The 71,762-nt window shown below is 49.1% G+C and overlaps 1 protein-coding gene across 1 annotated transcript; it reads left to right on the top strand.

Annotated features, from left to right (window-relative positions):
• Positions 1-32,143: 32,143 nt before the first annotated feature.
• Positions 32,144-63,916, top strand: LOC119442537 (epidermal growth factor receptor-like). The gene is given in 26 exon segments (XM_049662227.1): positions 32,144-33,571; positions 33,969-34,093; positions 34,579-35,362; positions 36,242-36,365; positions 36,508-36,675; positions 38,408-38,607; positions 40,371-40,503; positions 40,929-40,998; positions 43,668-43,792; positions 44,308-44,395; positions 44,500-44,601; positions 44,980-45,231; positions 45,962-46,080; positions 48,389-48,524; positions 49,792-49,932; positions 50,047-50,145; positions 50,718-50,903; positions 51,855-51,918; positions 52,033-52,124; positions 52,245-52,320; positions 52,447-52,593; positions 54,022-54,089; positions 54,091-54,303; positions 55,309-55,510; positions 57,430-57,609; positions 61,052-63,916. Coding segments are annotated over 26 exon segments (4,365 nt in total). The 5' UTR covers positions 32,144-33,465; the 3' UTR covers positions 61,417-63,916.
• The last annotated feature ends 7,846 nt before the right edge of the window (positions 63,917-71,762 follow it).

Here is a 71,762-nt window from a genome sequence, read left to right as displayed (position 1 = left end):
CGATGTGTTTAATTCGACGCAAACAGCTCCCGTGGTACAACCGTGTCCTGCGCTACCATTCAATGCATACACGTCTCATGTAATGCGTTGCACGCCTCGCCATATAGCTAGCCTTCTCTGCAGCAGCTTCATACAGATCACGGCTGCGTGCAGTTTGGCCTCCATCTCACTGGTTTTACCGCCTGTCTAATGACCCCTTAATGGTGCACTAAATGTGTCTTACAAGGACGTGTTCTATTACGAGGACGGACCTTCATACCACGCAGGGCTTGTCCTCGGGGAATCGCTTTAGCGACCCCGTCATCATTTCTATACACCACAGTTGTGGCCCGTTCGCTCGATTCCCTTTCGTCAAGTTAAAGGTGGCTTCATTGTTTGCGTGGGCGCATTGTCCTAGTCTTCCGCCCGGTCTGTTCATTAACGGGAACGCACGAGAGTGCTAAGAAAGCCATGCGAGGAACAACGGGCCGGAACCTCCTCTTGTTATTGTTCTCCACCTGCCATCTTCCTCACAAGGAGGCGGGGGCAGGAGCGCCTCCGCGCGAGAATAAATAACGCTGCGGCTTGCCCTGGCCTTTCTTGTCGTCGCTCGCATTGTACTCCTCCGCGGGTGGCACACAGACACGCGTCGCAGTGTATTGAACGCCGCGAGTGATGATGGTCCGCAGTGCAGTTTCGCTGCGCCCGAATTCAGCGCCTCCGAGACCGTCGGTTCGCGGCAGCGCGAGCGGGGGCGCCGGTCGCGGAGGCCCTAGCGCTGTGGCGCCAGCATGCTAGTCGACGTCGTCTCTTTCTTTCTTCTGCGGCGGTTAGTCCTCCAGGCTTTCTTCGTTCCGACACCCCCCTCCCTCCCTCTCGTGGGTCGGTCAGCCGTGGGAGAGAACCAATCTGGGTCACAGTGATCAGCCGCTGCTGTGGCGGAACTTCTTCGCCAACTCCGCCACACGTGGTGGCGACGACGTCGGACGTTTGAAGCGTCGTGCGCGCAGCGGCGGTGGTTGTGGCTCGCAACGCAGACGGGGCTTGCTGTCCCGAGAATGCAGAAGAACACAACTCTATAGCTCAACAAATCGGTGCAGTGCCGCAGCACTTCAGTCAACCGCAGGAGCGAGCGTCGCCCTGCTCCTTAATACTCCAGTATATGCTCCTGGAGGCATACTACATGCTCGGACACTAATACAGAGCGTGCGATCGCGCATTCCCGGAGCACTGCATTTTGCTTCGCTCTAGTCAGAGGCGCAACGCGCTGCTGCACGGTATTATATGCGGGCTCGAACAAGGCGACGGAATGCGCTGCCCTTCCCAGCACTTGCTTCCTCGTGCCTTGTGTCTCTCTTTCATTTTCGCGTGACCTGGGCCCCTCGCCTGGACACGGCGATGTATTTGCCCACGGGTTGACAGCGCGGCCGCCCGGCGATGTCCTGGGGCCGTACAATGAGGTATCACGAATAACCGACTCACGGAAGCAGAAGCCTTACTTCGGCTGACGGGGGCACGGAATGGCATGCGGAAGAAGGGACGAGCCTCGTGAATTACTCCCTGCTCTGTATACAGTCAACGACACAGGGGCCCCCAGCAGCTGTCTCTTTTAAACGCCGAACTTGGGGGAGGGGAACGGGTGGTTTGATCGGACGACGCCGACGCGTGAGGCACGTCCGTGTGGGCCGTGCCGAGGTAGCGTTTGTGCCCACATCCTATTTTAATCATCTTGGTTGTCCTTCGTGAACTTGTGGAATGTTTGAGGGTAAGCGAAAGAAATGTTTACAGTTAGGTAGTGTTAACGGCAAAGGACTCTGGTCTTGCACTGCTCTTACCAGCATGTACGCTGCCTTTGCGCGGCTTTTCCGAGTTGTGCGCATTGAGACTCGCAGTTCCTGTTACTATTTTCTCGAATTTGTCAACATTTATGTATACGCATACCTATAACTCTAGTTCTGAAGCACTCTTTTTTTTCTGATTGGGCTAAGCTGGTACTCCTCTGCGTGCAGATTTCTGCAGTCTCTACTGTCTTGTAATAAGGAGCATTTTCTGTGCGTTATTGTTTTCTCCTTCCTTACGGCGACGCTTATATCATCTCCTGTGCTCCTTTCTTCTTTCATCGTAGAGCACAACGGGCTAAGATTACGTGGCAGTCGACCGCGCTCGCCTATAGCTGTGAGCCGCGAAGTCCTCGCTCTTCCTCAGCGCAGCAATATATATATATATATATATATATATATATATATTAGAAAAGCTCGAGGCTATTCGAGAGCATAATTAGAAACCTCATTCACCCTCCGCTTCTGTTCTCGTCGCGCCTCTGTTCCAACGGATATCAGAGGAGGGTGGCGCCCAAGGAGCACAATCACACCACGCATACAGGCTTGCATGTGGTGCCTATAGTGCCACGACATTCATTTAGTGTATGTATAGTGAACTGCTGCTCAGAAACTGGCATCGCGGCGCTGTCATTCGCGCGGATATAATCCTGTCTGTCTGCTTTTTTCCGACGCTCCTTTTCTCACGCCGTCTCTCTGCGAGAGCGTCCGCAGAGGCCCCCTTTCCGAAGACGCCATCTGTCGATCGATCAGGGCGTTCAATCAGGCGCCCCCGCCAGCCATCCGGTGAAATAATCACGGCGGCCGCTTTGCCGGCGATGCTCCTTCTTCCCTTTTTTTTTTTTACTTCTTTTGCTCATCTCAGCCTCTCGCTCATCGCAGTTCTTAATTTTATTTTTCCTCCGCCGCGACCAGCGCACAGGGCGCGCGCAGGAAACGCGCTTTGTCTGTCTGACGACACGTACGCGAGGGGAGCATTCCTCGGAATGAGTTTCGTAATAAGCAGGCTCCTCGCCGCGGCGCCGTTTTTGCTGCCGTTGCATGCTCTCCGCAGATGGTTGCACGCATAGCGACGGCGACTGTATACGACGGGAGGCAGGCAGTCGTCGGGGCCTCCGTTTCACGGCGAAGAAGACGGGACCCAGCCAGCCACTAGGAGAAAGAGCCCGCCCCCTCCGCTGTGTAACGCGCTTGCGCCCGGCCGGTTTCTCGTATGCCAACCTTGCGACATGCCGCGGGAAATCGTCGAGATATATTCACTTACCCTATGAAGCGAGCGGCGTGTCTGCTGCGAAGAGATTTGTGCGCTAGAATTCAGGCGTTGTTTCGCCGCCGCCGCTTAGTTGATGGCCAGCTTCTGGTCATGACACTTCGCGTTGCGGGAAAATCGTTGCGCCAGGATCACCACGTAGCTTTCGTTCTCGCGAATTTTCTCCATTCCTTTCCTTTCCTTTTTTTTTTTTTTTTTTTTTTTTTTTTTTTTTTTAATCCAATGCGCTCCGATGGAAGCACGAAGCGGGCGGCGCTTCCACGTAAGGAGGCGCCGAACTTACTCGTGAGGTGTTTGTAAATTGTTGCGCAGCGACGAAGATGCCGATTTCGTTCGTCCCGCATGTTGCGCGCTTTTCTCTTTTCTATCCAACATTACGCGCGGATTAGCGTATGTTTATTTATTTATTATTTATTTATTTATTTATTTATTTATTTATTTATCTTTCTTCTTTTGTGTAAAATCAAAGCAGGCCCCCTGACTCAAGGGGCGTCAGAACATGAAACACCGTAACAAATACAAAGATACTATACGTATGTGATGCATTTAGTCAAATACAGCACATCTACAATTACGTCGTAATGATTGCTCTTATTTTTTAATCGGATTCGTACTTCACCATTCCGCGTTCCACAAGAAAACAAGAGTGAGCACGTGATAGATAGATAGATAGATAGATAGATAGATAGATAGATAGATAGATAGATAGATAGATAGATAGATAGATAGATAGATATGGAGAGAGAGAGAGAGAGAGTGAGTGAGTGTGTGTGTGTGTGTGTGTGTGTGTGTGTGTGTGTGTGTGTGTGTGTGTGTGTGTGTGTGTGTGTGTGTGTGTGTGTGTGTGTGTGTGTGTGTGTGTTCTCTCTACCTTAGGACACAGGCCACACACCCTACACGTACAGGTGGGGTTGCGGTGATCTTTCGCGCCGCGTCGTCCTCCTTTCAGATCGAAGCACGGTACGCACAGCTGGGCAGGGCACTTTCCTTTCCCGCGTTGTCGATCTGCAGGCCATCGGCGCCCGTGCACCGAACACTCCGCGCGCAGCGCCCCACCCACTGTTGTTGGCTCCCGAACTGGAGCGCCGCGCGAAACGCTACACCTTTCGCCCGCACTAGCGAGCTGCATTGCCCCGGTTATATCATATTCCGCCCTGCCACGCGCGCTATATATCCTTTCGCTGCTTTCTGCGTACATACTGTATATATGCAGTGCGGCGTAACGCGGCAACAGTCGGTGCGCGAACTGGGCGACATATAATCCCGACGTCTTTGCGTACGCACGCAGAGAGAGAGCAAAGCGGCGCAAACTGCAGGTTTCGGCTTTTCGCCTGCTCAGGGAGAGCCGGGGGTGGCCGGCAGGGCTCGAGCTGTCGTCCTTCGTGCATGGGCGAGGCGCGTTGGCTGCTGCATCCGTGCAGGGAGTTGTTGTGTATGCCTGCGCGCGGGCCTCCTTCGCACGCGTGTACTGCCTATACACACTTACGTGCAGCTGCACCAGCGGATTGATCGCGGAGAGAGAAATGTGTTGCCCTGCCCTTCCTTTGTTGGATAAGTCGGTCACTCGGCCCTTCCCGGGGCGACGGCATTTTTTAGACTCCCGGTGCTGCGCGCGGCGCCGTTGGAGCACGAGCACGCGGTGTCGTCCCCGTAGCAATTAACGATTTCGCCTCATCGGGAGTCGCGGCGTTTATGACAGCGATAGGCGACAGTGAATAACCGTGTATACTGAATCGTTTTTAGCTTCCGTAATTTCTGCCCCTACGGGGCGCCAGCTGCGTACGTAGATGACGGTATCAGTCGCACGCGCTACGGGTGGACAGAACTGCTCAAAAACCGGTAGTGTTAAGGAGCTATATTTGCTATTAACTGTGTGTCAAACTATTAACGCTATCTACTAATGAAGTACGCAGATAGAGGGCTCTGGAACTCATGTTAATGACCATGTATAGTTTCGGGCCTGCAAAGTCACATTGCTTAACTTGCTTTGTGCGCCCAGAGAATGTTTGATATGTGTGCAAGTGCCTTTTCTTTCTTTACATCATTCATTTTTTGCCATCTAAAATTTGTTTTTGTTTTTCTGGAAGTTGAAAGGAAGATTTCCCGACAACTGCACAAGCTGCAGCGTGCGATATTATGGCAAAAAAGTTTGCCATTTCCATTTATTGCAACCGACATTCGCCAATCAGCACATAACTGTGGTGGATTAGCCAATAAGTGTTTGGAAGACGCGATGTGCTATCAGGATAGCTTGAGACGTGAACAAATCTAAAACGATGCGAATGCGTTGTTAGATTCCCAATTTGACCTGCACCTGTAGCAGCTGCCCAATTCAAACTCCAATACTTATGCTCGGGACTACTACTTGCTTTGAAGCCGATTGCAGGGAGATAACACACTGCATTTCCACGTAATACGTGGAACAGACGTTCTAATCAGTTAATCTTTGTTCGCGTTTTAATTTATGCTAACGTACATCCAAAGTTGTACTGCAAATTCCCGCAGGGAGTTCTTACTCCCTTGATCATGTCTCCTCCACTGAGCCCTCCACTGAAGCCGGCTGTTGGCAACTCAGTAGTTCGCTTAACTGCAGCATTCATTTCATCTCGGCTTATGTATCACACAGTTGCAAAGCCAGCTTATACACGCTGCACCTAAGTACGCTCTACGGCGCCGAAGTATGGGTTGTGCGTGCAAGCGAACCCACACCCCCTCTCTGTTCCTGGCTGGGCGGGCTCGTCACGAGAGGGCGTTGGTCTCGCTAATGTCGTACCTCGGCGACGTCCGTGAGAAGTCGACCGCGCCGCGAACCATGCGGCCGGAGGAGTGCGCGCGCACGCATTCGGCGACCTGCCTGCATGCCCGCCCGCCCCCCTTCCTTTCGAGAAGGCGTTGATGAACGGAACTGCCGCGTGCTTGCCCGTATACGCTGCTTTCGCGTGAGGCCGCCCTGTTCTGCATCGATAGAAAGGCGAGAAGACCACGGATACGTCGCAGCCGGGGCTGGAATCGGCTGATCCAGCGTGTCCGTAGCGACCTGGATTACAGGGAAAAGCTGGAATTTGCGAACAGCTTTAAGCACCATGGAAAAATAATGGAAATAATGGGAAAATAATGACATTATCGGGACAAACTGTTAAAGAAGAAAGAAACAATGAAAGGAAGGAAGGAAGAAAAGCAATAGGCCAGTGAAGTGTACCAAATTGCAATGAAAATTCAATACCGTCAAAATGCTATACGCTGCCTTTTCCTCAAAACTCTGTTTAAGAGAATTTTAATTATCTGGGAGGTGGACAGTCGCGCGCGTCAGCTACAGCTGCGAAGCTGCTTCGCCTTCATAGGCGTGCCTGCACCAAGTAACGGCTTCTGTTTCGGTCGTCGTTTCGACTTCTCGGTACTTCGTTTCTTTTTTTCAGTGCTATGCCATGGCAACAGCGTCGCATGCGCCGTCCCGAGACAGAGCGATCAGCTATAATTCCCCGCTGCGGCGGTTAGCGCGGTAGCGGTTTCGTGGCATAACGGTATGCTAAACCGTCCTAATGTTACGTAACCGGAGAACGTCGCCACCTGCGGAGCCGCTGAAATTCATGGTCGTCTTTTGTGCGCGCCAGCCCCTGCGAAAAAAAGAGAGCCCATACCGAGCTGTGGCGGGCCGTATAGCGGGGCTACATACATTGTAGCGACCTTCTAACGCTTTCCTTTACCGTCTTTAGCAACGGGAACCAAATGTATGCAGGAAAGCGTACAGCAGCGCGCACACGCTCGAGGGGCAGCAGCCTGTAGGCCTTGTACGTGTGCGGCACTGTAGGACGATGTCTGGACGCCGTTCAAGGCTGGTCCACCAGTCGCCGCAGCGATCGAAGCGCGATTGTCCGCCGCCCGAGCATGCGCAGAGAGGCCGGCCGGCAGGTGGTCGGCAAGCCCTTGGAACGTCTTGCCCGCTCACTGCTATAAGTTGGAGCGATGCGACTCGTGCGTAACGTTTGTGTGTGCGTGCTTGTGTTTGTAGTTCGCGCTCGCACACTTCGCCTGGAATGCTTGTCGTGTCCAGCTTGCGCGCCCGCTTCTGGTAGCAGGCACGGCCGTACGGTTATGTTACCTTGACGGGCTCGGCCCGAGTCCTGCTATAGCGCGCGGGACAGCTTCCCCTCAACGCTTGGCAGTCGTGCGTCGACCACCGATTTGCTGGGACGCAATTCCTGGGCGTGTTTGTAACTTTGTGGCAGCACTCGTGTCTATTTAAGCGCGTCCAAGTCCGTACTACGTGTGTCCTTAAACGTTTCCACATACCAGTACCGGGCGTGGTGTAAAGGAATGAAGATAAAGAAAAAAAAAAAAAAAACAAATCACGAAGACCTTACGAGTCGCGCTTTCGCGCGCACGGCGGAAATCAATAAGGAGCATCATTGGTGATACGAGCGAGTGCGCAAATGCAAGTTCTCAAAAATTTGGTGCCTTCGCGGCTCAGATTTACCTGTCATCTTCGGCCTTATTCGCGACAGCCTCCTGCTACAGACACAAAACTCGAAAACATAGCAGCAACCATCAGCAGCCATCGTTGGGACGCCTGCGGTTCTGTGTGGACAGCATTCGTAGTGCAGCGAAAGCAGGTGGTTGACAAGGACTGGAAGAAAAGAGTGCATGAAACAGATAAACAATTCTAAAGACAAGCACAGGACAATCCCATGAAAGCTAGAAATCGCTCTTTGAGCGATTTGACTTTGAACTTTTCATACTGTTTGTTCTTCAAGTAATAGGAGCAACCGTCACCATGCTGTAGAGTGATTAAGTTTCATTTCTTTGATTAAAGAAAGAAATGAAGGGGTGGGAGGTCGTGATAGGCGTAATGTAAGGAGAGTACCACAAATACTGCATTGCATTCTTGCTGAGATGAAGATGAAGTCGAGTCGGGCAGTACGCACAGTGCCGATAGCCTGCCCTGTATCACAGGAACAAACAATTGATGCCAAGGGAAGCAAAACGCAGTCGAAGGCTACTGATGATAATCAGATGAGGTGACGAGAGTATAGGGTTGCAGGGATGATTACATACGCTTGAGAGAGGTCCTTCGCTTCTCAGCCTTCGGATGCCGCAAGGTTATACGGTAAGAGTCGATACGCTTCTTGAAACAGTTTACGTCGAGGTTTCGTATGAACTCTTCACGTATGCACGATACGCCTTCATGCGCGATTTCTGTTTTCCAAGGTGCGTGCAAGTGTATCGGACGTGCGTTGGGGGAGGGGGGGTTCGCACCGACGGAGTCTGTATAGGGAACTGATTAAAGTTAGCTCGCAGACGGGCACGAAGGGAGAAACGGAAAGCTCTTTGTTTACCACAGACAGCGCAGCACCGGTTTTCCGCGACGTTAGCGCCTATCCGTGCCTGTCGTAATAACAGCCTCGTTCGACCCCGCGAAGCGAGCGAGATTAATCTCTCGTTGCCGCGGGCCGAGAAATCCCGTAACGCTGCGGGCGGGCGGCGTGTCAAGTGGCTCTGGACCGTTCCCCCGTTTGCGTCACAGTTTGCGACGGTTTCTTCTTCGAAATCGCTATCTACGCGTGCGTGCGTGCGCGCGCGCGCGCGCGCGCGTGTGTGTGTGTGTGTGTGTGTGTGTGTGTGTGTGTGTATGTGTGTGTGTGTGTGTGTGTAAACATGCCCAACAGTGAACACATGAACACAGAGATGAATCGGTGAGGAGAGCGAGAGAAAGGAACGGAGGCTCTTTTTGCACGTTCCGCGAGCCGTGTTCAGCGAGGGTTTATCTACGGCGGTGGCTGCACAAAGCAGCGCGTGACTTGCGACACGCCTTGGCTCGAGGTCGACACCTGCCGCCGACGTAATCTTTCCTGTTCCCTCCTGTTGCAGTCGACCGCAATGCATGCGCTGGCGTAAGCAACAACGGGACGACGAACCGCGCGCAAAGGGCTTTCTGGCCGTCTGAATGTGACTGAAACCAATCGTCTTGTATTTTTTGTTATCGAGGAAATGATACACGCCATCGAATATTATAGCCTGGTATATTCGTTGCATCAGTAAACTGTAATGCGCTGAAAAATGATGACGAAGAGTCTATGAAAAGCGCCTATAGCAACATCAGCGTGACGGAGAGTCTATAGTTCTATGAAAAGAAGAACTAGACTCTCCGTCACGCTGATGTTGCTATAGGCGCTGTGAAAATTGTGGTGAAGGAGCGGCGTATTTATGACAGCTTTGGCTGTAAGGTTTAGTTCTACCACAAGGTGCATTTGGAGGGACGTGTACGAGACTGATCATCATCGATATTTTGGCACTCATACCTTACAGTGCTGATGAAGTTTCACAGAGTACAGTGAAAGAAACTGACGGATCAGGGTAAACTGCGACTGAAATCGCGCCTCTCGAAAGGCGGTTGCGCTTGGGAGATGGTGAGAGCATAATCCTCTCAAAGGAATGCTGTTCGTGACTCCTTGGCGCACGTGCATTATAACTAGTTGCCTTCTAAACTGGCATTTAGGGACCGCCAGTCATGACACCCGCCACTGAGGGTAGTCCGTGTCCTGCGCTTCCTAAAGCTTCTCACGTGGCAAGTCGGGGCAGCTCAAAAGGTGGTGTCAAAGGGATTCCCCCGTAACTCGCCTCAGTCGCTTCGTTTTCCACCGCGGAGGCACGCATGCTGTGCCACCGTCTCCGAAAAAAAGCCGCAGCAGAAGCAACAGCAGCAGCCGCAACAGCGGCGACCCGGTGCGTTTCGGAATGAAACGCCATCATGACTTTTGATTGTCAGCCAGCGCATGCAGGCAGAGGGCGGCGGGATTTTGGCCGAACGGGCCCCTGTAGGAAACTCTGTGCAAGTCCCGGCTGTCATTTCTCGGGCAAGCGAAGGAAGCCGTGGCATAGGCTGAGGAAGTGTGTGTATGTGTGTTGGGGGAGTGAGGGCGGGGGGGCAGAGAGTGGTGTACAGACACAGCTGGGGCTCTACGGAGGGTTTTTTTCCGCCTCCCCTTTGGCACCCCTGCTGCTCGCGGAGGTATTGCCTCGCGCTCCGAGGCGCCGCCGTGAAGGAGTCAGGTGCCACTGGCGTCGTGTAGCCGCTGTGTTTTGACCCTCCCTCCCATACTTTTTTCTTTCCTTTGCGGCGTGTAGTACCGGCGCAGTTGGGTGGTGGTAGCGGCAGACCCCTCGCTGATGTCCTGGTGCTGGTGGCAGCAGCGGGTAGGCTGAGGCGGGTAGACTGTTATTATTACTGCATTTCTTTCTTTACCTGTTCCGCGCCCGTTGCTTTTGTGAGCGTTCCTTTCTTGCGCTCCTTCTCTCCTCTCGCGACGTGATGCACTGGCGCCGGGGCTTCGCCGATTCCTCGTTGTCGACTTGTAGCTCGCTCCGCTTCTCCAGTCCGGTCCCGTGTTGCTGGCCGGGCTATCGGCAATATCTCCCATCCTCGACCGGCTCGACGAAGGGCCTGGACTCCTGCCGCCGCCGCCGCCTCCTTCTCTTTCGCGCAGCGAACATGCATATGCTGCCTTCTCCTTTCCGAAACTTTTTTTCTTTTTTTTTTCTTTTTCGTCCTCCCTAGTGCTTGAATTTAGGCCGCCTGTCAGCTTTCTTTTCTTGAACGCTGTTTGGCGCCCCAACTGCGTGTTTCTTGGGAAGAGATTAGCCACGTTGTTGTCTGAAGAGAGCAGCAATCTCACCATCCTTGGACGGCAGTTTCGAGAGCTAAGGCGAGCTAAGAGTCAGTACACTCCGCGAGATGGCTGGCTGTCTCTGTGATGCTGGCTGTGGAGTTTGGACAGTGCGGAGGCCGCACGACAACTGCAGACTTATGACAGCAATAAGAAAGAAGGGGGAAAAAAAAAAAGGAAGAAGAAGAAACTGTACTGTACAACAGAGAGGTTCGATGTTCTTGTCGTTCTGACCGGTAATCTGTCTCGCGTGTGAGCCTTGCTCTGCCGTCTCGTTTTCTTTTTCGAGAAAATACGGCGCTCGCTGCTGCTGAGACACCGCCCACTGCAAGATAACTCTTTGTTACGTGGTCGTGACTCGACGATTAATATTATGTCGTTATCGTCTCATGTCTTTGAGCCCTGCACATTTCTGAAGTTCGGATATATTCTTCTTTCTTAATTTTATTATTATTAGTATAGCTTTTTTCTTTTTTAGGCTCCATCTCAGCTGAGTAGCGCGGCTCTGTTGTGACCTTGTTGCGTCACTCAATTGCCCTTGGTGATGTTACGGTCGAGGAGCTGCTTGCGGCACTGACTGCCATACGACAGTCGTATTGGCTGGAGGAGCGTGCGCGTACGTACCCCCTCATGAAAACTACATTGCGACACGATTAAGTCGAGCTCGTGTATAACGAGAAGGCAGGAAAATTGCGCAGCATCACGCTTTGCCACTGTGCCATCACCAAAGTGATACAAAAACCGAGAAGTTCTATCGTCGACGCCGCCTCAGAGAGCAAATTTCTTTGCAACGTCAGAGATTCTTGGATAGGACTGCATAGAGTTGCATCGCCCAGTGAAAGTCAAACGATGTTGGCGATCCATTGTCGACGAAGCCATGTAAAAAAAAAGCTCGGGCTCGCGTGTATGTACCAGGCGTAGCCTATTTCGCAAAAATGACGTACGCGCACCAAGCATGGGGAGTTGGGGGAGCTGGTCAACCATTCATCTTTACGCAACGGTGCTAAGCGAACGGGGATGACGCTGATAAACAGTACTGTACAGAGCTGACTTTCAGCTATTGAGCTTAGCTTCGTGCAGGGCCAAGTCGGAGAAAGGGCTGCCGATATGTATACTGCTGCTGCTGCTGCAATCGGAGCCAGAAAGCACCTATGATGTTTCAGTGCGTGTCCTCGGGAGAAAAAGCGAGCGTGCGAGCCGGAGCACGTTGCCTTCGGGCCGTCGCCGTTCGTCGTTTGCCCGACGTAGGCGTTCGTCGTTCCGCAAAAGGAGGAGGCGTCCCTGACCAAGGACGGGCGCGCGAGAGACAGAGGACCCGGATACCTCCGGGACCGTGCCCAGTTGCGCGCGAGCGCGCGCGCCTCTCCGTCCGACGCTGCTGCTGCTGCGGTCCCCCCCCCCCCCCCTGCGAGAGTGAGCTCTCGCGCGCGTTGTTGTGCTCTGCGTGTTTTCGCTTTCAGGAAGCGGCTCTCCCGCCCACTTTCGGCCAAACCGCCAAAGCCGCTTTCTGCCGACGGCACCCCCCACTGGACCCCCGCATCACCCCCCTTCAAGCTATCGCCTTCTTTTTTTTTATTATTGGAGAGCCCTCGTTCTCGGCCCCCCTCTCTCTCCAAAGGCGTGCGCGGTACAACTCCGCGGTGCTGCCCGCTGGCGCTTTCCGCGCACACCTCTTCCCTCCTCCCTCTAATCCTAGGTGCCCTTAATCATTTGTAACTGCTAGTTGCCTCGTTCGTCTCCCGGCCCTGTTCTTCGCCTCTGCTCTGGCTCGTGTGCGCTGACCGGCGTGCTTTGCATTCGCTCGCTCTAGGTTTTTGTTTTTGCCTTTAGCTGACTCCACCACCGGGCACCGGTGCTGCAGCAGCAGCGGCAGAAGCAGAGTCGTGCGCGAGGTTCGCTCTCTCTCTCTCTCTCGCGCGCGCCTCCGCCGTGGTAGTAGTACGTGTGCTGGCCACGTTACCCCGCAGCTCTAGTCGTAGCGGCGCTGGCGTCGTTTTTCTGCCCTGTGCACCCCACCCCCCTCCTCGTCCATGCCACCCCTCACGGTGCTAGCGATCGTCCGCTTCGAAGATGGGACGAGTCGATAAGCTGGCACTGATTGGACCGAGGTGTTGCTCGGGACGTGCTTGCGCGGCGGGGCGAGGAATGTTGCCCCCGGTTCGAAAGCGGCACCGAAGCGAAGCGCGACCATGCGCCTTCGCTTGTTATTTCTTCTGGTTTTTTCCTCGCTGCTGTTGCTGTTGTCTTTTCCTACTTATGTTTCGGGGCGCGTTGTTGTTGTTCTTGGCGGTTTTGTTCTTCGCACCGGGTTCACTGCCGTAGCCCCAAGACGGGCGCCACATTAAAACGGAGAGGAGGCCGAGAGTCGTGTGAGAGCTTAGGAGGAAGGATGGGCAAGAGTGCGGGAGTAATGGACTGACCTAACACTTCGGCGGCTTCGGGACATAATTGTAAGCTGTTCCACACCGTTGTCGGCTGTAACATCAGAGTATAGGTGCTGGTGGCGTCGGTCGCCAGCTCGCGTTTTTCTTTTTCTTTTCTTTCTTCGTGGTCAGCTGCTTCCACTCTTGTTCATCACTTCGCTGCCTACGCGCATAGGCTTATCACCCTCGCTCCCAAATTTCGTTTCCCGTTTATTTCCTGATATGTGGTTTCGCAAAGCTCTCTAATCGAAGTCCGTCCCATCTGTAATGTTCGAAGCCGTGGCGTCGTTAAGTGCGGAGACCCTTTAACAAAGAGCTTGTGCATCGAGAAAGCCGCGGCGTGCGCCAGATCCGCGCTCTGTCTTCTCAACACTCCTCCTCGCCTTCCACGATCGCCGTCCCTATAGCAGCGCTATCATCCCGGGCGTTACTTAATCTGCCATTATTTTTTCCTCCGCAGCGTCTCACGCTCGTTAATTCATTTTCCTCTTTTCTCACGCTCCATACCCGCGCCACGCAGGCGCCCCGCCATCGAGATCTCGCGAGACGAGTCTGCCGAGATGATAGATCTCGATTTCGTGCGTTCGCCTTTGCAGGCAGCGCAGCTGTCTGCTTGGCTTCTCCTGATCTGGGAGGTCTGTTTGCCCGGCGAAAAGAGAGTCATGCATGAGAGCAGCGCTTGCCATTGCTTGATCGTGTCTTTATTAGGTTTGTTCCTCGAACTTTTGCCCATCAGGATATCTTTGCCCGTGTACTTCTGTGTCCTCGCGTTTTGTTTGCTTTATTCATGCTCCTGTCTGTCTTTGATTTTATTTTCACACCGTTCCGCATCATATGCGCTGGTTGGGAGCGTTCGCCTGATAGATTTATCGCACTCAGTGATATTGTCTTTACATGTCCGTGGTCTTGCGTCATCGTCTCCCACCGGCTGTCGCAGTAACAGCGGTTTTCGGCACTCAGCTGTCGGTGAACTTCCCGCAGAGAACGATGATGCTTCGGCGGGGCTTCGGCGTCTAAACGTCTGCGGCCGTCGTGGCGTGTACCATTACAAGAACGCGGTGCTTTGCACACTTATGTGGCCTCTGTGATCGGGGGCACGCAATATCTGAGGCCACGGTGTAAATTCTCGAGGAGCCGCCCAGAGCCGCCGCTCTGCTTGCATGGTCGCTGTGCCTGGCACGACTTCAACATCGCCGCGCGCCGTGATGGCGGTCCGACACGCCTCGCGCTGTGCTTTGAAGCATCTGGACACGTTGAGCGCTAAACGGGGCGGTAGTGCGCGGTTAGCAGTGGTTTCCGACACGGCTTCACGTATTTTTCGCGTACAAGTTTCTCGCGATGTCTTGAATGCCCCGAAACGCGGTCGTAAGTCACTATTTCCGTAGTCGTTTTGGTCAGCTGCTTGCTGCAGCTCGGTAAGCTTGCGGCTTCGTCGAACCGGCTGTCTAAGAATGCGCGATTAACACGCCGTCTGGTGTCTATAGCGTCAGCTTAATGATGGCTTCATTCGCGCCCTATTACAAACAGGTGTTTGCGATCGATAGATATCGGAGCTTTACTTGGAGCGAAAGCGTTCTATAAACCTGTGTTTAAACAGACGTGGAGAGTCAATACATCTTTTTAAGAGAGCTTATTGGACGCTTGCCACATTTGTTCGTGAGGTCAATTTCGTGATTTGATAGCACGTTGTTGTGCGAGACGTCATTAGCGATTCGCGAAGCCTCCGCCCCGTGTTTGTGCGCATGCTTAAGTCTAGCCCTGGTCTGCGCAAGGCCCAGTGTATGCTGTATATTTTTCAAAGCAAACAATTAGCGGCGACAGAGACGTCGTGTAGCTGTTGATTTGCTGCGGCACTTCCTGGCGCGCCATCCGTTATTTGCGTAGGCTTTCGGGACGTGCGACCAACAAAGGCCAGACGGACAAGTGAAGGGAGCCCACGTGACAGGAGGCATAATTGGTGCTTTCTCTAACTCGCACACACTGTGCGCCTGTTTCGTGCGGGTGGACGTGCTGCTGTCGCATTCAGTTTCACTTTTCCTGTAGTCTTGGAATCGACCTCATCAGTAGCAGTATGTTTACCGGTCTCCTTACCTTGCCGAAGCTCATCTTATCGAGAATATGAGACGAGATATGAACTTTAGTATTGATTGATTCATGGCGATTAGTCAACGTACGTTTAGATACAAGGACTAATTAGCGGCGCATCATAGGCTGCCCCAATGCACTATCTCTTCATGCGCAGTTTCATCGGTGCGCGCACACTTGTCATCTCGAGGTATCGAATCGCGGCCAGAATAGCGTGTTCATAACGCTTACTTCATTTGTGCTCTCGTGCAAAAAAATAAAAATAAAATAAATAAATAAAATAAAATAATATAAATAGAAAAAATAAAAAAATAAAAAGCTGTTGCGACTGTGTTGCGTCTGCCGTGACTTCAGGCTCTGTCACACTTTCAGGAATGATTGACAACCATTTATAATGAGCAGTTACGTGACGTCACACACGCCGTACTGCTGTTCTATCCACATCTTCCACAGCGTTGCCGTTGATAACCCGCCCGAGATAACATCTATTCCTCTATACCGGGCTGTAAATGGTGGCCCCGATGACGTTAATGCGTACTCCCTATAGCCTGATTCGGGGGCACACCAATACAGTGCACAGTGGATGCGCGTTTGCACGCTATTTCCTTCACTGTCGAGGCTTCCTGGAAGCCCGCAGTAACGTCGCGCGGAGCACACATTCAAATGCCGAGGCGTTGTCCTCGGTCGGTCAGCACTTCGCGTCCCACAGTATTTTGGGATTCGTTGCGCGCAGCACGCGCAGCAGTGACCTCTATAGTGGCCGCCTTTCTATCGCTTCCTCCACCTCGTGCATTCGACGTCACGGAGGCGCCCAGCTGTTTCGGAGGAGAAAGTCCCCCCCCTTCGGTCGCTGGGCCTGTGACCCACTTTTTTTCGCCCGCGCACATCCGCGCGCGCGCCGCTGCCGTTCAACGCATCTGGCACCACCGCGCGTAGAACGCGAGTGCGTGAGCGTCGTTCCCGGTTCGCGCACTGGCGCTGACGTCATGGACGCTGCTGCACCGCCGAGCTGCCGCCTGTGGCTGGAGACGTCGTTGTCCCGCCTGGAGGCGGCGGTATCGAGACTGTTCCGTGGCGCAGGTACCAACGGGAAGTGAAAGATTTCGCCATTGTGCGTTCCTTCTACGCGAAAGTCCCTGCATACCACCTGACTGCCACCTATTCCTCACGACGTTCAATGAGCTGACCACGGAAGGGAGTATTCATTTCTGTAGGTGACACCATGTGAAGCTTATACTGAGGATGTATTTGTGGCTCTCGATCGTTTGTGTCTGTGTTGCGCCGACGCCGGAACTGTATACGGCTTTGCCTCATTCCCGTGTTTGGCTGTTTCATTACGCGGAAATTTGATTAAAGGCGTATTGCCAGTCATTTTGACGCGGTCATCGAACGGCGTAACATGGACGGGACAACGTGCGCATCGCAATACGTTTACAACACTGCACTGTTGTAGAATGACGCAAAGAATTTTGTAAAGTGCTGCTACATCAGAGCATGATTCATTCAAGTTCTCTTTCGTATCTTGTTTCGTTTCTTGCCCTCAGGCAGCATATCACAAAAGCCGCGCGTCAGGAAGTTACACAGACAAGTCTTCATTGGAGGCCGTTCGTTTATTCGTGCAACTATTTGCGGGGATTATTCAGTTTCACGACATTCACATTGACCGAACCTGCTGGCACAGGTTCTTGCAAGGGGTTGAGCGGCGCGAAATCAGCGATGGGACCTGGTAGCGCGTGCTGTGATAACAGGTATACGTCTCCAAAACAAGGGCGGCGCTGCCTACTCTTTGGAACGGGGCTGCCAGCACTTACGCTGGTAACTTAGCTCTGGCGATACGCGCTTATAAGTGGGGAGAAAAGAAAGATAGAAAGAAAGATTGAGACACCCGCAGCCTTAGTGCACTGTTTTCGTGTTCGTCGTGGGCGCATCAACGCGACCTGCCGCTTCCTGTGCTTAGCGCACAAGAAGCGAGTCTTCTGTTTTCTATCTTGTCTGGCGCGCGAGTAGCTTCCGGTCGTCGCTTCAAGGTTCGTTTTCTCCGCGCCGGGTTATTGCCACGCACCTCGCCTTCCGATATGCAGGTCTCGAGAGAGAGAGCGGCTGGCGGACGCGGCGCATCTGAGTTTTCGTCAGAAACCCACGCAGCTCATTCAATACTCGCGTTTTTTTTTTTTTTTTTCTTTAGCTTTCTTATCTGACTATTACAAAGCCCACTGAACGGCAGGCGCTCCTCCCACTTCGCGACGTCGGGTCCCTGTACACGGTGTAGTAGTGGCGGTGGCAAGGCGAGCGTCGCGAAAAGGCTGAGCAAAACAAACAAGCACGTCATCTGTGTCTCGCTTTGAGGCGTTGACACCGCGCCCTGATGAAACAGAACGGGGCAGAACTACCACAAAAAACGTCGTTCGCCCGCTGCACCACATCAAGCTCCGCTCGTTTTTCATGATGTCCGCACCATGCTAGAACCGAACCGCTCTGAGCCAACGCGCATGCGACCGGCGTACACACCCATTCCAGGGTGGCATACAAAGCGCACCGCTCTTCAAAAAACGCCTTGCCTTGTTCTTTTAGGTCGCGCGCGCTTGTCTCCTGATATATGTGGAGGAAAGTTGGCGCATCCTCCCTCCCATTGACTCTGCCTCCCCCCACCTCTATACTTCCCTTGAACGTGGCACCTTCAGTTTCCTCCAGAGTGCTCGAGCAGCAGCATGCAGCCCGTTAGGCGAGCGTTTTAGACCGGCGACAGGCGTCGTTGGTCCGCTGCACTCAACGCACACACAATGGCGTCTTCTCATGAGCGTCGCCCCGTTCGCTCTCCCGCGTGCGGACGCCGGCGCCGCAGAGCTGACCCACATCAGCGCCGTCTTTTCGCGCGCTGACGCCGCTGCTGCGCCCACACGCGGAGCGTGTGCTACGCCAAGCTTGCGTTGCCGCCGCCTATGTAGAGCCCGCTTTGCGGACGTTTCGGGAACCGCTGCCGCGGTGAGGAAAAAAATAAAAGGACCACCCTCGATCGGCGAGGCGATAAAAGAAAGGACGTCTTTAGACGGGCTTCTCGCCGTGAGGCAGCTGCCCACTTCCATCTCACTTTCTCGTTATGCGTTATTTTTGTCACGTAGTTAAATGGCGCTCGTTTAATGCGCGGCTATAGTTCGGCGCACACAGCATGATTGCGAGGAGATGCACGTTGCCCAATGAGAACGCGCGCGCGCACCGTGGCTGTGCCCCCGTGCAGTGAATTTAGTAACTTGAAGCGAGCCATGGCATGGGGGTGGTCGTGTACTGATCCAGTTACTTCGTGCTTATAGAAATAATCATGAACGTTCGATGTATATAGGGTGTAGTCGGTAGTTATTCTGATGTCTAAGGGAAAAGCGTCTGCATTTCTCCTTTGCGGTCTACGATAACGTAAACAGGTGGAAACATTTCAATTGAGACCCGTTGGAGGCAAGGCCTGACTTACGCTCACAAGCTCGTCCTCATCACCTGACGTGCACAACCGAAACTGCTTTGCCCAAATTCCACGTCTGACGGCCACTTCTCCGCAAGACTGCGGGAAAGTAATGCCGCGTCCTCTTGTTTCCTTTCCCGATTGTCCATTATGTCCGATCGAGACCCAGACCCTTCCCTTCGTCGTCTTCCATCGCTCTTATTATTACTCTTCTTTTCTGGCCGGTTCAGATCGCGCCCACTGGGCACTCGGCCGTATGTGATGCTATGGCCCGAGTGACGTCACCGCAGCCATAGTCCAGACACAGTCTCATAGACTTCGCGAAAAAAGGAGAACAGCTGCCATTGTGAGTGCGAGCGCGGAGGACCGGGTCGCCGCTGGCGCGGACCGGTTTAAATGACGTTAATGGATGGCGCCGCTTTTCGGCGGAGGCGGTGGATCGCGAAGCTCCGTGCCGACGAAGAAGAACGACGCGTCCCGGCGCGTCGACCAGCGGCGAGAGCTGCTGCCCCTTGACGGGGAGAGACGGAAATGCAGAGGATAGAACCCCCTAGGGGGGCGCCCATCGGAGCACACTTAACCTTCATTTCTAATAAACAGCCGCACTTCTTCCATCACGTGGCCGCCGCAGACTACGTGGCGGCGCGCCTGAATAGCGCCGCGAGTTAGCCGCGGCCGTTTCTCGCCAGGGGTCAGTGGATCACGGCGTTTACCTTGTTTGGAGAGCGCTTTGTTCGCTCGTGTGGACCGATTAGAAAAACGCGGGAGTAAGGGGGGGGGGGGGGGGGGGGGGGGAGGCAGCGTAATGGACTGCGCGCAGCTGCACTGTGATAGTTTGAATTCTCTCTTCTCGGCTGACTGTGGCCCTGCTGCGGGATCTTCTTGTTCGCTGGCACGGTTGAGCGAGTTTCTGAGTGCAGCGTTCTCTTTCGGTTTGTGCCTCATCACGCGACCGCTGCATTGGCCCGTTTGCGCTCACGCATGCGAGTTTGATCGTGCTCGCGGGACTTATACGTGGACCATGGCCACAGGCGAAATAGTTGGGAGTCTCGGAGGAAACTGTGCCGCGCACTAATTTTGTTTCAAATCGGGCTCTCACCCACACGCCCACAAAATTTGCAGTCGCGACGGAGGGGCTAGATGCTTGTTCTAAGGGATGATTCTACTTGATCTACAGAGCCTTACGTCTGAACGGAAAGAAGAAACAGTTAATGCACAGCGGAAATCAGTCACGTTCTCCTGCGCGCTGCCCTGCGCTCTGCCCTGCGCTCCTGTGCCGGTAGATCGGTGTTAAGGGTCACCGTACTTCAACCGAGTTTTTCATGCAGGGTGCGAGGCGCGTTGTTTCTTTAAATGTATGCGGCGTACCGTTTAAGCAAGGTTACTTGCTTACAGCGAGAAGGCGCCCTTTGTAAATAAATAAATAAATTTGGGGGATTTACGTGACAAAACCACGATCTGATTATGAGGCACGCTATAGTGGGGGAGCGTTTTTGCATTCCGCCTTCGTGGGGTGCGCGGTCGAACCCGCGACTTTGTGCTGAGAAGCGCAACGTGATAACTTCTGAGCTACCAGGGCAAGTGCTCTATATACATGCAGTACAATCGAAAAGTTTCATTAGTTATCTGAAAGTTCGTTTGAGGGAAGGTCTCGCAGAACGTCGCACCTAATCTGTCTCCTTCAAGAGCGAGGTCCAAGACTGCCCACATTTCACGCTACCATCTAAGCTACGAAATTATGAAGCGCTCAGGCGCTCACGGTGGCGCGATATATATGAGCCTCTTGTTATCACTTGAATGTTGATGACCTCTGCGAGTGCGTTCGCACTGACTGCCTCTTTATTATTTTTCTTACCTTTCCCATTCATTCTTCTTATCTATATGTCCCCCTTTCGCTTTCCCCGAGTGCAGGGTAGTCAACCGGACACGAGCTTGATTGACCTCCCCGCCTTGCCCTCTTCGTCTGTCTCTTGAATCATGAACGCGCACCTTGAACGCGAAGTTTGCTCCATGGCAGGATATAGTTAGCACGCTTTAGGCCTCTTTTGTCTCCAGATGCCATAGTTTCGGCGACGCCGACTCCTCGCTCCTACCAGCACCTACGCGCCACCGGTGGCCGCTTCTCTCACGAGCTTCGGTTCACTGCGGAGAAGCGTCCCGTGTCGCAACGCGACTACCGTGTGCCGGCAGCGCGCTTTGCGGCGCTAGCGCGGCCGTTTCTCAGCGGTCCTGCGCGTGCTTGTCCCGTCCGTGTGGTCTCGCGTCGTCCATCCGTGAGAAAGGCCGCTCGTGACCGCCGGTGAGAACCAACTGTGGCACGTCGTTTGGACCTGGCCCGAGTGACGCCACTCGCGCGAGTTGGTGCGCATACAGACATCATAGAGCTATGCGGAGACACCGATCGGCCGCGCGCGGAAGAATATATACTGTTCGAACTTTCGGTCAGCCTCGTTTGTTTAAAGTAAACGTCTCATAGAGAGGAATAGTTGACTCGAGTTACCGAAGACTCTCAGCCACTCTAGGCCCTAACTGCAAACAAGCTAAGCGGAATCAGGCACTGCGCGTGCGCAGTGGATATATGGTATTTTGCTGCTGAGCAAGAAAGAGGTCCTGCGTTCGATATCCGGTCGTGGTGGTCGGATAAATAAATAAATTCTGGGGTTTTACGTGCCAAAACCGCAATCTGATTATGAGGCACGCCCTGTGTACACCGTCCGCATTGGCCGAGTGTGTAGTCTCATGCGTGTTGGCATTAGCTCGTCAGCTCGCGCTTAGGCCTTGCGGCGAGACTGAGCCTCGATGTTAGAGTATTTTAACACAACTTTACCGATACGCCTCGCGCCGACTGCGTATATGCCCAGTTAAGGGTAAGCGGTATCGGTAACTGCAGAACGGTATAACCTTCTGATCTATATACCCGACTCTATAATATTGCTGCAGAAAAAAAAACCAAAAAAAAAGCATCGGTGACCGTATGCGTGCCTCAAAGTTTGCACTCTCCGACGCATGTCCTTTACACTTTTGCGACAACGCGGCACAACCTGTACGCTATGGTGGTTACGTCTTTCTTGGGACAGGGCGGAAATGGAAGAGGACTAGGGAAAGGATCGCGTGTCAGGCGTTTAACAGCCGCTGCTGCAGTGTCCTACAGCGTCGCCCGTGCATAATGGGCAAACACAGTTTTCACCGCGTTGTGCTGAGCGGCAGCAGCAGCCGCTCTTCTATATACCGCCGTGGGGGCCATGCCTGATCCCGCTCGAGGCCCCGCAACTTCCCGTCCCGAGTTTTAAACACGCCTACGCTTGGACGCGCTCCGGTGCTTTCTCCGTGCTCGCGCGCACACACGTACAGACACACACACTGCGCGTGCGGCTCAGCAACGGCGCGAGTGTGACCCCGAGGGGCGTCCCTTTTCGACGCTCCGTTGTGGGCCTCCTCCGTGCCCACGTCGGTGCGCGAAAAGGAGCACAGGACGCGGAAGACGACGACGACGAGGACGCTTCGCATGTCTAATTCGCTGCGCCTCGATGTCGTTGTGTGGCACACTGTGGTGGGAGAGCCTTACATCTGTTTTGTTCTCTTTCTCGTTGTTTCGTAAATGATGATAAATAAGCGTTCAGCCGGCTTTGAAAACTGTCGCGGGTGACTCATGGAGATGACGCACCGCCTCTGCGTTAAGCCGCATTTTAATAGGGGCGGGGCAGGCGTGTACGGTTGCTACGGGCGGTGAGTGCTGCGTATATATTATATACAAGGGCGAAGTGCGATTCGTTCCTGGGTGGAGCCTTAATTTTATTTCCTCTCCTCTCTTATATAGAGTTCTCTCTGTGTACAAGGGGCAGCAGAACAAAAGCGCTTTTATGCGAGTGCTGCCGGCGGTGATGAAAAAGAAAAACAAAAGGAAGTAAATGAAGATTTTGAGGAGTCACGTTTACTAGAACTTTCGTTTGTTGTTGAATGAAGACAAGGCGTCGAACAACATTGGTTTTACATAGTTTTGTAGTATACATGCGGTGAGAGGCTGAACGAGGACGGTGACATCGTGGTAGTCTGAACGCTTTTTTTTTTTCTGTAAGACGTTCTATGTCAATCAAGAAGGGCCATAAAAAAAGAAAATGGTAAAACTGACCTTACGTACGTGGGCGCTGCCGGTCGATCGATCCGCACGTGCTTGCTTATCGCGCTGTTTCGTCGCGTTGCAGCTCTTAGGTCTGACGCGCTGTTGTACACTTTATTATTATTATTATTATTATTATTATTATTATTATTATTATTATTATTATTATTATTATTATTTGAATGAAAGGCTGAAGAGCGAAAACGCGCCTTTGCATTTAAGAGAAAGCTACACTCAATCTAATCAGTTCCGTAATGTGCATGTGGCGTAAGCTGGGGGGGGGGGGGGGGGGGGGCGGTTTTGTAAGTGTCCACCTCGTCGATATATCCCTACCTCCTTCCTCTCCCCCCCCCCTCCCCCACCACCTTCTTGTGTACGGTTGCGCCATGCCGATCAGGAGCGCGAACCGGCTGTGTCTACTGGGGGAGAGGGACGGCTGGCTTTTAGTTTCTTCTCTCTTCTTCCTTCTTCTTTTTTTTTTTTTTTTGGGGGGGGGGGGGGTAGCAAGGCTTTAAACTTCCTGTCATGCTTCTGTTTCTCTTGAGTTGAAGCATTATGAGAGGTAAATCAGTGGCTGGCCGACGCGATCGAACGCTTTCGACGCGCTGCACGGAGTTGCTGACATTGTATCTGTCCTTTTAACTATACCCTCGGCCCCCTAACCAGATACGCGATGACTTGTCACGTGTTTCACGCCGTCCACATGTTTGAGAAAATCCGCATGAGTGCCGCAAGCGCACTACATTGCACACAGCGTGCGTTCATCTTGCGAATACGCATCAAGCCTCACGGCTTGTAGATTTCCCTTTGTGCATCGCCTCTTGTCACGTTTATCTCGCACTGTTGCAGAACGCGGTTGCGGCGAAAAATCTCAGTTCTGTAATTGACGCAAGCCTTCTTTTTTTCGGAGGCTTCCGCGTCGGGATTTTCGCCGCCGGGTGTTTCGCATCACGCGGGGACGCAGGCGGTCACATACGCCCGACTACACACATCTCATGCCGGGTCAGCGGAGAATTCCTGGCCGCCGCTATAGCTCACGTGCGCCCGTCCGTCTCCACAATTGCGCCGTGGCCCTCGCGGGCATTCTTCTCTTACCTCACTCCGCGGCGTTCGGTGCCGCGAGGCAGGGTCACGGCGAGGTGAAGAGAAGGCGATGCGGCGACCGAGAGAGGCTTCAAGGGGGAAGGCGTAGAAACGCAATAAGCGAAGCGGCGGTGGCTGGTCTGCCTGCCACGGGAGGACGCGCAGTATGGAGAAGCGAGGAAGCCAGCCAGCGGTTGGTGCGCGACTGCCGCGAGAAGATAGGGGAAACAAAAATATTAAAAAAGAACGAGAGAACCAAGCGCAGGGAACCGTCGCCGCTGTTTCACGAGCGAGGGATTTCAATGCGTCGTCGCCGCGGCTCCTCGGCGGCCCGAGAGAGACCTTGAAGACCGGGGTGCCGCTGGGGGAAGATGCGTTTTTACCTTTCTTTATTCGTTTATATCGCTCTTCTTCGCGAAGAGGTCGTGGCGGAGATGGTGCGAATATTCGCAAAAAATAGAGAGCGACAGAGGAGAGAGAGAAGGCGCTATTCGCAGCAAACAGCAGAATAAAAGAACGGTTCTTTATTCCGTGCGCCGCATCGGGTCGTGTAGGTACGGCCGAGCGGTAGGGGTTGTTTATATGGGCGGCGGGCCACGGCTCTTTTTTTTTATGCACCTCCTGTCGTTCATACACGGGAGCGAGGGAGGCTCGCATTCAGGAGTCGAAATGCGGGGGACAGCTAGGACGCTCAGCTATAGGCCGCTTCACCGGGCGCACCTCTGGAGTGCACCCATGCGCGGGCTGTTATAACTCCCGCTCTCCCCGGAAAGGGAACTCGGGCTCCGTCTTCCTTCCCCCCCCCCCCCCCTTCCCCGACTGGCCCGGAGAGAGAACCCGGAGGCCAGACTCGGGCCAGACGGCGTGCGGCCCCGACCGGAGCGCAGGTGCCTTTGTTGGTTGCGGGCCAAGGCTGCCGTGGCTCCCACACCTCTCCTCCGTATAGGCGCGGAGTGGCGAAGGTGGGACAGCCACTCTCCTCGGGCGTCGTATGCGCCCGATGCGCTCTTTTCTTCTACGACTGAAGAACGGGCGGTGGCTTCCTTTCTCCTTCCGCCTTGGCTCCTAGCATAACGTGTCAGCGCTTTCTTTTGCTCCCTTACGGACCCGCACCCATTTGCCCTACATCGTAGGGCTTCGCGACGTCTTGAAGAGGACTTGATCCAGCTCGGGTACATTATCTGTCGCCGTGCATGCAATATGCCGTGCGCGCGTCCGCGTGAATTAGCACAACCAAGAATTAGAAGTAGATATTGTTGCCTAGTACGGTATGACCTCCGAGTTAACCTCCAAGTTTGGAGGTTAACAAAGAAGCTCGAGAACAAGTTAAGGACCGCACAAAGAGCGATGGAACGAAAAATCTTAGGAGTAACGTTAAAAGACAGGAAGAGAGCGATGTGCATCAGAGAACAAACGGGGATAGCCGATATTCTAGTTGACATTAAGCGGAAGAAATGGAGCTGGGCAAGCCATGTTATGCGTAGGATGGATGACCGGTGGACCATTAGGGTTACAGAATGGATACCAAGAGAAGGGAAGCACAGTCGAGGACGGCAGTAAACCAGGTAGGATGATGAAGTTAGGAAATTTGCAGGCGCAAGTTGGAATACGCTAGCGCAAGACAGGGGTAATTGGAGATCGCAGGGAGAGGCCTTTGTCCTGCAGTGGACCTAAATATAGGCTGATGATGGTGATGATGATGATGACGGTAGTACCGGTTGCTTCTGATTCGTTGGGCGGTTTGCTTTCCGAAAAGGCGATAGTGAAAAATAAAACGAAACTTTTTTGCCTAGCTTTCTGGCTCCGTCATGTTGCGTGACGCTGCGTGTTTCCCCGAACCTATATGTGTAGGTTGATTTCTATGAGCTGCTTCCTGGTTGTTCTTGTTTTGTCTCGGAAATCGCCGGTGCGATTTGATTTAGTTGTCAGTGCGTGTATGTCAGGAAATGAGTCGAAACGTGTGTTCCAATTATCTATAACGGATACCTCGCATGCAGTATTGACCGCTTGAGCGCAGAAGCGAGACAACGAACTTCTGGACCGTGTCACGCAGAGCCCGCTTCCGGATGTCTGCGAACAGGTTTTCACTGCGCTAGCGTGAAACGATGAAGTCCACTTGACCGCACAGACAATTTTCTTAGCACACTTAAAGTCGAAAGAGTCGTGTCGCTGCTTGAGGAACAAAACAAACCAAACACTCTAGAATTACTCGCCGAAATTGCGCTGTGAATAATACAAAACCGCACTGTTTGTTGTCATGCCTGACAAACACACTGTTATCCAGTAATCGCTCTGTGTTAGCTATTGCCCTGCCTCTATAAGTAGAGACCATGCAATCACGAGCGCTGTGATCCGTTTCAGCGTTTTCAGTGCAACCGTCTGGAAGACCGAAAAAACCGAGTCCTACCCAAATAGGTGGACTATCGCTCCGTTTCGGACATTCCTGAACGGTCGCTAGTCGCTGCCTTTCTCCACGGACGAAGGAATTCCGAGGAATGAACGGCGCACTGTCGATTCTGATTGGCGTGTAAGGATCGTTTGCCCATCTTGCGGCGTCAGTATACCTGAAATGAGGGAGAGGGCCGCAGGGAGGGATGTCATTGACCGGTGACTCGCGGAACGCGCGCGCTAAAGTCTAAATAAGCACATTTTCCTCGCGGTGTCCGCTGCTTTCCCTCCTAATGGCGTCGGTGGCGTTGTTCTTGCGATTGTTGTTATTACGCTCACGGCGGCGGCCGCCTCCCGTCTTATTGAAGGAAATAATAAAGCAAGCGAATACCAGAAAAACGTATGTTCAAAGCGCTCTGTTCGTTCCATCTAGCCAGGCCTTCTCCTACACAACGTTTCTTTCCCCACATGTCTCTCTATTTTTCTCCCTCTTTGCTGCCCACATCCACAGCAGACGGCGCGAAGAAGGAAAGGAGAAGAAGCCACACGGCATCTCGCGAGGTTTTGCCGGTTGTGATGCCACGGCTGGCTGCGGAGAGGGGGACACAATAATGGAGGTTTTCCAATTTCGACCCGCGAAGGAGGGGAGGAGGAGCCGTACATAGTCGGTTGATCGTCTCCTTATGTCGAAAGAGAGCGAAGCTTTGGGCGAGGGGCAGCAGTATGCAACGGAGCCTGGAGGGTCGAGAGGAGGAATGATGCCGCAACAAAGAGAATCGCGGGGAGAAGGAGTCGAACGGCAACCCGAGGACCCGGCGAGAGCGAATCTTCTGGCCGTGGCATCACCGGAGGAGGGGGGATCTTCAGTCAGAGCGCGGCACATGGGTGAGAGCGTTGAGAGAGAGAGAGAGAGAGAGAGAGGCTCGTAATAATCGACAACGCGCACCGCGGCACCCTTAACACACCCAGACCAGGCAGAGCGAGCGCTGCTGTTGCTGCGGCACTGCAGACGTCTCGCGACAACGCGGTGCACCGCTTGCATTATATTATATGCGACCCGACGCCACCACGGCCGCAGCTATAACATACCGCCACCATCGGGCCGCGGAATTTTCGATGGGAACTCGAGGGGGCGCTTGCAGGCTCCCGCGCTTCACTCCGCGAGATGTTTCTGTGTGTCGTGTTGCGGCGTTTATTTTGGTTTTCTTCTCTCGTCGTTGGCCCCGTCCACTGACGCCGCCGGCTTGCGTGGTTCGGGCTCTGGTTTTTGTTGCTGCTGTTTGTTGTCATACCCTCCGGGCTGCCCGAGGCGTGCATATTTATGGCCGGATTTTTGTCGCCCTCGAGACGGCCTTCCCCCCAATCGGATTAATGGCGTATGCGCCTTACATAATAGACGCGCCGCGGAGGCCCTTCAATCTCCCTTACTTCGGCGTCGCTTCGGGATTACGGGTTCCGCGGAGACCAGGTACTTCATGGACATTCCACCAGACACCTGCGAGCAGGCATTCCTTCCCGTCGTTTCTGTGTTTGTTGTTTGACCTGGTGGCGATGATGGTGATGTTGTGCAACGGTCGGCATCTTATTAGTTTCAAAATTTTATAGAGACCGTGACTGCGATAGTGGCCTCCTAAACGGCGGCATAAATTTTGTGCTTCAGAATTAAGTTTGCGGACTTCATCCGTCGCTCCATGCCGCCGTCAGAACACGCTCTTTTCATTCATCTTGGTTTTGCCGAGGCAATACGCCTGCGCCCCCTCCCCCTCCTTACCTTTCTCTCTCTCTCCTTTGACACGTGGGCTGCCAACCGCGACAATATATCTTGTTAAACACAACGACCAATCACAGCCGGCTTGACATGCGTTCGAAAGCGAATTGCCTTGGCGCATTTTCCCACGCATATATATCTCCATCCGCGGATTAAGTCCAGCGCAGCTCACTGTTCCAGTACTCGCGTACTGGGCCACACCGAAATAAAAGTCGTCTCGTAAATTATCCGGTTTTCTTTAGCGCCCAGAACGCGCCTTCCCCAGGAGCCTCTTCGCGGCCGTCGCATTCGCATACACACGTATACGTTCTTTTTTTACGCGTATGCGAATGTGACAAGCCGTCAGGCGAGGGCGGCAAGGTGCCTGCGCGAGCTCGGTAAACTGTCCCGTCGTTGCGGTGGCAGGAAAAACTCCCGCGCGAGCTCCGACGCTCTGCGTTGCTTCTTTCGGTGAGGTTATACGGTGCACAGGCTGGTACCGCTAGTGGTTGCGGTGTGTCGCGTCCTTGGACGAAGGGCACCACCGTCATCGCAGGGCGTGTCTCTTGTCGTGTAGCAACAATGGCGGATCAAGCTTCGCTCGCCTTACCTCGTGAGCTGCGTCCCTCGCGGTACGAAAACAAAACGCGTGGCGTGCCTTTGGTGGTGTTAAGTTACGCCAAAACGTGGGACACAGAGAGCAAGAACAGCATAGACGATGCTCTCTGTAAAAAGCTGTCTAAGCACTCGCGCGCGGCGACGCTGAGGCACGCGGTATTTGTGTGTTGTTCGTGGCTTGTGGCGGTGGTGGCATCGTCCCTGGAACCTGAGCTCGCGTAGTGGATCTGGGAACGACGCCGGCGATACTGGATGCGTGCGGACGCTGTTGGTGCGCTTAGAGTCGAGCGAACACGTGACGAGACTATGCAGATCGCCCGCGCGCGCGGAAGCGCTGAGTGCGATCGAACACAATGGACCTGTTCTCGGCACCCGAGCTATTGTTTGGACGGCGTTTTCGTCTATATACGCGGTGTGTTTTGGGGGCGCTGGACGCACGGCGATGTACACGAAGTAAAAGAGAACGAACTGAGACGGCGTGACAGCTCGCGAGCGAGTGTCGTAGAACCGGCATATCTTCCGCCTACATTCCTTCGGTATTGTTTTGACGTATATAGCTTTAACAACATGCATTCCATAGCAGGATGTCATCGTATGTCGTGTGGCTCTTCTTTGGAACATTACGCTCTGTTAGCCTTGTAAACGGTCGTTTACTTCAATTATTAATTGTAATAGTGCGTGCGCTCATGCATAATTTTCCTTGTCAATCACACTCGAGACAATTGCCGTATGGTCGATAGCACCGCTGTGACAGGAAAGACATACGCACACATTAAAGGCGAAAGCGGCGTGTCCTAGTTCGCTCGATCCTTCCCCTCGGCTGCAATAAATGTTCAGCCCGTCTATTTCCCGTAGGGCTGCTACAGCGAACTGTCTTGTTAAAAAACGGGAAGCTCGGCAGTAAAAGAAAATGCGTGCTGTAAAGATATAACTGGCGTCAGTGTATATTGCGACCAGCTTTCTCCGAGAAGAAAAAACGCTGACGTTGTAAATGTTTACGGAGCCGCGGTTTGCCGTTTCACGTTCCTCGTATAAAGCAAGAGGTCAATGTTTGTACCTATATAGCTCTGCGTCATACATGATTTTTACAACCAAGGTCATGTGGTGTGCTAAGTCTTTTTGCTGGCGTCCGGGCTTTGGTCACCATTTACTTCGTTTCGCAATTCAGAAAAACACAAATGGTTTTGTCACGTTAAGAGAGTAGTGCCGTTAGCACGATATCTATATTAATCTAGTTTAATTGCTTCAGTAAATTCCGCCAGTTCTGTAAAGTCAGTGCTTTGTCCGGTCGACCTGTGTAGGTTATCGTGCCACCTTGAAACAAGTCTTGCAAAAGGCAACGTTGATGCTCCGGCCAATGATGCGATGAGCTCTTATTGTGGTTCGGGAACTTCGCGCCATCAGTCTAGGAGGAACTGTACTGAGCCGGCCGGTCTTGAAACCTATATGCAGAATGTGTATTTTGTATGGCAATCTTCTTCGGCTCTGTTATGCATTCGGTGTTGCTAATAACAACTGCGTTGATGGAAAAATATATGTATATAACGTATATATACACATGTGTTATTCGCTGCTGTTGGCACACATAAATACGCGGTGAACGCTCACGTGTGCGCGCGCGTTCACACACTGCAGTCGTTTTCCATTTTCAGATTACACTGGGTGCAATCCTGGTTAACCTCCTTCTCTTAATTACCCTCTTTCTTCAACACAAAGCGATGTACGACTTTTCACGAAGACGACGTGATTCGTTGACTTTATAATCTCGTTTAGCCTTTCTCGTCGATACCGCGTGTTCTAGCATGTGTCAGTCCGTGTAGAGTTGCTGGACGCATTCGGAGAAAGCATAAAGCGGTCCGCACAGTCGTCTGCCGGCGCACCAAATCCCACGGCCCGTATGGAAAAGGACTGGATCTTCGCGCGAGCCTGTATTACGTGCCTGAGATTTCGGACAGGTTAGCGAACCTCGCCACGTCGCGATTCGTCGTCGGCGCATCTAGCGCACGCACACAAGACTTCTCCGCCCGCGGACCCCGTGGGGCAGTTTCTCCGGAAGGCTGCCCCGTAAACCTGAACGGCCACCCTCTAGCCGAGGCAAGCGTCGTCGCACGACATTCGTTTTCCCGCGTTTGATCGAGAGCTTCGGTTCGAGAGGGCGACACACACACGGCTCGCGGGTGGTAACTGCGCGCCCCCCTTGCTCTTTTTTCGAATCGCGCCACTGCAGTGCAGTGCGATGCTATGTGCGACGCGCACTGTTGCCTGCACTGTAGGACGCGCTCGCATTTCTGGGCGAGAAAAAGAATAAAAATGATACCGCAGGGAAACAGGGCTTGGAGTTCGCGCATGCGTTCCACGCAGAGTGTACGCGACGGCAATGTTTCGAATATGCAGGGAGTGTGGAGGGGGTCATGAAAGGAAAGGAGATGAAATAAAAGAGGCTCGAGAGAACGAGTGGTGGCGACGGTGGTGTCGATTGTGGCGGCGGGGGCGGCGTTCTTTTTTTTTTTTTTCTTTTTCTTTTTTTTTTTTTTTCACGCCGCCTCTCGTCTAACAAAAGGGATGTTTCGAAAAGAACTGCAAAACGGAGCACCGTGACCGAAGCCGTCGGTGTGTTTAAGTCACGTTTCGCGCCGTCGGTGCCGTCATAGAGAGAGGTGCCGTGCTCATCTCTCTCTCGTCGGATTGGAAGGAGAGGGAAGGACCCGCGCCGGAATCATGCTGCTGCTGTGAGCGTGCGTATGTGTGTGTTTGTGTCGGCGGTGAGGAAGGTCGGGATATGCGATCTGCGAAGAGACGCGAGGGTCATCACTCCGGGTCGGGTCACGTGGCGAATACTTGACCCGCGGCAGCGGAGAGCGCCACCTCGATGCTTCGTTTCTTTTTTCCTTTTTTCCGGCTATCTGCGATGCAAGTTTCGTTGCTCGACTTTTTTGTTTTCTTTCACTTTACTTTGCGAGACCAATTTGCGCCACCTGTTTGCGGAGAAATATGTTGGTATCTCCGGTAGAAACTTTGCGCGCGAAGAGGAGGGAAAGGGGGAGGTGGCGAGGGCGTTGTGGAGGCTTGCAGTCAACTTCGTCAATGAGTCGCGGAAAGCTTGTTTACGGTCGAGCGGACAAATGACGTGTCGCGTTGTCTTTAGCGGACGCTGCTTGTGAAAGTGAGCGAAAGGGGAGAGTTCGCTAACGTCAGTGTATGAATCTATTCTCTACGCATACGGTTTCACTGATCAACGGAGGGATCCGGAAGCGTGGCTGTTTCGTCCTCATATTTGCGGCGTTTCGAAATCGAGTTTTTGTGTCTGAGTTGGGTGTCGGGCACTAATGAATGGTTATTTCAAGTGCGGTGATCGAAACGGTGGTCTTAGGAAATGCGGATTATACACGGGCTCGTTAGAGGTTGCTTTAGTTCGCTCGGTTGACGCTATGCTCGAGACCTCATGCATTTGTGAGAGTGCGAAGTATAGGGATTGCCACGAAAACGTTGTACAAATGATTTATAGTGCTTCATGCTGGACGCACATACAACGGGATCATCGTACTTTGATGAACTGCGTCGTCGTCTTCTCTCGTCAACCACGTCGTCGTCGTCTTGTCAACCACGGGTGTTGTGATATTTAGTGTCATTATTATCGCTTTAACGAAGTTTTTCTGCCCATGCTTTTCGATAAACCCGCTTCCTCAGCGCTCCCGCTGCTCTTTCGATAAAGATGCCGCGCTGGCGATAACGGTCACCGAGGCGTCTTGTTTTCACCGGTACGCAGAGTTGGTGATCGGTCGCCCGTCTGGCTTAAACAGTATTTCCTTGAGCCAGCGCGTCTCTTTCTCGAGAGGGGCGGCTGGCCGCAGTGCAGACGCAGCTGGCAATGCCTTGTTGAGCCTCCTTCAAGAAAGGCGCCTTCTAGGAGTGCGTGCTCACCTAAGACTGCGATTAGATAAGCCGCCTTATCGAGCCGACGGCCCAACCGCCCGGAGCGCCGGGCAGCACCTTTCCGGGCGTCGGCTGGAATTTGTGCCGGCGAACAGACTATACACCAACCACGTTGAGCTATAGGCCGCGGCGGTTTGCTAGCAGCCGTAGGATTGGCGCGGCGCGCTCTCGCAAGCGGGTGCAAAGTACACGCGCGCGCAAGTCGGAACGACGCGGCGTACAGCGCACGCAGACGCGTAACGTAAGACGCCAGAGAAGTCCCTCCCGCAGTCCAGTCCTCAGCGGTGGTGGTGGGGCCGCCGCCTCTTCTCTCAGGTGTCGGCCGTCGTGTAAACAGTGGTTCTCCGCGCACCGCGTGACCGAATTGCAGATGATGGCGAGACGGCGAAGGATTCTGCTCAGCGGCCGACCGAGCGAGCTGGTTCCCTGCTTCGGCCTCCTGACGCGGAGGCCCTCCAGGTCGTAGTACCACGCTGTTCCTCCCGGAGGACGCCGGAGCCAGAGGACACATCGCCGCCTGGTCCACCGAGTGCCGCGCAGCATCCCAATACTCAGCGCTCCCAAGCTAAGCGGAGCAACGGTAGTGATAACAACGTGCCAACGGTGTGACTCAGCAGACGCGTCTGCTACGGGTATCGCCAGATTATATACTCAAGCTCCGAGAAGAACAGTCATCCCGATTGCCCTGGCTCTGACCGTCGTCTACACTCTAGTTGTGCGAACGTGAGTGATTCGCGATTGTTTTATTGTACGCAATTTAAAGCGTACTACGCGGCAGCCAGAGGAGGCTGTCAAACAGTTCCTGTTGTGAGACAAAAGTGCTGTTCGCCGAAGGTGATGCGGACGGTGGCGGTCGGCAACGTCGAGTCGCCATGACCGTGAGGACTCAGCTCGTCGTGGTCTTTCTTCTAGTCAGTTTCGGACTTCTGGTGGCTGCCGGTCAGTCCAAAAAGAATGGCCAGGTCAAGAAAGGGAAAAGTACGTATTACTGACTGTGGTGGTATTTTTTTCCCCCTTCGCCGAAGCTCCTGGAACCCGTAGCACTGTGGAGGTTTTCACATATTCGGCTCGCACGCTTGCTTGCCGTCTTGTGTTGCCTCTTTTTTTGAGTGTCGTGCTTTTCGAAATGCGAATCGTTTTGTTTGTTGAGTGTATAAGACACCTGGTGACATTCTTCGAGCACAGCGCACTGATTTGAGTGATGTGTCAAGGAAGCGTATGCAGTTTGCATTTCTTTGTTTTACGTTACATTGTTATGCATCTGTGCGACAGTGTGCGTTCTAGAACATTTGTGTGATGGATGCTTGTTGATGTTGAGTGTATTTTACATTTAAGGCATTGGTTGACTTCACTCGTCGCTCTTTTCGCTCCGCAGTCTGCATCGGCACAAATGGCCGAATGTCGGTTCCATCGAACCGAGAGCATCACTACCAGAACCTCAGGGACCGCTACACAAATTGTACATACGTGGACGGGAACCTGGAGTTGACATGGCTACAGGTGAGAACCCTCCAGTTGCACTTACGCTTCAACGAGTGTCAGTTGAACCGATGATGTATACTTCAGTAAGCAGAACTAGACATACAACTATCGATTAATACATTATTGCTAGTCAGATATGTCGGGAAGGCTGTTTGCGGTATCGAATTGCGTTCACCACTTTCCATAGCGCATCAGTCTATCCACGTTCGTGCCGACTTGACAACATTGCAGTGTTTCGTGTTGCTCACCGTTCTTTTCATACTTGCACTTTCCGCAAGTGCGTTTCACCCAGCGATATTCTTTAATAATGCTTACTGCTCACACCTCTTATCAAGCTTATTGATCACTGTATCGACGCTGTGACCTCCGCGGATGATGACATGCCCGTGCAGTCTTGTGCGGTGTTGAACGAAGAGATGCTCTTCGTCTCTGCTCTATTGCTTGTATATATAACAAGCACTAACCAAGGCGCTTGCTCCCCCCGCCCAACGTCTTTTCCGCAGAACAAGAGCCTGGACCTGAGCTTCCTGCGCGACATCCGCGAGGTGACGGGCTACGTGCTCATCTCGCACGTGGACGTGCAGCGCATCCTGCTGCCGAGCCTGATGATCATCCGGGGCCGCAGCTTGTTCAAGCTGAACGTGCACGACGAGGAATTCGCGCTCATCGTGACGCTGTCCAAGATGGAGAACCTCGAGCTGCCGGCGCTGCGCGACATCCTGCGCGGCAACGTGGGCTTCTTCAACAACTACAACCTGTGCCACGTGCGCCACATCCAGTGGGACGAGATCCTGTCCGGCCCGCCGGCGCACATGGTCTACGTGTACAACTTCACGCAGCCCGAGCGCAGCTGCCCGCCGTGCGACGCATCGTGCCGCGGCGGCCACTGCTGGGGCGAAGGGCCGCACAACTGCCAGAAGTTCTCCAAGGTGAACTGCTCGCCGCAGTGCCACCAGGGCCGCTGCTTCGGGCCGGAGCCGCGAGAGTGCTGCCACCTGTTCTGCGCCGGCGGCTGCGTGGGTCCCAAGCAGAGCGACTGCCTGGCCTGCCAGAACTTCTACGACGACGGCGTTTGCAAGCAGGAGTGCCCGCCCATGATGCGCTACAACCCGAACACCTACTCGTGGGACTACAACCCGGACGGCAAGTACGCCTACGGCGCCACCTGCGTCAAGGACTGCCCCGAGCACCTGCTGCGCGACAACGGCGCCTGCGTCCGCAACTGCCCGCCCAACAAGAAGGCGCAGCAGGGCGAGTGCGTGCCCTGCGACGGACCCTGCCCAAAGAGTGAGTGTTTTTGTCTGCATGCGCCCGAGTGCCCGATATCTGCACTAGCGAGAAAAGTATGTGACGTTCCTATGGTCTTTACTCGTGTGTCCTGGACTGTTGTTCACCCTGCAGACGTTACTTTCGCGACGCGAGTCGCGATTGTTAACTAAACCAGTAGAACCTGACGTTAGCGTTGTTTAGTTTTCACGTTGAGTGGTGGACGAGCGAGATGGCAGGATGGACAGTGTGCGAGTGAAGCTAAAAGGAATGTTCCTCTCCTATCCTTCGGCGCAAAGGACTGATCGGATGGTAGAAAAAAGAAATCCTCTCAACTCGCTAGCAACCAAGGAGTATAGCGGTAAGGTGTTGCCAAAGGCTAATAGAGGAGAATACGGCTTCTGAGTGAAGTTTGAAGTTTGAAGTTTATTATGATTTTGACAATACAAGATTGTCATGGCGCCATGACATGGCGTCAAGTTGCTTATCTACATTCTTTAGTTCAAGTTCTTGCTTTGATGACAGAAAGGTGCCCTTCCAGGAATATGTTCATCTTGTCTCAGAGGCCATCAGCATCGTCTGTTTGCATGTTTAATTTTTTAAACGAAACTGTAGTCTCTCCGCAGTAAGTGCTAGAATGGGAAAAACTGGCAATTCTTTTACCTTGTTTTATAATTCCTTCGTCTTTAAGCACTCGTCTTATAATGAACGACTAAGGTATTTGGTAAATGGCTGTATAGAACGAAAACTTTGCTTATATCGATGTCGCTGTACGATTGTGTTAAATGCGACTGGAAACGGGCATGCACCCATAAGTTACAACTTCGTCGCATACAGCCGTTTCAGACTAAGCAGAAGAGCAGCACGTGATGGACATCTTTTCCGTGTTTCCTCTTGCAGACTGCCAAGGGGTGAGCGTCGTCAACTCAATCAACATCGAGGACTTCCGCGGCTGCACTATAATCGAAGGTTCCCTTACCATCCTGGACTCGACGTTCAACGGCTTTCAGGAAGTTTACGCCGAGTACGTGTTTCTTTTCTTTCTTACTTATGTTTCCCTGTGCAAGTGTGGCTGTTCACAAGGCTCTGAGCGTTTGATGTATCTTGAGAGTTGTCTAACCATACTCGGTGGGAAAATCACAGTCCCTTGCAAACTTTCCCCGCAGTTTCTCGTTCGGTCCGCGCTACGACAAGATGGACCCGAGCAAATTGGAAGTGTTCAGCACGCTCAAGGAAGTCACTGGCTACGTCAACATCCAGGCTTCACATCCCAACTTCACGTCGCTGTCATACTTTCGCAATCTAGAAGTCATCGGTGGTCGGACGCTGACCGAGTAAGATTTCCTTTTTCTTCTTTTTCTCTCTTATGGTCAATGCGAGAGAAAAAATATGCTATTGTTATATCACGCCGTATGCGTGGCATTGCGTAATAAAGAAAATGCAACATTGCATTCGTACTTCGAGCCTCAGTGATTGGACACTACATGTGCCGGCTAAGTTCATTGTACTTCATTGTACTTCCATCAGTCATGCAACTGTATTAAAAGAAATGATCCTAGGAAAAAAGCCTAATAGCAGATACCACGTTGAGATAGAGAACCTCTTAAATGAATCTATGATATACCATGCTTGGTACTAGCTGTCTCCTTAGCATGTTTGATAATTCCTATTTAGCGACTTACCGTCGATATTACTCGGGAGAAGTGCCACATATTATTCATTGATATAATGCTTGCTACTTCCGACACCAAAGACGTTATTTGTCGTGTTACGAGTCGGCTCGTAAAATGATGATATTAACGTAAGGTACCTTTCTAGAAATGTTAGCTAATCAGCGACGTACGAGCATAACTGTAAAGTAATTACGCACGACCTGCCTGGAGTTCGCATGGTGGTGAGACATGTGTCGTTTGGCCTCCTCTCCCTTCTCCTCTCTGTAGCGGCATCCACGGTCACTTAGTTTCCCACCTCACACACGAGTCCAAGGGGCACGACAGGTAACGCTGCGGTGGCCACCTGTAGTGCTGCATGCGTGTTGTTGGCCTGTCCGTCCACGTGCCCGATAGACGCAGCTTGTCGAAGCAAGGCGTTGTCCGCTGCCTTGTAGCGCTCTTGGTGTCGTCGCTCTACACGTGTTTCGTCTGTAGTCACGTGAACTATGAGCAGAGGATGTGTCATGCCACTCGCCTCTCTCTTTCTGCAAAAATAGTCAATCCGTCCCTGTAGTGTGTACTGTGTTGGGATCGTTGTTAGAACGTGGCTGCTGGGGCTGGCTATTGGTTCGCATTTCGCTTTGCCAGTTTGCTTAGCATTTTATATGTTTGTTCGTTTCTGACATATGAGTTCGTGATATTGGCTGCCTATTTAGGTATGCTGTAGTCCCTGCCATGAACTTTAATTGGACACATCTTTGTATCATCATCATCATTCATAATCCCTTTTCCTCTCCGTCCCTTTTCCCCAGTGTAGAGTAGCAGGCCAGCGCAAGCTATATCTCAAGGCGACCTCTCTGCCTTTCTGTAAATGTTTCTCTCTCTCTCTCTTAATTGGACACAGAAGTCAACTTCACGAGCATCTTACAGAACAGTTTATTGGAGGCGGTCGGACGATCACTTTTGCGGATACTTTCACTTTTGCGGCATTTCGCGTGACTCGCGCTGAGATGCGTCAGCGTTCCTGGCACTGTGGTAAGACAGCCTGCTTGTCAATCTGTCAAGTATCTCTCGTATATGCCAATGCATTCAGTGCTATACACGTGAGATCTCGCGGAAGTATCCCGGAAAGTTATTGTCCGAGAATGTACCGCTCCAGAAGCTAAAATTCTATAAGCTCGGCTGAAGTTATCTAGCTGAAGCTACGGCAGACAGTTTACATGGCCTGTTATGTGTCTGTCAATAAATAATGCGATAAAAAGGAAAATAAAGAACATCCGCGCAGTGCTCACTATGTAGTGAGCACTGCGCTTACAGCATTGGTGACATCTGCGGACGATTACTCGTCAGCGCAACCTGCCTCCTGTGCGGTGACGTGACGTAATACGTCCGATGTCTCGCGCTTATGCTGCAGGTATTTCGCTGCCTTGTACATCGTGAAGAGTTCGCTGAAGTCGCTCAACCTGCGGAGCCTGAAAAAGATTCGCTCGGGCAGCATTGCCATCCTGGAGAACAAGGACCTGTGCTTCGCCGACAGCGTCGATTGGTACCAGGTCCTGAAGTCCAACGCCCACAACGTGCTGCTTCAGCGGAATGCCGACAAGGCCGATTGCGGTGAGCCCCAAATATATACATATACTGAAATTTATAAGCAGCGGCAAGTGCACAAACTTGGTTGTCGCAGCTGCCGCGCTTATAGATGGGTTTGACAGAGAGCGGACGCATAAAGTGACCTGCGCATGCTTATGTACACCCAGGATAGTGTTGCCAGGACTGCGCACGGCGCAGAACCTAAATTTCGCTTGTGGCAGATCTGTGGATTCGCAAGGCGAAGGAAGTTCATGAAAGCATACAATTGTCATTCACCTTGGAGTAACCAACTATGTTGTGTATTCTTGTACGCAGAGCCAATAGCGTAAGTTCGCTAACTTCGCTAGCATCGCTGTTGCGCTTCGTCCAGTTGGTTCAGAATTGTGTCTGAAGTTTACAGATTGATTTATCGTGCTAACTCGATTCATGGGCATGCCTGTTTCGATTACGCGATGAACACGTGTGCGGATCTATGATTGTGCTCTTTCTTGCTTTTATGTAATTTTCTTGTTTAAAAACTTGTTCTTGAAACCGCGTGCGTCATGCGCGTCGCTTCCTTCTTTCTTCGCTTCTCGTCTCTGATGCGCTGCAGATTTTAGGGACGACCCCGACGTCGTATCACAAACGGTGGCAGCCCGTTAATTCGCGCCACGCCAATAATATTAAAACAAGACAAAAAAAAGGGTTTTCGCAATACCGAGAATTCCAGACGTCGGGTCGCGTTTTAAAGAACACAGCAAACGGAAACTGTGTAGTGCGTCGGCAGCGCCGCGTGCACGGTGCAGTTTAGAAACGCGAACTTCACGCGTTAACCGCGTGTATAAGTTCTGACATGCAGGAGTGACCGCGACGGTGCTGGAAACTTGAAAGTTTAAATATATGGTGCTCTCGCAACTATGCTCGTGCCATGGGCTTGGTTTAGACCGCGTGCGTAGATTAGGCTTATCTGGTTCAGTGGCGTTACGCTGCAGGCGTTGTCGTGGTGCAGCGTGAAACGATTTGGAATGGCTCCGCACATTTTACATGGGCTGCTGCATTTCATTGTGCAATGTGTGCACCTGCTGACTGTCTGACGTTGTGAATATCTCAAGGGACGAAATGAGACTGACAGAAATTTTGTCGATTTATGACTGTCTGACGTTGTGAATATCTCAAGGGACGAAATGAGACTGACAGAAATTTTGTCGATTTATCAGGAGCACGCAGCACCACTTTTTGCAGAATTTTTAACTAATAGTAAGATAACCTTTAATAGCATGATCACTGTAGAATGTGGAAAGGTTATCCTGGCAGCAAATACTTAAAAACAATGCATTGAGATTTTTTAACTGACAAAGAAATGGAGTAAGTAATGTCCAATTCAGATGAAAAAAAAAAAAATAGTTTTCGGGTGGAAGTTTGCTGGGAGATCAAATTGTACAGTGTTTGCTGCTGCCCTTGTTTAGGGACTATACTTCATTCATTGTAAAAAAATCCAGTGCGACTTAGTTCAGTAAGTCTTTGTTCTTCATATCTGTTCAATATGTGCACATTTTAGCAATGTCACATGCATCTCTATGCTTGCTTAGTCAGCGTAATTCTTTAAAGCTAATAGATGTCAATATTTTTTATCATTGCAAAAATGCAGGTAATGCTAGCCGAGCAATAGCCATGATAATGAATACAATTTTTATTGTGTTTTAATTTCATAGTAGTCTCCAATATTTATGCACCTACACGTGCATCAGAAAGGAAGGATCTTATATTTTGCATTAGTACTAAAACTTCTTTATCACTTTTGCTTGCAGAGGCACAAAAGCTTATATGCCACCCGCAGTGCTCTTCAAGTGGTTGCTGGGGCCCAGCACCGAATGAATGCCTTTCCTGCAAATCATACCGTCTAGAAGACACCTGCATCGACAAGTGTGATACACCCAATAGGTAACAAAAAGAACATAACATGCTGCACCTGCCTGCATTATACACTCATAATTACTCATTCTGAAGCTTTGTGTGTATGAGAGTCGTGTCTGTACTTGGATAGATGATTTCAACCGAATGCCTTGTAAGCTTAAAAAATATAACATTAGCTGACTGCAGCAAAAGTAGGGGCCGGTGCTCTACTTTGGCATAAAGTTCATTGTGGAAGTGTGTTTAGTCTACCCCTCTCATTACAAGTTGCCTGTAGTATGTGCGTGAGGGATGCTGCCCCTCCTGTGATTCTATTTTCCACTAATAAAGGGAAAAGCTACGGTTATTCGAACTGTGTTTCTGGAACAGCAGCTTCAAGGTGTTAATTAACGTATTGTAATTTTCAGCAACAACTTGGTTCAAAGTAGTAATTATTTTTTCCTTTTTCCCTCCAGCATCTACGATGATGGGAACTTTGTGTGCAAGCACTGCCACGAAGAATGTCTCGGCGAATGTTCTGGCCCTGTAAGTAGTTTCCCTGATTTTTTCACAGTGCTCTGTTACTTAAATTTCGCTCTTGATGGCCTATTTAAAGGGGTCCTGAACCACCCCTCGGGTTTGGTGAAAAAAAAACAGTCTATGTATAGCATATGCTACTGTGAACATCTCGCCCAAATTTTACAGTCGTGCGCAGTGCACGGAGCTCACAAGTGGAGCGCGAAGTCACCTTTTTCTTATGCAAAGCTGTGTATATTGTGTATATTTATATACTGTGTATATACTGTGTATAAATATACTGTGTATATTTATTTATGCAATTTAATAAACTGGCTGAAGTAAGCGCAAATCTGCATTTCGAATTTCGGTAAGAATGACATACTTCCGGAAGTACAACTATCATACTATCACCGACTAGCTTGTGCTAACTCTTGGCTGCGCCCACCCACGTAGTAATGTAACTTTGACCGCACTGCTTATCGGTGTCGTAGCTGTCAGTTCTCGTTAATTTCAATTAATTTTGAACACTAAAATAGCCTCGAACCACGTGATACCCAAGGTCAGGCTACATGTACGCTTGCCAGCACACACTCACTCTTGGCCGCTCCTTGCTAGACGCCTTGGCAGATTTCGCTTCATATTCAGTTATTGACGGCACTTCAAGATAAATACACACTTTGGATGTGGCTACTATCCGTCGTTCAAGCTGATGCAGGACAAAGCCGATCCACCACGTAGCACGGCCAGACTGGAGCACATGAGCGCGAGTGTATGCTCCAGCCCTTTCGTGCACGTAGTTAGTCACTTAAATTGCACGTGTAGAGTAGATACCGTGGCCACCGCGAGGTGCCGCGATGAATCCGCACGTTGAGCCAGAGCGAGTTAGCACGCTGAGCTCGCTGTGGCTCACTCAAGGACAACCGCGTGCTGTGATTGGTATCTGTGGGTCATGTGACTCAATGCCTTAGAGCTAACATCTGGCATACAGGTCGTCTGCTTCCTGAGTTGCACACCCTCGAGGTGTGTTGCCATCATGGTCGAAGCTTAGGAACATTAGGAATTCCCTTTTAATGCGAGTCCGGAGTGCAAAATTCATCGCTTACCCGATGTGCACGCTGCAGATGTACTCGCACGAGCGAACATAAAGGTGAAGTTTCTTCGACCCTCGGAAATTGTGATTGCCATAGAGATAAGCGTAAAAGAAAATGTGCTACTCACAGTAGTGCACCCAGGATCTCTGCCAGGGGGGGTTGACAGTTTGCCTTAGTTTGCCAATACCATCTAAACAGCATTAATTTCAATTTCTTCATGGGAAATTGTCAAAAAATGCGCTTTTTGCGCATGTTTGTGATTGTGCAGACGATTGCGCATCTAACATCTTAGTTGCAGTACTCAAAGGCGCAAGGCAAGAAAAGGGGTTAAACAAAAAGGGTTAAATAAAAGGGGGGTTAACTCGGCATCAGGGGGGGGCGGTTACAACCCCCGAAACCCCCCCCCCCCCCCCTTTGTGCGCCACTGGCTACTCATGTCACTTGGTGTGAGAATAGCCACACGTAGCTATCTAGCACACTGTAGCACAGCAAAAGGATAAGACATTGTGAACTCAACCGTAAGCTGAGGGATAGCCTCCGAGTTAGGCGAATTGTTGGCGCCAAAAGCGGAAGTAGTGGCATCTATGTGAATGTCCAAAATCAGATTTACATTGCGCGCCTAGGTGGCGTTCAGTAGGTGGAGCATTGTGGGCACGCCCCGTTCCATCGTAGCCTCCGCAGTGCAAGGCATTGAAGAAGCAGGAGCACCGCGAATGCAATCAAAGGGGATCTTTAAATAGTCTAGTTTAACTTCAAATGCATTTCTCGACTTCGATAAAAAGTGGGTCAGGACCCCTCTAAAGGTATCGGGGTGACTTTTGTTTCACGTCATGGTTTGCGTCTTCTTCCTCCTTGTAAAGCTTTGTTGGATATTCACATTGGTGATGTGTGGAGGTACATATGCATCATTTTTTTGTTTTCTTTTACACTGATGAGACGATTTTTGCGGGAATCCTGGAAGGGTGGGAGGGCTCATGAGAGTTCCCGTTCATTTGAAAGTAGCACGAAGCCACAGGTTGTAGCTTCTTGCTTGCTACATTTAGATAAATGCCAACTTTTCCTTTGGTTTTACATTTTTAACTAATCTCGGTAAGCTCACCCTATACCCACGACCTTCCTGTTAAGAGCACAGGTATTGACCAGAGCTATGTTTAAAGTGCACTATTCCCTTCATCGGATGAGAAACTCCATAGGCATGCCACATGCTATTTGCCTTACTACAGTTTAAAATCTTTCTGACAATGCTTCTGGCATTTACTGTTTTATTGCTTCGAATTGTTTCAAGAGTCTTGTTTTGAATAGCCAGCTTGATAACCTTCCGGTTTTAATTTGTGCTGAGCATAAATGTTTCTCCAGTCGATATTAAGCAGCAAATAATAGAATCAAACCAGCTAGAAGCACTGTATCATGTTCGTGACATTGCTTTTTGTCATGTTTTGAAGCCCAGCTGCTTATGCTTATAACAAGGTGCATTGTTCGATAACTTTTTAATATTATTCATCTGTGTTAGCTTTGCAGTTATGGCTCAATTTTTAATATGGTTGGAAACTTGGCTGAAGTCGCACAAGATTAATAATGCTTTCCTTCCCATGTTCGTTTTAATAGGGACCTGGTAACTGCAGCAAGTGTCGACATGTTCGTGATGGGCCCTACTGTGTCAAGGAGTGCCCTGAATCAAAGTACAACCAGTCAGGCTTCTGTATGCCCTGCCATGAAAATTGCGTTGGGGGGTGAGTACTTTGGTGTCACATTATAGTGATTCATTTGCGAAGCATTTTTAGTCGACCTAAATGTACAAATGACAAGCAGTGCAACTTTTGAGTGGTCTTACCATTCTGAAATTACATTTGGCACACAGGGGCACTAGTGATTCATTTGCGAAGCATTTTTTAGTCGACCTGAATGTACAAGTGACAAGCAGTGCAACTTTTGAGTGGTCTTACCATTCTGAAATTACATTTGGCATGCAGGTTCACCAAAACAGAGGGCTCTAGAATAATTTGAAGTGCTTAGTGTACTTTAATATCCACCAATATTCACCAAAATCCCTGGCTTAAGTCCTCATGTATGGCAGCATTGCCTTTTGTTGGATGTTGCCATTCGACTTGCGTATCATTTGTCCTCGATGTTCTTCAAAACTAACTGTTTACTTCTTGCTAGTCAAATTGTCTTGTGTTTAACATCAGGCCTTTGTGCATTATGGCACAAATAACTTATTCATTTATGATTTACGTTTATTCGTTAGGTGCACTGGACCGAACAACACTGTTGGACCGGATGCTTGCAACTCTTGTGAGAAGGCAATTGTCAGTGCTTACGACCCCAATGTCGTGGTAAGTTCTGCTATGCTCAGAGATTGAGGAACACCCTGTGTCAAAAACTGCCTGGAAGGTGACCGTCTACAACGTCTAACTGCTGACACCATTAACAATTTCAGGAGCAGTGTCTGAAAGCAGATGAAGCCTGTCCAGATGGATTCTACCATGAGTACTTTGGTCCACAGGAGGAAGGAGCTCTCAAGTCCTTGACTGGAAAATCGGTACTTCCCAAGTTATTCCCGTAACACATCCCACTTGCACGTATGCTTGTAATGTCTTATGCTAGTCTTATTAGTTGTTTATTCTTGTTTGTGTTGTCATAACACACATCATATAGGGATCTCATTGTGCTTTAGGTGCGTTTATAAGACCCACTCCCTTTATAACATCCATTTATGGATCGCATTGACTTTCAATTGTAAATACACAAAATCTAATCAAAATAAAAAGCCAGTCACTCACGAATGATGTGGGCACAAAGTATAAAGGAAGCTATGTTGCACCTTTTCATTCTGAAGGAAGGAACTTACGCCAAGTGACAATTTATGCAACCTTTTTAACGGGTGTCAAATGAATTTTTTGCCCTTCATTGTCTCCAGGTCTGTCGCAAGTGTCACCAGCGTTGCAAGAACTGCACATCTTACTCCATACACGTCTCGGTCTGTGAGTGTCTGCACTACAGCAGTGGAGAGCAGTGCGAAGATCGTTGCCAAAGAGATCACTTTCCTGACGAGGCCAATCGGCGGTGCCTGCGGTGTCATGATGAGTGTCGAGGATGTTACGGACCCACGGCAGCCCACTGCACCAATTGTCGCAACTTCCGCATCTATGACTCTGAAAACCGCACTCAGGTTGGTGCTGAAAGGAATTTAAAAACTCTTTTTCCAGAAATAATAGCTTCCAGAAATAATAGCCTATAGTATTTGTCAATTCATTTTCAGGGGTGAGAACTTTGTAATTTCATGGCATAATGTACAAATATTCCTAACAACATCTCCCTGGAGGCAAACGAAATTCCCCATTGAGCCTAGAGACCCTGCCTGGTCAGTACAGTTGTATAAAAATGCCAGGCTTCTTATTTGAACCTTAACTTATTTACTGAAGACTTCAGCAGACTGAAAAGCCCTAAACGTGGCCTTTCATGCAGGTGAAGAGCACTTGCAGATAGATGTGCTGACCCTTCGCTAACTTTGATTCCTTTTATAGTATCTCCAAGAAGTGCAAGTATTGTACAATAAGGCTTGTGCAACAGTGCAACAAAGCTATAATGGCCGAATTATTTTCAAAATTTGATGATGTGTGGCAGCATCTGTGAGTGTGCATTCATTTTGAGACATTTCTTCCTTGCATCTACTTGTGAAAGACAGTTTGGTAAATTAATTATCTTTTATCACAACACCAGTAAGCGTTGTTGCCTAAATTAAGGCCAAAACTTTTGGGCATTAGCCACCACTTTGACTTGATAGGTCAAATCTGCTCTTATTGAAATGCCAGTTGTCGCAATATTCATTGCCAGGTTGACACTGTTGCTTGTTGCACTGTTGCGAGACATCCTTTTTTTTTTTTTGTGCACCGCTGCAGTTCAACTGCACTGCCACCTGTCCTCCTGAGAAGCCATTCAAGGTGTTCGATGACACCACAACCAAGGACCCACACTGCTCTGATGAAGATCCCAACCAGATGGCTCTGCATGGCAGGACGTAAGTGTTGACAACCCTTCAGTGTTGCCCCTAGCCCAGACAACACTCGACTTCCTCGGGACGTCCTCAAATGGTACAAACGTCCTCGCAGTTTTTACGACCTCCTCAGTACGTCCTCAGGATGACATTTGCTGGTTCATCCTGAAAGCATCCTTTGCAGAACTTTTTAAGAATGTCTGATTGTCCAAAAAACGTCCACTGCAAAATCTTTTGAAGACATTTAGTTTTATGTTAGAAGAGACCCTGAAATTGAAATTTTTACGATTGTTTCGGTTGATGAACGAAAAATTAGGTGCTATGGTTCATGTGAGGTCGTTGCTACGCCATCGAGCTTGATTTTGATTTTTTTTTTAGTATGTGGAGTTAAACTCTGATCGACTGGTCTTGATTCCTTACCATCTTGTTTGATTGAACCATTTTTTGCAACTTGTATTTTGAGTACCCGCGAGAGCGATAACAGTTGTGGTTGGCAATGAAAGAGTGAACCAGCAAGGTATCCCACGATGTCAGCGACCAAGCCACCCCATTTACTTTCCTTGATGCCCCATTAGCACTTTTGATTTGAAAAGTCAAGCCAAGCCAGTCCAAGGCAAGTGCAGCAATGAAAAAAAAAAAAAAAAACATGGCAGCGGACAGCAGGTAATTCTCTCGTGTTTTTCGGGGTGGCAGAAAGTGGAACATAGATTTGTCCGGGGAAGAAATAGACGCATTAGCGCATGTTTTCACTTAGCGAACAGCGTGGACAGGACCTTCCTTAATTACATAGTGAATCAGACGGCATCGCGCGACTTTGCCGTGGAGCTCTTTGTGTCAGATGGAACGGGTGCTGGAAGTCGCAGCGCTGCTTTGCCTGTAGAATAATATCGCCAAAGCTATCTCCGCTGGTTTCTGACATTTTGTGCCTGGTCGCAAAATGGACAGGTTCAACATAATGATTTCAGCGTTTCTGGTGGTCACTTCTCCATGGTTCAACCCCGCTGTAACGTCACTGCCAACTTAATTTTTTTTTTTTCAAATCTTGTTATGGCTAAGCAAGTGAAAAGTATTAGTCGTTATGAAAAATTAATTTTTTTAGTGGATTGATAAGCCATAAAGAGCAACATTCAATCATTAGATGTTGCTTTGGTGCTTCATACAATAATTTTATGCTGCAGTGTTTCCAAGTATGTGGCATAAACTGTCTCGTTTGTTATTTCTCTATGTCTGAACGTAAGTCGTTTTTCGACTATGTGCTGTTTATTATTTCTTTCAGTTTCTCTTATTGGCTCTTGCTGTTCAGTGCTTTCGGATGAAGACATTTAATGCAGTGAAGTCTCCTGGTTTTATCACACTACCTTCAACCTTTCTTGTTAGTGTGGCATGCGCCGTTATTAAATGAAGCTAATAAAATGGCTTTGTGTGCATCGCTATTGGTCTACGTTTTCATTTCGTGTGGCCATGTGCAACGGGGCTCAAAAGTATGCTCTGTCAAGCAGTAAGGTCATGTTATAAGCCTGAATTTCTCAACTAAAGGATTTTTACTGGGCGCACCAAATGCCTAGGTCTTTTAAGATGTCCTGAAAGCGTACTGAAAAGATCCTCAAATGCTTTTCGAGGACGTCCCGAGGACTTGCTGAGGCCGGACATGTGGACTTGATAGGGATTTGAGGCTCATGCAGGGATGTCCTGAGGACGTCCCGAGGAGGTCATTGTGTTGTCTGGGCTCTAGTCATCATCCTGCATGAAAACTCGTTTGCCGCCACCTTGTGATGACAAATGCAATGACACTGGTGGTGACAGTAGGCTGTTTATATTGTTGCAAAGGCGGCCTTGGTTTCATGTCCGATTGTAATGCATATGAAGTTTGCAGAACAATTCGAAACGGAAAGGTATGCGTTAGAGTCAGGCAGATAGGGTAACCATTCATTGCGAGACGTTTGCGACTCTAAATCTGCCAGAGGCAGGCCGAAAGTGTGCATTTCCAGCATGAGTTTTACCATGCATTCATTGTCCCCCAAGTGCTGCTAAGACAGATGTTGCAGCCATTGAGGTCATAAGTGGGGTCAGGCGTCTGCTGACTAGTCAAGTTTGAATTAGCCAGTAGGGTTGCTACCGTTGCTGAGGAAAAAACTGGCATACACCGAGAGTGTTCATTCTACCTTAATTTTCTGCGCTGTTTATCAACACAAGCTATGTTGAACCAGCTAGCCCAGTGCCACATGCTTTTGCAACCTTACTCTTCTTGTTACACCAGCCACCTACAAGAACTTGCTACAATGGCATTGACTTCATTTTGTACTTCTGTTTCTTCCTTCTCTTTCACTCTCAGGGAGGAAGACCACCTGCCTGCAATCCTTGCCAGTGCCGGGGGCTGCATCCTGCTGCTGGGTATCTTTCTGGCTGTGTTCAGCTACCACTGGTTCCAGCGAGCCAAAACGAAGGAGAACACTGTCAAAATGACCATGGTGAGATAGCCACTATACTTCGTACACTCTTGCTTGAGATGAGTGTGCTAGAATCCAGATCTATGAAAACATCCAGAATGTCAAGAGTTTATGTTGTAAACAGCGAACAGCTGGCAAGCATAATGAAGACTGATAAAAATCTTTTATTTTTCTTGTCTAGCAAAGTTTACTTCAGCACTGTAGGCTTGAACAGCAACATTGAAGCTGCATTGCTATCAGCTTCAAGTAAAATTGTGCAATGCAGAGTGCACAAAGCGAGGCACAGAAACGACAGGAACAACCGTCCCTGTGTTGCTAGCATGCACTCGTCCCCGTCATTCCTGTGTCTCAAAATGCCCACATAACATTGCGCAGTTTTATTCGAAGGTGATATGCACCAACTCGCCTGATACAATGTTTTAATGCATTGCTATGCTTATGTTAAACAGAATTAGAGGTCCTGGATTTCACGCCTACTTTCTAGTCATTTCTTGATTACGGCAACAGCCAGAACACTAATGCAGCAAGAGTAGCATTCTTCAGTTTCTCAGGGGAAAAAGAAGGCTCAACCAACAGCCCCACATCAGGAAAATGACATTGCGGGTCTGGAGCAAGTCGGAGTTTCCATTTGAAGCTAGCACCCTTTTGTTGCTTTCTCTGCTAAGGCGGCATATTGCAGACAATATAAAACTTGGGAAGGGTAACACTGCCAGAATGTTGTGAAATGCTTGGTAGTAGTTTTGCATAAGTGTTCAGAAGTGTTGACAGCTTTTTTTTGTGTGTGTGTGTGTTGGTGCAAGTTCTATCCTTGCCTTATTCTCTCTCTTCTTTCTCTCTTTTCTCTGCTTTCTTCTTTCAAGAACTTGTAAGTGGATTTTCATTCCTTGTGATTGCAATGCTTTCTCAACAACTTTTCTTTATACTAACGCACTCTTCCTTGTCAGTATTGTGCATGCTGAATGTTGTGTTTAAGCTTTTGTGTCATGATGTTTAAAATTATATTCGTAATTATAAAGGTTTTTCTTTTTTTTTTTTCCTTTTTCTTTTTTTTTTTTCTACACACAGAATGCCAATATGTGCTTTTAGATTACTTGGTAGCTCCATGAAGAGTGAAGGTATCCTGATGTCTTGAACTCTTTGTTACCTACGGGCCTCAGTGCAAAGCAGTTCTTTATACTCATTTTGCTACACTGCATGGCCTTTTGTGTGACTAGATTGCAGTGTGACTAACGTGGATTAACTCTTCAATGTCGATTGTGTAGTAATGTGACACTTATTTTTTCAACAGCGCATGAGCGGTTTTGAAGACAACGAGCCTCTGAAGCCAACAGATATCAAGCCCAATCTTGCCCAGCTAAGAATTGTCAAGGAAGCCGAACTTCGCAAAGGCGGAATCCTTGGCTACGGAGCCTTTGGTACGGTCTACAAGGTCAGTTCCTGTTCTGGTGTTCTTGTTTGTTGTTCACATCCTCTGTATTTCATACTGAACGATTTTATTGTGTTCAGTATGCCTTGAGTATTTAAATTGACCTTTCTTGTTCAGGGTGTCTGGGTGCCCGAGGGTGAAAATGTGAGGATTCCTGTCGCCATCAAGGTTCTTCGTGAGGACACAGCACCAAACACGAACAAGGAGTTTTTGGAAGTGAGTGCACTTGTTTGTTCTGATGCATGAGTTCTTTCTGATGCTTGTGTTGAAACACAACTAGCGTTGAAACGAAACTACGTACATGTAATTACAAGAGTTCTTTTGCACTTTTTATTTTTCTGTAGATTTGATAAATTTTTGTGCACTCTACTACTAGAAAATGCAAACGAAATCTAATCAAAAAAGAGTAACAGTGCCAGAAGGCGGTAGTGAAATGCTTGTTGTTCCTTGTGGAATGTGAGGCATATGATTTTCGCTGCTTTGCTTTTATCACTATTATTTCTTCAGGAGAGGGTCTCCATGATGAATGAGAGAAGCAGAGTGGGATATGCCGAGCTGTAGCCTGTGGCCAAATTTTTCAAAGAATCTTTCCTTATTTTTCTCTTCGTCATTTGCTCACATGCTGCCGTGATCATCTGGATTAGTCACTCAGTTTAATGAATGATAGGAACAGAATCGTAGGAAAATAATTTTTTCAAAATGTGGTCCATTGTGGTTCTTTTAGCTCAAGTAGCATTGCAACAGATCACCTGTTTTCTGAATATGGGTGCTGCTTCGTTTCTTTGCAGGAGGCGTACATAATGGCAAGTGTGGACCACCCCAATGTTCTCAAGCTGCTGGCGGTTTGCCTGACATCACAGCTGATGCTGGTTACACAGCTGATGCCCCTTGGCTGCCTCCTTGACTATGTTCGCAACAACCGGGACAAGATTGGCTCCAAACCACTGCTGAATTGGTGCACCCAGATTGCTCGGGTAAGCTGATAGCAAACGACGTATTGCAGGTTAAGTGCGATGAGGTTAACAGCTTATTGGGTTGAGCTCTATGTTTGTTAATGCATTTCTCCAGAACATCCAGGTAGTACTTATGAGCAGTGTGTGAACTGTTTTTTGTTCCCCCCATCTTGGAGGGATTATAGATCGATCCTTAAAATGTGAGTAAGTTTATTTCTGAACTCTTAAACTGTTGCGGTACTCGTTGATCAGTTCGTACTATACTTCCAACGACGAGAAGCACTTAGTAGGCTACACCTTTTTTGTTTCCTTGCTTTATGGGAAAAAGCCATGTTCCTAATTAATTTCAGGTTAGTACACAGAAGAGTTTTGACGATTACGCATTTTATTTGCCAGTTTACTGTCTTTCCAATACCATGTGCTCACACAGTTTAAACTTCCAAATGTGTTAAGAGGAAGCTTTTTGAGAAACTTTCCTTTTGTGATATTTTGGGGTAATAGCAAAAGTACCTAGACCTTCCATGTGATGCATATATCAAATCTATATGTTATGTGTGAGACTTTGGCAATTTCCTCAAGTTTCTACATTCTCTTGCTTTATATGAGTGATAATTCGCTACTTGCCTAATTGAACCACTAGTCTCATTAACATTTTCATCTTGGTTAGCAGTAAAGCTCTTGGAATAAGGATCTAAATGTCTTAAACCATTATTTAAGTGGTACACTAGTATCAGTCTGTATTGAACTCCTTCAGAAACTGACTGCTAGTGTTCTATAGTTATGCTTGCATCTGCGCACAGCCAAAGAGGGCATTTCTGTAAGCTTTATTTTTTAATTTCCAAAAAGTTTTTGCAGAGGGCTTTAGCAGTTTTACATCCAGCTCTTACCTTAAAGAATATTTAGCAAGTTTGCTTTGACGGTGTGTGTACTTATGAGTGTTCGTCTGAAGTTGAAATATGCTTCTTTGCTCAGGGTATGGCCTACCTGGAGGAAAAGCGCATGGTTCATCGTGACCTTGCCCTAAGAAATGTCCTGCGTAAGTTTGTCTGTTTTTGATCTGCTGTTTGAAAGGAGCTGCCTGCATAGCTTTCAATTCCCTTTACATGGGAAGCTGCATTTACTGACACTCTTGTGCCATCCTTCTTTTCAGTTCAAACACCCGGCTGTGTGAAGATCACCGATTTCGGTTTGGCTAAGCTGCTTGACAACAATGAATTTGAGTACAAAGCAGCCGGCGGCAAGGTACGTATACATGTTTTCTTTGGTTCATTGCTTCTTGTTTTGCAGTACTAATTTGTCCAATGTGCCAATTCTTTATTTTGTCTTGTACTCACAATTTTGTTATTCTTTTGTGTACTTCAGATGCCAATCAAATGGCTGGCGTTAGAGTGCATCCAACACCGCATCTTCACACACAAGAGTGATGTCTGGGCATTCGGTAAGTTCCCCTTGACTCGCATGGTTACCTTCTACTCGCATAATTACACAGTGGTCAAATAATAAAGCCCACAAGCTTCTTACCTGTCTGCCTGGAAAGTGAGTTACCTGTATTGCATTATTGCAGGTGTGACTGTATGGGAGCTACTGACATACGGTATGCGACCTTATGAAAATGTTTCTGCGCGAGATGTACCTGACCTGCTCGAGAAGGGAGAGAGGCTCAACCAGCCATCAATTTGCACTATTGATGTCTACATGATCATGATCAAGTGTAAGTGTGAATTCTGTGCATTTAAGTACGGAGCACTTTCTGGGCCCGGGCTGTCGGTGTCTAATGTGTCGTGTGTCATGCCGTCATGCTCTGAAAATACAAGCGCAAAATGGTGCCAAAACATGCCAATACCAGTGCAATACCGTGTAAAATTGACCTAACTAGATTCAGAATAATATAAAATACTGGAATACTCGTGAATTAATCGAATTAACAGAAATTCATTAAAATCGCTTCTATCATCAGCAAAGCTTTGGCTCCATGTGCGTGGCGGTTTCCCACCAGTTGTGCCTTAGCGCAGGTGTCAAAACGGATGATGGATTGATAGATACAAGATAAACAGAGGATAGAACAAGATAAACACAAGGACAACACGAGGGAAACACCGGCGAATCACTGCTCCACACTTCCCCAGCTTTCACGTTGAGTGGAACTGCATTACCGCCGAGTTTACCATTGCATTAGCGCCAAGTATTTTCTTGTTGCCAGACAATGACATTTTATTGAACCCTTGAACCAAGGTTTTTGACACATTTTTTTCTCTTCAACATCGAATAGTAACTCAACTAGTACCATTTGTGATGAACCTGTTGAAAAGTATCCAATTAAGGTTTTATTGGAGGGCACTTCTAACTTTCATGTGCACTGAAACATTTTGTGAACATAAAAAAAGCGTTGCTGATCTCTAAGCGAGGCTCCTGTGAACGTGTGAGCCAAATATTGTTGCACTGCACGCAGCAGGGAATTGAGAATCTCATGTCAAAAGCAATGAACAGACACTTGCTCTCGCATCCGCAATGTCGTCATCAAAAGCTGATCGAAAGCAGTTGACCGACCAATGCTGTTGACTGATTTCATGATCGCGAGAACGTTCTCAGTGATACTTAATTGCTAGTTTTGAGTTAAATGAAAAATATGTATGTCTGCGAGCTCAAAAAGACATAAAAATTATGTCATCTTTGCACGGCGTGTAGCTGCGTCTGCTGCGTGTGGCCTCTGAGATGGCAGTGGCATGCTGCAATACTGTGGTTGCCACAGGGTGCCGCGATGAGCCCTTATGCCGCTGTGATACTCTTAACTTTTGGCTGGGGCTTTGTTCTCTTGGCTTCTCCACTGTGCAACTTCCAGTGTGCAAGCAGGGACAAACAGAGAGAGATAGCTGGGTATCGGTGTAACACCTTCACTTATAGTTGAAGTATTCGGAAAACTTATGCGGCATGAGATTCACGGGACAACATACTTTAATAGTGAGGCCATTCTATGATTAGTTAGAAAAGTGTTTCAAAGCACCTTTAGGTTTGCTCGTAGAATGTATGCCTAGGAGTCCACCTAATAAGAGAAGCACAAGTTGACAGCCTAGATTTGCTATCGTTTGACTTTTGAATTGTACGTTCACCTGTTTAACAATTCTGTTTTGCATCTGCACAGGCTGGATGCTTGACGCTGGTTCACGTCCCTCCTTCAAAGAGCTGGCCGAAGAGTTTGCCAAAATGGCTCGCTGATCCAGGGCGTTATCTGGTCGTTCCTGGTGACAAGTTGATGCGGCTACCCAGCTACACTCCGCAGGACGAGAAGGAGCTTATCCGGAACCTGAGCATGCCCATGGAAGGCTCGGAGGTCATCATGGATGCTGAGGAGTACCTGCAGCCCAGAGCTCAGCCCAGCATGCTCTTAGGTGCTGACCAGGCTCCGCCACCTACACCAATCAAGGTAACCAAGCTGTAGACCTAATGCTTGACTGGCTTATGAGAGCAGACTGCAGTTAATGCAGAATTGAGGCATTAAGGTTACATGTGATTTCTCTACAGTAAATGCCTGCTATCAATGTGAAGCCATTCTTGTCCAAGTCAACCCAGTTGTTGTTGTGTATCTGGTACCTGGCTTTTTTTCGCAAAGCAACCAGTAAAAAGAATACTGCGGTTTGCATAGTCATTGTAGTGTTCCTATTTGGATAGTCATCAGTGCACGACGTCTGCCCGAATTAAAAGCTCTGTGGCCCAGAAGAAAGTGCCGAACTGCATATGAACTGCAAATAATTGTGTATTAATTTAATATTCTGTAGGGTACTCTGGTACTAGACGCATAAATATTTGATTGAGGGAAGATGCTTGCAACATCAACAAGTCCAGAAGCCACCTGGCCCATCATTGTGCAAGCTGTGGCTGCTTGCTGTGGTTTGAAAAGACAGATAACTTAGAAGTACTGAATGCTGGGCGTGTTGGTATTCCATATTCAAGAAAGAATGGAGCGAACACACAGAGACGAGAAAGAAAAACTGCACTCGTTCATGTTTTTCCTTCTTGTCCCTGTGTGTTTGTGCCATTCTTTCTTGAATACAGATAACTTGTTTCCATCCCAGAATGAAGGCTACCCAAGGAGCTACTGAAGATTACCATATCTTCCGAGAACTAGGATGATTATTTTAGTTGCTAGTGTGTTGCTTTATCCGCCAAGAAAAGAGACCTTTTGGTAGGCACATGATTAGTATTGCTTTCTGCTACCCCTCCGTCATTCCTTGTCTGGTTTCTTGAGCATGCGTGATGACTGTTTTGATCTATTTATTTGTGTCGTTTTAATTAAGTCTTTCAGTTGCGAGTAGCATCGTTGTCTATCCCCTTCTCTTGTGTGTTCTGTTTGACACCCATTACACCACGATGAATCTGTACCAACTAGTCCAACTTTCAGTTCTTCTTACATGTCAACCTTTGCTTGCAGAAATTCATGGATGATCGTGGGTTCGAGGAGGATCCCTCTGTTGGAGTTCCAAACCCGGCCGAGTTCTTCCCTGCCAACATGGTTCCCCATCCTGACATGAATGGGGGCTGCCACGCCAATGGTATGAACCCTCGCGGCCGAGAGAACAGCCTCAACCAACGCTACTGCTCTGACCCGCTAAAGCTCCTTGGAAAAGATGCCGGTGCGTCTGCGCTTTCTAATTGTTTCAAACATGCATGCTTTGCCTGCTTTCTTTGACGACCATGTATGCTGAGTGAAAGTTAGTTGCCACTGCTGCTGCTTTTTCATGAAATTGGTGCTGTGCTTTGTGCAGTTCGCTTGTACTACGAGTGCAGCCAACTAGCCAGCTATTGTCCCAGCATATTCATCATGAACTGTGGGAACAGTGTGCTGCAATGCAAATAAAGCACTTCTGTACTGTAGTCAAGTTTAAGGCAAGACATTGTGTGCATATGGATCCGGATTCACTCACAAGTTGAAATGTGTGCCTCACTGGGAACACAGTGCATATAGTATGCAGCATGATGATCACATGCTCTAGACAAGCTTGCAGGGGGCAATATGAATCTTTAGTGTGTTAGCCATAATGTTCAAGTGCATGCCTTGGATGCCATATTGATAACACTTACACTGATAGTGTGCACACATATGAGCTCAATTTGGGTGTCTTGCTCTATGTACACATGTTCACAAGTAACACAGGTTATCGGCGAGCATTGTTGAATATGCCAAAGGCTGGCTGCCTACTCTATTATTGTTGTCAACAGTTCCGAATGTTTGTACATCTCATATTACACTTGTCTGGCATCTTAGTTGGGATATTACTTCTAATGTCAATAACCTCTTTCACTTTGGGTTCTCAAGGGAGGTTATTAAAACTCCTGGAAGGGTGAAGGGGATGCTGATCTCTTAAGCTCACCACCCTTAATACACTCCTTCTGGCATCAAAGGCTGCACGATAAATCAATGTCAATAACTGTTGTGAAGATTTGTACTTTCTGTGCTGGCTCTTAAAGACACTAAAGCCAGGCTTCTGTGATTCATTTCTCTGTGAAACTCATGCTACTACGTACTTACCATTGTAATGAATCTCTTGCATGCCATTCGTCTCGTGCATGAACAGTGCATGAAAGCGCTTGTCTGAATGCAGGATGAGTGACGAACACATCAGCCATTTTTATCAGTTGATGTTGTTGTATAGGAACCTAAAGCACCTCTGTGTTTGCAGTATATATTTGAGCTTTTTTGGCAATTGGTAATGCACTTGTATGGCCATAGTATTGTGTTGGCATCAACTTTTGTCTTTTCTCCGATTGGATGTTTGTACTTGGTCAACTTAACACCAAGGTCATAGAAAGTTGTGAACACCTAATGTGGTATGTCGTATACAGTTTATTTTTAATATATAGAAGTAAATGAAAATAAATAAGCAAGCAGAAAAGAAGTTTGATGTGTCATGGAATTCTATAATACTGTAACTACAAGATGATAGAAATTAAAGGGGAGCCTGGTTTGCCAAAACCCATTTATTTCACAAGTGAGCTGCTGCTTGTGAATGCACAAGAAAAGTATAAAGGGTGATTTTTGAAGGTGGTCATGAGGATAGGTTTAAAGACATTAACTATGCAGATGTGGTGACTCTGTCTTATTAGTAATCTTCCTAAAGAGCATGAAAAGGGTAGCTGACAATTTGTTGGGCTCATTTTAGGCTGTTGTAGTTATGAGTCGACCACTTTCAGGAAGACACCAACTTTCGTGTACAATTTTGCCATTAATCTCTGCTCGGCGTAGCACGAATGCTTGGTCCATTTGTATGATATCGCCCCCCCCCCTTTTTTTTTGGCGTCTTTGCATACCACTACATTCAGATTAGTCAAATTTATTTGATATACCACAGTATCTCAAATATGTTGTGACTTAGATATATTGAAGTTGATGTGTCATTATTTCTTTGTCACAGAGATTTTATAGACAGTTCTACTTTGTGAGCACAAACCTTGACAAAAAATAGTCTCATATATCCTGCTTCATAGCACTGAAAGTAAAGGGAACACACCACTTTGGTAGCTCATGTCCTGCAACTATTAACCCATATTGCAGAGGAAGGAGACGACGATGCCTTCATGCACAATGCGGCAACGCTTCCCAAGGGATCCAAACCAAGTGACATGCGCATGTCCCTACCGGTGGATGAGGATGACTACCTGATGCCTTCACCCCGATCCAAGGGCCTCTCCACTACTTACATGGACTTGATCGGGGACAGTCGCTACTCAAATGGTCAGTGCTTTTCACAACTGTAGCAAAACTATAGGGGGTTCAGGGTACACTATACAGCTTATGAGAGAGAGATTGTGGTCGTGAAGAGGAAGAAGCGCAGTAATGGACAATCCTCAAGCGAGCACTCGCATTGTGTTCAGATTTTTATATCAAATCTGCCAGAAGAAAGCAAAATGCCCTGCACGAGATCACCTCAACATTTGAATCATGCACAGCTGATGTCGGAGTTTAGTATCTCTGTTGTAGTTATTGTAATACTGCGACTGCTGTTGTATGGTTGTTTAAGCTGTTCCCTGACTGACACTTTCCATCAAAATTGAGCTCTGTGGTGGCAGCGAGCCTTTTGGTGGCAGCACACCCTGCCACCATGCAAAAGATACACAAACTGGCATGCCAATGTCCACATTTAGCACTAAAAGCACATGGAAATGATGTAGATTTCTCTGGCATTTTAGGCTGAGTTTGCGCCTCATTAAAGGCCAACTGCAATGAAATACTGGACCGAGTAAACAGCCCCGTTTCAGATATTTTAGACATACAGTAGCCTCTGTGGAAAACTTTATGTTCGAAATGCGAGTGGGTGCTTCACAAAATGCTCGCAATAAACTGTTTTTCACACCGAAACTGAAAAAAAGGTTTGTTCTTTTAACAAACTTTAAACGTTTAGCTATAACGCCGCCATTACCACTCGCTGGAAATGACATACTATTTAAAATAAATTGTACAGAACCAGCACCCGGGTCGTCTGCTTCCCTTGCTTGTATACCATTCCCATGTATCAGCGAACCGGTCCCACACATGTGCTAGCCACAGAGTTACTGTACTCTGCTAGCTGCTTCGTGTGCTCCGGCTACGCCGTTGCGCGCCTGCAATGCTCTTTTAATGCTAAGTATTCCCCAAGTGGAACCAGTTTTCTGCATCTGATTGTCTACATGCAACAAGCAGACCCTCGTCACATCTACACCTCGGCCGCCGCGTCACATTTTCTTGCGTGACAAATGCAGCCTGCGATTCCTGCTGACAGCGTTTATGGCGCTGTGTCAGAAAGGCTTCCATTCCGTCCGATGTAAAGATGTACAAAATGGCTCGAAGATGATGCACTACCGGGAATGATCGCTCGAGAATATCGTCCCTGAATACGACTTACCTTTGCTTTTTGTGCACCTTTGCTTTTTGTGCACCTTTGCTTTTCGTGCACCATCGTAGTTTATAGCAATTATGATCGTCCCGAGAAAGGGTTTGGTAAGCAGATTTTTCATGGGTGAGTGTGTTCGTGAAATGTAGCTTGTGCAGCTTTGTCAAGTGCCGTTTACATTCTTTGTGTGCGTTAGCTGGTCTGCATCGTGCATGCCTGCTACGGCGTGGTGGACGCTTGCACTCTGAAAGCTGGGACAGGAAAGATGTGTTCGGCCTTCCTCTACGCAGCCAGCGTTGTGTACTGTACAGATAAGAAAGCATGCCGACAGAGACGCCCATCAACTTGCAAATGCTGCGTGAGTGACACACCTGGGCGCAACTGAGAGATCAGCAGCCATGTACAGTTCTGAAACTTGTGCCACATCCCCATCACTACTTCTCACTGCCAGGTGCATGTGGTGTCTGCTTAGGCGCTATTTAAAGGCTGCTAATAAGAAAATTACGCAATTACTAGCCCTGCGGCTTTGCCAAGATTACATTCATAGTATACGCTAAGAATTTATAGGGAATTTAGTGCAAGCGAAATTTTGTTGCAGTTGGCCTTTAGCAGCAGAAGAGCGAGAAAGAGAAACTCGCTGCTCAAAGTGTTCACTCGTGAGTGTGTGGAAAACGCAGACCTGCTCTGAACCAACTAATAGTGAAATTTGCCACTACATTTGTCAGGCTATATTGGAGATTGCTTGCTTTGAATTCTCTATTTTTGTTCCGCTGAAGGTTATTGTGTATGGACATCTTTTTTCACAATCTCCCTGGTATCTAATCTGCAGCTCTGACAACATCATTAAGTAACATTAGGTTTTGCAGTCGTTTCACAGATTTCAGTATAAAAATTTGTGCGTTTGAATTTTATTTTTCAATAGGAATTGTCATTATTTTTCGTTTAATTATGTCTTATAGTATCTTATATTATAACAGGAGCTTCTTCAGCAATTCAAAGTTGGCATTACCATGTATTTCACATCTGCGTCACTTCTTAACTGCTTTTCCAGCAACTGTCACTTTACGATGCACGACTCGCTGCACGTTAACTTTCTCTAGGCACAAATATTCACACGTATGCCTGTGTAGCAATTAACGAGAAGGGGAATCGAGGCGCCCAATTTCTGTTAGTCACAATCATATGAAGCCAACAGACAATGAAACCTAGGAAAGCGTAGGATAAATTATTCGTTCTATTTAAAATGTGGAAATGATAAACAATGGGAAATGAAAGTTCATAAGAAACTCGTGGTCGGGAGTTGTAGCACTGGCTAAAACTTCCATGCCTAGATTTCGCACACATATAATGCTCAAGAAAGTGTATTAGAAAACAATGCCATGGTAGCTCAGTTGGTAAGAGCATTGCATAGTATTACAAAGATGTGGGTTCTTGTCTCAGCTGTGCCCAGTTGTTTTTTCGTCCACTTCCATTTCTCTTTATTTATCATATCTGCATTTGAAATAAAACAAGTAATTTACCCTGTGCGCTTTTTTTTTTTATCATTGTCTGTTGGCTTCATGATTGTGTAGCAATTAGTAGTACATGCAATTAAGGGATCTAGCCTTGCAGAAGAGTTGGCACTTGCCCCCCTCCCCACTGTGTCTTCTAAAAAGTGCAAGAGTGTCCATTGCAACTCCTACCTAGACAGTCTAGAGGACCCCAGAAGAAGTAGTTGTAAAGCGCATTATGCATGATAGCCTCGTCTCTGTATGGTGACAGTAACATACGAGTACAGCCTATAAAAAAATATAATTCATGGACATCGCAGAGCGCAGGAAGAGGCAAAAATTTCTCATTGCGTTAGAAAAATACATCTGTATATTAGAATTCTACTTCGCGCTTTCCTGCATCGATTTTGCTGTTCTATTATGTTTCATAGTAACAATGTTTGCGTGCCTTGTTGCAAATGCTGTGTCCTACAGAGAATGCAAGAAAACACTTGGTACTGCCATTATTTGTCACAAGAGCCACACCTTAGATACTTTTTAATAGATATGAGCTCTTGTGTTTTCATAGTGCAATAAAGTACCAATTTTATAGAGACAATATTTTTTGAGGAACTGTTCCAGATTGGCCAGACTTCTTGACCACTGTCTAGGAGTTTTGAAAATGCATTAGTGTTGGTGGCCCAAGCATTCTGCTTCTTCACTTTTTACATGGCTAGCTTTGTGCTTTGTTCCGAGTACTGGCATTGCTGTTGGGTACTTGTGAACACATAAACCTGAAAACGTTGCTGATCACTAGTTCTTGTTTTGCATTTTACAGGTGTTGATGGCCTTGACCCCCGTCTTCAGGCCTACGGAGGCTTCATGCCAGACTTCGTTCCTCCCAACGGCCAGGGGCCGCTGCAGGGTGTTGACAACATTGAGTACCACCTCATGAATCGCAACGGGCCTGCACATCCAGTGGCAATGCAAATACCCCGTGACCCGGGTCCCCAGTACGTGAACACCTGCCCCCTGGGTTCTCCAAACACGGTGGTGCCCCCTCAGGGGCCCGGAGTGGTGACCCGCAAACAGCACAGCTCCGACGAGGACACTGATGACCACGAGTATTACAACGACTACGACCGACTCAAGCGGGAACTGCAGCCGCTCAACCATCGTAGCCGGAGTGAAACAACGGTCTAGTGACAGTGCTCCAAGCTGTGCGTGTGACAGAAACTTGTCGCTTCGGTCATCTCCAGTTGTAGTGATAGGCAGGCTTTGGAAAAGCTACTGTGTCTCCTTCGTGGTGAGAAGGCAGACTCGGTCAAGTCAAGCTGTCTCTGCTGGTATGGCATGTAGACAACAACCAAAGTGTGTGTGCAGGGGGCAGCTGAGAGTTGAAATGTGGCTTCTTCATTACTCATTTTACTCCTCTTAAACGATCAAGGGTGCAGCCAAAATTCTGAGCATATTAGAAATTTTTTCAGTACAATGTGGATCAAGACACTGAATTTTGTCATGTCTCATGTGAATAGGCATTGCAATCTGGTTTGAATTATCATTTAACTGTTGATATAGATATGGTCATGAAAAAAAATTTCGGATCTTGGCCAGGTCATTATCTTTGACAGAAAGCTCACAAAGAAATGGAAGCGAGAAAAAAAATTGACTCTAAGTCCACTTACCAAAGCACTATGACAGTCAGCACATGATGGCAGAGAGAAAGCTTTCCCGTTCATCTTGGAAAGAAAAGTCTTTCTGGGACTGCAGCTGTCAGCAGAACACACAAAAATCTTCATGCAAAGCATCGAGTGATCTCAGTCGTGTCTCCTGACAAAAGGCTTTTCGTTTGAAAGCAGCCAGCAGTGTGCAACAAGGAACTCTGCATCCGAGTGAAAGTCTTGCATTTGTTTCGACGCTAGCACCTTCAATTGCCGTCTGCTTCTGGTCACTTCAAGTCGCCTCGCCAAGGTTTCAACAGTGAACGCAGACTGTGACCAGTGTTGACTGTGGGTTATAACCGAGGACTCTGGAGAGGCAAACGAAGACGCGTCACCGTGGGACCAGTTATCACTTCCAGGAACTTGATATCTCCCATGTGCTATTTATTTTCGTGGAACACAAACAAGACTGTGAAAATGGAGTTAGTTGTCTTCATTGAGGACTGTGCTTCCTTTTAAAAAGGTCACTAAAGTTTCGTGCAGTTTGATGTAAATAGTATACATAACTCTCCCGTTTCTTTCTTCTGTTTTTTTTTTTTTTTCTTTAAGTGCATACTTTTTTATGTGAGCTGTGCCCAAAACATTGCCACTGTAGTCCTTTCCTTGTCCTTTATTTTTGTGCATCAACTTGCCACATTGTGCTACTAAGAAGTGCTGTTTGTTGTGCGTACTGCCATCCTGAAATTATTTAGCTGTCTTTCTCGTTCCTTGTGGCTTGATTAGCACATTGATGTCTTCCGTGCCTAACGACATCAGCGGGTGCATGTAATGCATAAGCTTTCAGTATTACAACTCATCCGAGTGCCATAAGACATTGCTATCACTTCACTAACTCGTGCAACAACAATTGGTTGACTCATTGATTACCTATTGACATGACGGTTGTTTTGTACATGTTGTCAAGCTTTTATGAACATATTTTTAGCAAGGCTTGAGGAAAGCCTGCACTTACAAGTCCTTTAAACATCAGTGCATAAGATGCATGTGTGTGCAAAGATTGGGCTGTTTATTGTCAAATTGTGAATGATGTCCTTGCACCATTGAAACCTGCAGCAGGGTTTGGTTTTGATTTCCTTTCTCCTCTCATGGGGCCTACCTGGTGATTTCTACTCAAGCAGCTAAAGAGCTTGCTTGAATCACTCCACTGGTTGTGAACGTTTGTAAAGAGTGCATTCTAAGAATGGTTGAATGCAGAGGATGACTCATTTTTAAACCTTTGAATTTCAGTGAACACAGTCATGCCATGTTTAAAAAAAAAATTTAATGATGGGGAATTGTGCGTTCTATTTTTTTTTACACATGTCTTTAAATCTTCTGTTTTGTTGCATGTGATGCAGTAATTGTTGCCAGAGCTTTACGAGTAATGATTCCTGCAAGCAAAGGAGCAAAAATGTTGCTTCGAGACTTTTTTTTTTTTTCTGTATTGCGCCATTCCAAGTAAAGTATGATAAAATCATAAAATTTGTAGAAGGGACCAAAACGAAATATTTTTGCATAGGAACCCTGTGAAAAACACAAGGTTTTTTACATTTGCAGCCTACAATGTCACTCTTTCCTTTGAGGTGTGAACTACTCATTGTAGCCTAAGACTCGTGTTTAACACTGCCTCATGATCATTGTAACAGTGTTTGGCTTTCCACAATGCTACAATGTTTACCTGTATATACGTACATTTTAAGACTTCTCAACTGGCTTCTACTGGAAAGCTCTGACGAATAAGCTCACCTCATTAGGCTCAGCTAGCTGCATGTGACTGCATGTTATGTATGTATTGTACAAAGTGTGTTTTACCAATGCCTGTTGACTTCACAGGTATTCCATTTCAAGTTTTACATAGTCCTGTTAGGAGCAGTCAAGGGCGCACATCTAATGTGACTGCTCCCAATGTGGGGTACCTCTGCAGAAGAGAGTGGAAATTTTTAAAGATGAGAGATGTATTTGCTATATGGTACATTAATAAAATTACTTGTCCCAAAAAAAAAGGCTTCCGTGATTTTTTATGAGCAGGTAAATTGTAGTGATGATGAAGAGCAAGAAATTCTGCAAAAAGTGCAAGAATGGCACTCTAATAGTGGGTGAACTTGTGCAGAAAAGGACTGGTAACATTTAAATCGCAGCGATAGCAGTGAGTACAGCAGCCATTGGCTATCAGATCATTGGTTGAATGACTGTCATTGGTGGTTCAGTTTGTTCACTATTTATGCATGTCTCGCCATACATTCCAGAATAATTGCTGGTGCTTACATTCACATACATTCATGCCCATATTGCATAGGCAGTGGCACCATGTCTGGATAAACGTGGCTCTGTGAACTAGCGAAGCTGTTTAAGCTCGAGGATGGTCCGTCGACTGTAAGCACCAAAACTTCCGCCTGGCGATGACGTCGTCATGCGTCGCCTAGCAACGCTTCGCCCCAGCTGCGTGAGCCGTGAGGTCATCGCACGCGCCGCATCTCTTCGCCTTAGCTACAGTGTACTAGAATACTGTACCTTAGCTCTGCTGAGCCATGACGTCACCGCGCCGTGCGGAGTGGTTGCCGCGGCTGCGCTAAGGTGGAGCTAAGCCGTGACGTCACTGCGCCGACCCACGGGATTCACGGCGATTCCGTGGGCGCTGCCATGTTTGATCACGTGGTGACGCGTCCATTGCTTGCCTCAACTGCCTCCGTGTTTACAATGGATGTGCATGACGCCGGTGCGGCTTAGCAAACCTCAGTTTCTGGAGATATCGTAGACGGTGATTGGGTGGGTGCCACGAAGCTTTGGCCGTAGTTTCAGAAAACATGCGAAAGCGCTTTCGGAGCTGATTAAGCTATGTCCAAATGGCGTGAGCAGCGTATATGGTGCTTGCTCTAAAAGCGGGGCTAAATATGTATTCGAAGCCATCCAAACTTTCCGCTCATGAATTGAATCGGGATTATGGTGTTTTGGTCTTCGTTGTTTATTTGGGGCAATTATTTTGAAGCAGCGGCTTGTCACGTTTCTGACTCAGTAAGGTTCCTCGGTGCGGTCACTATCTGATCATTTTCTGCCTAATCGCTCGTGGGTGTGCTCAATTCCGTCAGATTTGTCCTTGCTGTGCACAAGGCTTGAAACGTAGCTGTTCTGCACATTGTAATACCTTGTAGCAAATGCGTATGATCGCTACTAACTCGCTTACTCTTGTGGACCGTCACGAAACATTCAGCTTCGACCATTCGTGCGCTATCGGTGCAGTGCTGTGACTTACTGTGCGTATATAGTGCGCATATATTCAAGTGTGCGCCCATTCAATTATTCTTGACACGTTGGCGAAAGAGTGGGCGTAAGTTTCCGTGCCGGTTGGGGTAGATGTGTGTAGACACCAGTGGCGCACCGACGGGGGGGGGGGGGGGGGGATTCGGGGGTTGAACCCCCCCCGCCCCCCCCCCTGAGGCCGAGTTAACCCACCCTTTTGTATAACCCCTTTTCTTTCCTTGCGCCTTTGAGTACTGCAACTAAGATGTAAGAGGCGTAATCGTCTGCGAGTACGCAAAAAGCGCACATTCTGACAATTTCCCGTGAAGAAATTGAAATTAGTGCTGTTTAGATGGTATTGGCAAACTGTCAAACTGCCCCCCCCCCCCCCCCCCCCCCCCCAGGGCAGAGATCCTGGGTGCGCTACTGGCAGACACTGTCCGCGAAACCTACTATGACAGGAAGCGGCGCTACTCCCGTTATCATTGTGTAATGAGCGGTACTCACTCTTGCCGAAGTACCGGGGCTGAAGCCTTTTCTTTGAAGGTTAGCAATACAACGCTGGAGGATGAGCAAATTTGCGTATCCTCGAGGAAAGCCGTACATCTCGAAGTGCCGGAAACATGTACGGACAGTTGCAGCAGCGGTCCGCGAACTTGGCCCCACATATTCATTACAATCCTTAACACGCCAGTCACTATTTTTGCAGCCAACTACTGCACACGTCTTCAATCCACACGATTCAGTCCAGCATGATTGGAGCTCAGTGCGTTAGCGAAAACTCAGTTGTATTTCCGACAGCTGATCGCACAGAAGCAAGGTAGAAGCGGTAATGGTTTCGTATTCGTGCGCGGTCGCTGAGGAGACGTATGGCGCGCCGCCGTAAGCGCCATCTCGTTTCTCTAGAACAAACTGCTCTGCGAAAAGGGTCAATAGCTCCGCGCCGCCGCCGCGGTGACACAAAAGCCCCGCCGTCTCCGCGCTGAGCACAACGCGGTGTTCTGTGACAACGCCGCGAAGATGGGGCGGCCGACGAAGGGCGTCACTCCCGAAGAAGAAAAAATCGCGGCGCGAAAGCCGCCGCGCCGCTACTCGAGAGCGAGTGAGATGACTTCAGTCCGATCCCGAGTATCGCGCCACCGAAGCGGCGGTGAAACGTCGAAGATCCGGAGTTACGAGCCCGCAAAACCGAGCAAAAGCGTTTGAGCGTCCAGATACTTCAATGACCGAGTGTTCATTGCTCCTAGGGCTGTCGATGATTCCGAGGTGATGTTGCGCAAAACGTGGCCGAGTCTCGAAACATAACCTCGCAAAAACTTGGCCGAACCGAGATAAAGCTAGGTGGGGTCGCCAGCTTCGCTATTTGCCCAGTCTTCGCACCGCTAGTGTGAAGCTACCGCTAATATTTAACGCGATAGCGTTAACGGCCCCGTGTCGCAGAAAATCCGGCGTCGGCTTCGGCGCCGTTGTCGATGGAAAGAGGACTTGGCACCCGTAGGTACCGCGCCCCAGAGCTTACATGTACTCATCAACCCAGCATCATTCGGTACATTCGGTAGTTCTTGAAGTGGAGTTGAAACTACATCGATGTCGGAGTGGACCTTGCGAAGGCGTACCAATGAATTGGCAGCCACCGCATAGAATGGGGACGGGGATCGTGAGCGAGGCACACAGTGAGAGTATGTGCTCTGGGAAAACAAACGGAGTCTAGTGCTGAGGAAGAAGGAAGTAAAGCTTCGAGTCAGGAGAATATCCGAGCGAAGGGCAAACTGGGTCCACCTGGCGTGTAGTGCAGTAGCCACGATGCTCATGTCGGGAATTTCCGAGTCCTCCCTTATCCTTGGGCAGCTTAAGCATCTGCCTAGCTACACAACCAAAAGAAACTGAAAGAGAACCCCTCCAAAATGAGCTTGGTTCGGGTTGGAACAGGAGACACACATGCTATATACGTGAGAAAGGAAAAAAAGAAGTGACCTAAGAATATTCGCTCGAGCTGTCAATGGACGCGACAACTCGCTGAACTCCTGAATCCTGGTTTCAAGCTTCTCCATAGCTTGCTTCCAGTTTTCAGGAGACAGACCGTCTAGATCAAATTGGAAACCTGGAATTCGCAACCGCGTTTTGACGGGTAGACCATAACGGGCTGCGGACTGGACGGAGTGGAATTCAAGTACATGGCTGCACTTTTCGACCTATTTAACCTTGCACCGCTCGCCCTGCAGTAACTGTACATGACATCCAAGACGGTGTACGCTGATGCCTTGTCCGGGACGACAATAGACAAGTCGTCTGCATAGTGCAACTGGAGGGGAGCCTTATATAGTAGGAACCTGCCAATTCTACTGTCACAGGATAGCCTCTGCAGAAGGTGTTCAATTGCGAGTACGTAGATAGCAGGTGAGAGAGGATCCCCCTGTCGTACCCCACGACCCATAATGAAAGCCTCCGAGACGCGATCTGTATGAGAACAGCAGAAGTCGGTCGAGAGTACAAAACTTTGACCATAAGCTGAAAACCCACGCTAAAGCCGGCCTCATCCAAAACCCGAAAAAGGTACCTATGGCTAATGATATGGAAAGCCTTCTCCTGATCAAAGGAGCAGAGAATGCCTGGAAGTTTCCTGGTATTTGCCCACAGGAGAAGGTCCCTAACTGCTAAACCGTGAAGCTGAGTGGAACGCCCCTGGACGCAGCATGCCTGGTATGGGCCCAAAACAGTGTTGAGAACTGGAGTGAGTCGCTCACACAGACACTTTGCAATGAGCTTGTAATCGCCGTTCAGAAGTGTGATGGGCCGCCACGCTCTTAGATCGGTGCTTCTCAACTCATCCTTGCTCAGGAGAGTGATTAGCCCCTCTCTTTGAGACACTGACAAGGTCCCTTCACTGAGCAGCCTGTTCACCAGTGAAGTGAAAGGCTTCCCTAACAGTCTCCAAAACAACATAAAATTCAACTGTCAAACCATCGGATCCTGGACTGTGATTATACTTCATAGACCTCAATGCTGACAAGAGCTCTTCTTCAACTATGGCTGTGTCACCAACTTCCGGTGGTTCATTTGGTGAAACGAATGGAAAAACAGCTGGAGTGGCAGCTGGCTCAGAATATAGATTCATATAGAACTGCCTCGCCAGTGCAAGCACTCCGTCTGGTGAGTCGACTATGCTACCATCGTTTGGATCTACTACGGAAGAGAGAGTTGGGCTCTTCCTTGAAAGATGTCTACGGAGAATATTTCTGCTGCACCACGCTTCCATTTCCCACCGCTCCGCTCGGGTTATAAGCTCTCAAACCATCCCAGCGACGCTGCAGGAGAATCCGAAGTTCCTTTCGGAGTGAGGCCAGTGCTGGAGCAACCCCCGGCCCACAAGACAGTGGCTTCGAGAGCAGAAGGATCGCGTCAGAGACGATTTCAATCTCCTCCCGCGCTCGACGCTTGCCCAAGACCTGAAGCACTCACGGACACTGACCTTCACTTCACCCCATTCTCTACCTTCTAGATTCGCTCTGCTGTGCAGCGAGCGAAGCAGAATGGATGGTACCTCTGCGGTTGCCTTCCTCTCTTTAAGGAGCCATGGGTTTAGACGCCACGGTCCCTTCCCCTGCGACACTAAATTCGAATCGGCAAACCACAGTAACAGGAAGCAGTGGTCGCTAAGAGCAGAACGAATTACCCTGGAAGAATGCATACTGGGAGCCAGTGATGACGAGACATAAAACCGATCGATGCGGCCCTCCACCCCTCGCCCTGTCCAAGTCATTCCTGACCCCACAAGGCGAAGCGTGCGCCAAGCATCGACCAGTCCCAGCTCATCAACGAGCCCTCGCAGTACATTTCCAGCCCTATCCCTGAATTTTGGAGAGCCTCTTTTAGATACACGATCTATCTGTTCTAACGCGTAATTGAAGTCGCCTACAAGAATAAGCCGAGAAGGGCCCACTAAGTAGGGATCCAATGCAGCAAAAAAACTCTTTCTGACCTTTACCCTTACATGGAGCACAAACATTAACAATTCGAATGCCAGAATCAAGATCCACCGACAGAATTCGGCCCTCGGCGTCGCTGGCATGCCGTAGAACGAGGCCTTTAAAGCGCGCCATCAAAATGATCGATGACCGTGCCTCGGCAGCCCGACTCGCAATAACTTCAGAAAGACCTAGTGCCAAAAGTCCTGTCAAAGTGGCTGATCTGACCTAACCTGTGGACACAGGTTTCCTGAAGTACAAGAATATCTACATCTGCGGACCTAGCTAAAGTCGACTATCGCTGACCGTTTTGGACCTCAAGACAAACCTCTACAGTTAAAGGTAGCTAGTGTTAGAGAAGAAGCCATATTGGTAGGACGAAAATTTTAGCAAAACACTGAAAGAGATCTAGAGAAAGACAAGAAGGCTAAGATAAAGAAGAGGCTAGTATTAGGTAATACTAGCCGAAAAATCCGATGCTACAACTGCCTAAGCGGAAGTCTCCACGCCTGGAGACCCCGCGGCTGTTGAATCATACGAATTATCTGACATGATGGGACAGTCACACTCGAAACCCTTACAGTATTTACAAGGAGAATTCTCCTCACCTTCCGAAGAATATCCAACTCTACATCTGAAGCCACCACAGCAGTGCGCTTGTATTTAGGAAGACCAGGCTCCGAGCCATGGGAGCCACCACCTTCCGAGCCCGAGGACGCCCCCTGCGCGGCCGCCTCCCTGGCCGCCGATCCAGAGCGCTTGCTACGCTGTTTCTTACGTTTCTTACTGACCACTTCGATGAAAGGGGCCTCGGTGGTCGCGCTAGCAAGCGGTTCCGGCTTGCCAGGGAGCTGGGCCGCCGTAGCTAGGGTGCCTCGATGCCAGCGCCGCCGTTCAGGGTGGTGCCATCCTTTGACCGCACCCGCGCCGCCGCTTTCTCGCTGCGACGCCATCTTGAGTCACAGCGAGCGGTTGCGAGTGCTTGGTGCCGGTGCTTAGTTCGAGACACAGTGCGCGCGGATGCTTCGCTGACGCTTCTACTTGCTGGACAGTGTTCAGCCGCATGAATGACAAGCTTGTCAAGTGCATCGAGTCGACATGACGGGCTGTTGTGTTCCCAAGTGCACCGGATCGACGCGTAAAGGGCTTCGTTGTTTACGCTTCCCCCGGGACCCAGAGCGAAGGAAGAGATGGGAAGCCCAAGTAAAGCGGTATCACTGGAAGGCAACGGATAGCTCCTACATTTGCGAGGTAAGTGTCAAGAAAGTTTAGACTATCGCATCGTGTTTTTCATTTAAATAAGAAAGTATTCTCTGATCCTCGCTCACGAACTAAGCACTGCACCGATGCTGTCTGAGTAGCCTATGGTTTGCGAGCGCGCGTCGCATAGGCTTTTGCCGTTTTGATCGGCGCAGTCTATGCGAGTAGTACCCTTATTTTAAGAACTGACGAAAATGCTTCGCCGCGAAATAGCCTTACATTAGCTACAAATCGTCATGTAAACCACCTATTTTACTTTTTCACGGGAAGCACACATCGTGTGTCTCTTGTTTCTTTTTTTTTTTTCCCTCAGTTTCTTTTTTCGCTAGTGGTTATTTGGGACTAAAGAACGCAGTGCTTCTTCTGGGGAGAGCGGCTGTTGCGTACGTGGCAAGCGAAGCATTGTGATTTTCTCTATTCTCAGCAGATATCTTGCGGATCTCAGGTTGTTACGTTATATAGCTGATTTTTTAGACGAATATATTTGTAGCGTGGTGCTCGTAAGCCGATAGGTCATTCGTGCTCATTCCCGATCGTAGTGGGTACTGTGACGGTCTTTAAATGCCTGTGCACGGTATGCCCAGGTGTAGTAGAGTTAAGGGGCATCATGGGACCAAAATGTTTCGGCGCTTTCTGGCATGGTGTCTGTTGTAGCCTGTGCATTTCTTCTAAACGTGTGAAGCGAGGTAATACAGCATTACTTCTGCGAAAATTTATTTTTAAGCACTGTAATGGGTTCTCTGTATTTACAATTAAGGCAACTTTTCATATCAATAATCACTTTTGTTGTTTTACTTGTACTTAGAAACACTTTGAAGAGGACCAGTACGAGGGAAATCGACAGGATGGGCGCCGTCTGTTAAAGCATAGCCTCCTCTATAACTTAGAGGAGGCTATGGTTAAAGTCAACAGCCCTACATCATCATGGACTATATTTTCGAAGTGAAAAACATTGCTAATCTGTATTTGACTGTCGTAGTTTCATTTACGGTTTTTGTACGCGATATGTATGCAGTGTTGTTTATTTCTTCAATGTAGTTATCAGTGTTCTAATGGTTATTTATAAAATGTTCTGTACTCGCCATCGATGTGTTTGGCGCCTGACATAGCAGGACGCCCGTACAAAATAGAGGACTTTAGTCAGCCTATGAGGAACGCTGGCATTATTGAGCAGGTTGGTGGAATAGGGGCTTACCAGATGTCTCACGTCTGGTTAGTGAACTTTCGCACTCAAGAAGCGAAAAAGAAGTTGCTGGAAACCAAGCCCTTTCTTGTCAAAGGTAGGACCTGCGTCGCAATCGACCCACAGAGATTTAAAGTGCGGCTGAAAGTGCATTGGTGCGCTTTCAACGTGAGCAACGACGCAGTGAGACGGGCTTTCGTAGAG

The sequence above is a fragment of the Dermacentor silvarum genome, chromosome 2 (genome assembly GCF_013339745.2).
Source record: "Dermacentor silvarum isolate Dsil-2018 chromosome 2, BIME_Dsil_1.4, whole genome shotgun sequence".
Taxonomy (NCBI): domain Eukaryota; kingdom Metazoa; phylum Arthropoda; class Arachnida; order Ixodida; family Ixodidae; genus Dermacentor; species Dermacentor silvarum.
Note: the sequence above shows the minus strand (reverse complement) of the source record. Positions and strands in the feature narration are given on the sequence as shown.